At 34.8% G+C, this 68728-nt stretch overlaps 1 protein-coding gene across 1 annotated transcript; it reads left to right on the top strand.

Moving 5' to 3' along the window:
• Positions 1-12423: 12423 nt before the first annotated feature.
• Positions 12424-42150, top strand: LOC104907745 (plant intracellular Ras-group-related LRR protein 6). Its single transcript, XM_010696722.4, has 21 exons — positions 12424-12701; positions 14280-14343; positions 14481-14617; positions 14708-14794; positions 14978-15053; positions 20298-20372; positions 20462-20531; positions 20649-20726; positions 20892-20952; positions 21057-21135; positions 21990-22080; positions 22887-22947; positions 23035-23102; positions 23213-23283; positions 24807-24944; positions 30196-30300; positions 30443-30567; positions 30681-30777; positions 32970-33044; positions 41274-41329; positions 41675-42150. Exons 1-21 carry the CDS (start codon positions 12637-12639, stop codon positions 41739-41741), a joined length of 1746 nt encoding a protein of 581 aa, XP_010695024.1. The 5' UTR covers positions 12424-12636; the 3' UTR covers positions 41742-42150.
• Positions 42151-68728: the final 26578 nt, after the last annotated feature.

Here is a 68728-nt window from a genome sequence, read left to right as displayed (position 1 = left end):
CTATATTCAGACTCATGTAAGGGTAGTAGGGCAGCTGCAACTTCAATGTAAGTGATCTTGAAGGCCTTGTCTGGGCCGAAATGTGTGGGGTAAATCTTGAGGGGACTATTAGGATTCATGTTATGGGGTGATTCAATCTATTTGTCAGCAAGCTCATTGTGGAGCCTGATTCATATTTGTAATAGTCATAGTCTGTAACTCTCGGAGCTCGAAAATCTCCTCTTCATTGGGTGTGGTATCACTATGAAAGTTTCCTTCTTCTGAGAAGGAATACCTGGTGATTAGTAGAGGTTTTCTTTCTCCTTTATATTAATAAAACACAAATATGAATTATCAAAAAAAAAAAATTAGTGCCAAAATATATGATTAGTAACTCAAATACTGAATTTAGGGGATATGAATTTTTAATTAGTTTCTAAAATACCGAACTTAGGGGATATGAATTTTTAATTAGTTTCTAAAATACCGTATTTAGGGGATATGATTTTTTTAATTAGTGCCTAAAATATTGGATTTAGGAGATATATTTTTTTTGGCAGTTTTATGATGCATAAGTAATTACTAATTAATAGCAATCGATTTATAAAATTTAGTTGATTTACATTCCATAACAGAGAACTTTCTTAAATAGCTTTCCAATTATATGCCTAAAAAAAATAATGCATAACAAAAATAATTAGAAACAATTACACGTGGCAAAAAATTGTAAAAGATATTACAAAGGATTGCCATGTCAGCCAATTTAATTTGCTCATGACACATAAGCAAATCCTTATTGCTTTATAGTATTATATAGATTTTGATATAATTACTAACTGTATTAAAATGCATGAACCTTGACTCTCCAAAAACAAAGAACTAATTATGCAAACTTATCTTTTGAGATGATGTCTTGCACTTCAATTTTGGAAAGGAGAAGATAGCAGATGAGGAGAGAGAGGAAAAGAGTGCGTGGAATTAGGTTGAATAGTTTTAGGGGTTTGGGGTTTTAATTAATTTGGGGATATAGGGTAAGTTTTTTTTTTTGTTTTTTTATATCCATATGAGCCACGAAGGCGGTACAAAGTACAAAGAAGGGGAGGGGGGATTCGAATTTGTGACCTATCATTCACAACACCTCAATCTTAACCACTAGGCCAAGACATCCTTGGACCTTGATTAAGGGATATAAGGTAGTTGAGTGACGATCCATCTTATTTTTAATTCAGTTCAATTTCTAATTTATTTATTATCATTACTAGTTTGAAACTCGCGTGTTGTACGGATTTTTGTTTATATTATTTTTTTGCAAATTTTTTATTAACATGGTTAATTTTGTGTTGTTGTAAAATGAGATTTTTCAATACCATTTTATTTACATACTTCCTCTGTTCTTTTTCTATTGCAATAATCACTATTTTGGGCAGTTTTATCTATTTGGACTACTCACTTATAATAAAAAAAAAACTATAATTGGCAATATTATCTTTACTTTATGTTAATAAAATCATCATTAATTACTCATCAAATTGTCTCATAAAGTTGTGTTCACTTCATTAAGGATTTACTTATCTCCTACACTTGTTAATTAAAGGGGTACCTCTATGCTAAACTACCCATTTTTTCATTTCCTTAAAAATCATGCCCAAATCCATTGTTGCTGTAGAAAAAGAACGGACAAAGTATTTGTCATTATACTCTTATTTCTAGATTTTTTATTATGATATATAAATTTTATATTTTTGAATATTAAACTAAATATTGTAGCTAAGTCTATTATTAAATACCTGATAATTGGTATGACTTACATAGTTAACACAATTTTAACATGAAGAACACCTCAATGATACTTGAAGAAAGTAGAAGGTACTTAATTGACAGAAAAATTATAGGATACATGAGTGTCAACCATAACATCAACTTTTAATGACACATAAACACTAATGCATATAGAATAGAAGATGGAAAAGTGAAAAAAAAATTCATAATGACGGTATCATATATATAATTAATTAAATATAAAACTAACCTTTACTAATAATCGAAAATACTGTTTAAGAGCAAATTATACTTCTTCATCCATGACGACCATATCAAGACTTATCAAACTTTCTCCTTTTTTATGATCCGTGAAATAGTCTAGAAACACGAACCTTGATTTTCCAATTAATTTAGTAGAATCAAGTTCATGGAGAAAAGAATAAGATCTGACATATATATATATATGTGAAGAAACAAACATGAATAATTATGTATACAACAAATATTCTATGAATGAAATAATTAGTGAATTGCATAATACCTTTTTGCAATGTCGTTGACAAACTTTCATTTGATTTATGTAATACCACTATGGTATGCTATAAGTTCAAAATTATAAATATGTATTTTTATCTTTATATAACTCAATTTTTAAAAGTATGATTTTCAAAGATATAATTGATATCCCACATATAAACGCTATTTTATAGTTATTTTTTACATGTAATTAAAATAAAAAATAAATAATACGTTATTTTTCATCCAAATAAATAAATTTTCATAATTTGTAAAGCTATATTGTATATATGAACTTATTTCTAAATATATTTCGAGCACTCTCCAATGGTAAAAAAAAAAATTATAATATTGCCAATTTGTAACAAAAGTTATATTCAAATTACATAGTATAATAATTTAGGATGTTTATCTAAAATCATAATGTAATGTTCATTTATCCTAAACACCTTATATGTATTTATATCTATAGTGAATACTATTTTTAAAAAAAATAATAATTAAAAACAATAACATGACATGCTTAGACGGAGCTCTCTATAATATTCTAAGATTGTTTTTTTTAAAAATCAAACTCTAATTTTTTCATCATCCAAAATTCGAATATATATGTAACTTTACTGCTATAGATTTTATTTTCTGTTGTAACAATAAATTTTACTTAATAAATTTTGTTGCAATACTAAATTGTTTTGGTTCAGTGGAGCAACTAACGCTGAGGTTTTTGAAAAATAATATGTGTGATTCTGTAAATTGGACCTATTATAAAATGTTATAATCACATGTTGTACACTATACTTGATTTATTTAAATATTCCATATCCATTATACGTTCACTAGAATTTTTTGCACGCGATGCGTGCTTGAATTTTTTTTCGAAACAGAAACTCGATTTTCTTCGGCATAAGAGTCAAAATTTGAACATTAGACATACGAAGTATAATTGTTTTTAGTTGCAAAATTTGATTGGTTTAGTTTCTGTCACTTAAATCTCTCACCATTGTTTTTGTTTTTTTTTTTTTTTTTTTTTTTTTTTTTTTACTTTTCAAAGTTAAATTCTATGAACAAAATAGAAATTTTATTGAATTTATTTATGATTTCTAATATTATAATTTTTTAGTTGATTTTTGAATTAAGTACAATACTTCATAAAGTGTAAAGAAAGTAGACACTTTGATTTCAAGTCAATTTTTTCATAGGTTGTAGTTTGTAAGTGAATTTTTAAGTTTTTGTAAACTTTCTTCATTTTAATGATTTGTCTAACGTAAATTATGCAATTTTATGATTTTAGTTGACTTGTGAGTGATTGTTATAATTATATTTTTGATATTTTTGTTTGAAGCCCCCTTTGATTTGCAAGTGAATTTGTAATTTAGAATGTGAAGGAGGTAACATAGTCTCTTCATTCGGGGACACATAGCTCCCCCTTTCCCTTATACTACATCCGTTTTATTTTTAATTGTTACACTTTGACATTTTACACTATTCACAAATTGCACTTTGACCCTCGTTTGTGATTTATACGTGAATAAGAACATAGTCATGTGGGATCTTGTTAGATTCGTATTAGTATGTATTTTATTAATATGTAGTTTTTATATTTTTTACAAATACAAAATTAGAGATATAAGACTCAAAGTAGTGCATCGGCATGCGTGAAAAGTGTAATTGTAACAATTAAAAAGAAACAGAGGTAGTATAATCTCTATTATATAAGCCAAGGGGGGAGCTACGGTGTCCCCTTTTAAAAAGTCCTTTTTGTCCTTAGCTAAATATGTAATTCGATATTCAAATTTTCTACAATACATCCTTTCCTAATTTAAAGATGTGGTAAAAATTTTAATGATAAATTAAACTAAATAAGCATTAACAATTAAAACAAAAACAAAAAATAAGCATTAACAAAGTAACTTGACACAATGAGAAAAATGGTTATTTAATTTAAAAAAATTACAAATTTAATTTGACTATAAGACCTTACATCTAAATATTCATTACAATTTCTAAGCACTTTCCATTAGTTTGTAAAATAATAATTATAAATCACACTTCTAAAATTATATTTAGATGAAATTTATTAAGAACATACCCAAACAATCGACGCACGCATCGCGTGCATAGAAGGCTAGTAGAGATATGTTGTACTTTAATTCTTGAATGATATTTTACATAAACCTTTTTACCTTGATAATTAATCGCTATTATATAATAGAAAAAATAGGTCCAAATATATTTAAAAGTTTCATTATATATAGGAAACATTATAAAAAAGTAAATAATTTTTTTCCTTGTCTAACTTCTAAATTCTGATTTCACTATAAATATACATCTATTTTTTCCTCAGCCCTAATTAATATAAAATTCAAATTGGATATCTTAAAAATTGGATCGAATTTGAATCAAATTGTTGATATTCCAATAATCACATAGTTTTCCTCAGCCCTAATTAATATCAAAAAGGCAATTTAGTTAATTTTTCCTAAATAAAATTACAGTATATGTAACACCCTCAAATTTCTCTCTTTTGGAAAATACATTTTAATATAAAACACTTGAGAAACTTGAGAGTATTACCGCCATGTGAACGTTAAAGACTTTAATACTAACTACTAACTGAACTTGAACTAATGCAGCGGATTAACTGAACCAACTTCTCTTTATTGAAATAATTTTATTGTATAACTATATAACAATGGAAATAAAGAAAATAAAATAACAACTCCTTGACTAATTATGATTCCTCGCTAGCTCCCCCATATGAAGTATGCATCATATCAACTTGTAAATTGCTCGCCGAAATAAGGTCATTATAGGGAGAAAGCCATAAAACAAATAATTAAAAGCGTGGCAGTAAAAATACTGAGTACGTGTATTGTGGAATATTACACACTTTATTTAATTTAACATTTGACACGCACACTTGTACTTAGTAAAAATACTAATTTCGAAAAATCTTTTTGGATACTTGATAATACTTGTATAGTATAAAGTATATAACCTCGATAAAAAAAACCTTTTTCTTTGCCTAGGTACCTTTCCTAAAGTATGTACACCCCCAAGTTTAGTATTCCTTACCGAGTCTATTACGAAGGGTTACTACCTTGTCCACTTGAATTATACAAAAAGTTACATGGGAAATAATATAATGGCTACCGTTCTTGCTAATAAATAACAAGTCGTTGCCTGGGTAAATAATATTAATAGCTACCGTTCTTGCTAATAAATAATAAATCGTTACCTCTTTTTAATTGCGATCATAAAATATCATATATCTAATAAGAATCCTTCTGAAATAATCCTCCTTTAAAAACAATAGTACTACTTACAATTTTAGCCATATAAAGACATAAATAAAATAAAGACAATTTTACCCAAATAATCCAAAATATTTTCCTAAAAACATGATACTACGCTTGCAGAACAATTATACACGCACCTTGAAAATTAATAACTACTAGGAGAGAAGATAAGCTAAGAGAGAGTGTGTTTAAACTTGAGAAAAGAGATGTATTTCTCAATTTTGGTGTGAAAAATATGATACTATGATAGGTGAAGACCCCTATTTATACTAATTGGATAAGTATAGAATCGGAATAGGACTAGGAAACTAAAAGATAAATTTAGGAAAAAAAAATAAACTAATCTAGCTAAGATCTAACTAATATTTATGATTATCCAACTAAGATTTGGAAAAGATATAAATTATCCCATAATACATAATATTCCTTCTGTTTTCTAAAGATCTTCCCTCTTTCCGTTTGAGTGCGTTTCCAAAAGATCTCCCCTCTTTTACTTTATTCTTTATTTGGATTTTTTTTTTTCCTTTTTACCCTCTCATGTTCTTATCATATGGTCCGCCATCATATTATTAATTCAATTTACACCATTTCTCTCTCCTACAAATAGATCTTCCTTGATATCTGTAGGAACAGTAACAAGAAAGATGAAAGATCTTTAGAAAATGGAGGGAGTAGTTATAGAAGGTAAAATAACTAAAAAGATAAGTTAAAAGAAAAAATTAACCAAAACTTATCAAAGTATTTTTCACTCCTTAGCATGCATTGCTGCGCCCTTTTTTTCTCTTTCTTTTTTTTTTTTAATCTTTTGCAAACCTTTTTTTTCCTTTTTTTTTTCTTTTCTAACCTTTTTAGATTTCTTTAAAATATTTTTAAATTTCGTGTCCAAAGTACTTGGGTTTTAAAACTAGTAAACTTAGGCTCAACATCTATTTGGACTACAATTTATTTTTAAATACTCAAAATTTCCTATTTCAAAAGCCTTTTTAGTAAATAACAAGACTTTTCAATAATAAATTTCTAAAAGTATAAACATTAACTTACCAAAAATATAGAGTATTACAATATAAAAACAGGAAAACTTGTCAATATTAAGTCAACCTTTGAGCGGTATTATAAAAATAAATCAAGCATTTGACTATTCTAGAATAAGCTAACATTTAATACTTATCTATTTTTAACAAGTTATAACATGTTATTAACATCTTTAACAGGTTAAATGTCCATGTGTCACTGTCTCTTTCGTTTATTTATTAATTTTAATTGTATGAAAAAAATACAACATATTTTTCCATTTACCTCTCCTCACCGCCCACTACCACCACGTTTCCTTCCCCAATCCCATTATATCTCCTCAGTCCTCCCATCGCCGCCAACACCACTGCTCACCAACACAGGCACACAACAATCCCAACTACCAGAGAGCATGTACTAGTCGTCGGAGGAGAGCACCATTCCTCGTAGAGATTTGACTATTCTAGGTGGGCATGGGCCAGGCCTGTTCACGGGGGCCCGGACCCATGAGTGGCAAGCGGGGCTTGAAAATTTAAAAATTTCTCCACGGGCCGGGCTCGTGCTTCCCGTGGGCCTGGCTCATGTTTTATGTTGTATTTTTGTATATTTGACAGTTTTAGGGTAAAAAACAAAGGAAATGAGCGTTCGGCCCGCAGGTCGGAAATAAAATTTCTTGACCGTGACAGGCCCGCGGCCCACGTAGCGGACAACGGACCGGGTCCAAATCGTGCTAGCCCGGCCCATTCCCGACGAAATGGGTGTGGCCCGTAAGGCGACGCGTGGGCACCCCGTAAGTTTTTTTTCCTCCTTGGGGAGCTTCCAGATGATGATGGAATTGCCATGTGACGCGGTTACGATCATGTTGGAGTTATTAAAGTTGTGATGGCTGTCACTGTGGTAGTGTGGGCTCACATTGTGGCGCATAGTTAGAGTTATTCTCCCATGGTGAAGTGGTGAGTTTGTGAGAGAGGGAGATTGAGAATGAAAGGATTTTGGGTGGGAGACTGAAATATGTTGGAGAATGTTTTTTTTTGCCGGAGGGAAAGAGAGGTGGCAGCCATGGTTGATGAGATCATCCTGAAAGGAGAAGAAGAGAGGGAAAAGAGAAAAAATTATCTAAAAATTGAAAAAAATTTGTCTTTCTAAATCGACTACAAGTCATTTGACTAGTTAAAAGTTTAAATAATATTAAAGTTAGCTTATTCCAGGATAATTAAATGGTTGACTTATTTTTAAAATTGATAATTTTTTCTATAGAAACATGATAAAATCATACTTCCTCCGTTTTGTTTAGATGTTACACTTTTTAAATTACGGACTCCTAGGTAATTTTTGGATAGGAGAGAGATAGAGAGAAAGAAAATAAATGGGTCCCATGTAAATATGTGATAGGAGAGGGATAGAGAGAAGTTATTACCTAAAATAAAAGTGTAATATCTAATTTGAAATTTCTTAAAATAGAAAGTGTAACATAAAAAAAACAGAGGAATTACAATCATATATAATATTAAAGCAAGAAAACTTCAGCCTATGTGGCAAGACATGAAGCTTCCTCTGCTCTCCTTCACCCTCAACTTTCCAGCTTTTTCTTTGCTTATGCCATGTGGCACAAATGTTTTTCTAATCACCCTTCATCCTTCACCGAGTGCATTGTGCAACAAATAGGGTAATAAAATCAATTACAATAACTAAGGAAATTAATCAAGCTTCTATCAATTAAGGAAACAAATCAAATCTTATCATAACCGATTATTATAATTCAACCAATATTAAAAAAAAAAATAATGCTTCCCTTCAAAAATCCATTATGCTATATATAACTATATGAGGAGTATGTTGAAGAAATATTAAATGCACATCAGCACATAGGGTTAAGAAGATGAAAGTTTCGAAGGAGTTTCATTCTTTAATTGTCAATAAAATGAGAAGGGGTTTATATAGTTATGTTGTACAGAATATTCCAAATCATTTTTCATAACCAACTTGCCATGCCTCACAAGTTACGGCTCATAAAAATTGAAACCACTGGTACACAAATACAAAAGCTAAACTTGCTGATAACATAGTATGATAAATGCTTTCTATCATCTAATAAAAGCCTTTGACTTAGCTATTTTTGTCATGTATGTTGTATAGAGTGTACAAGATAACACCAAGACTCATGATATAACTTACGTTCGCTTGATAATTCATTTTGTACTAACTTAGGGCATGTTCTCTTCGACATAAAACAACTGAACTGAATTGAACTAAGCTGAATTAAACTGAACTGAATTGAATTGAATTAAATTAAATTGAATGTAATAAATATATAAATAATATTTAAACAATAATAACATGAATATTAAATAATTATTATAATGATAAGTAATAATAATGATATTAATAGTATTTTGGATATTTTTAAATGATAGTTATGAATAAATAATATTAATAATCATAAATTATTATTATTAATAATAATAATTAATGATAATTAATAATAATTATTTTATATTATTTGTATTAATATATTAATACTTGATGATATGATTATATAATAACAATAATATATAAGAAGTAAATTAATATTACTATTTTAATAATTAGATTTAATAATATAATAATATATTTAGTAATAAAATTAATGATTGGGTCGGACCGCGCAAAATTGCATCATAAACTGTTTTGACGCGATTTGATTAGTTTATGGGCTAAAAAACGTGGGTTCATTTGTGCTTTTGACCTAAACCATGTTCCTTCTAATAATAATAGTAATAATAATGAACAAATCTATAGTAAACAAAATAATAGAAATAATAATAACAATAATAATAATAATAATAATAATAATAATAATAATAATAATAATGATGATGATGATAATAATAATAATACTTAATAATGATATAAAATAAATAACAATAAATAAGAGTAATTAGTAAAATAAATTACACCAACATAATAATAATATTTAACAAAATGATTATAAAAGAATGGAGCTGAACTGAACTGAACTGATCTAAGTTAAGCTGAGTTGAATTGAACTGAGTTGAATTGAACTGAACTGAACTGAGTTGAACTGAACTGAACTGAACTGAAAATAAGCTGGGGAGAACAGACCCTTAAATGGTCCATGTTTTTCATCAATCTATAAGATAAAAACATAAAGTCGTATACAATAAAGAACATTAGCTATTTAACAGATGAAAAATTTCCCCTTGGTTTAGTATGTTTACTATACTCTAAAGAACATAAAACATTTCCTTCAATCTTGCAGAAATTGTACAATATAGAAAAGAAATATAGAGCAACTTTTATTTATCTAATCGGCCTAAGCATACAACAACCCCACTCAATTATTTTTCATTCAATTTTGCTCCCAATAGTCCCAACTATCCATTATGTTAGTAAAAACACATTGCTCAATTTTAAAAACATTAAAATAGTATTTGCTTTTAACTCTCAATCTATTTTCATGCAGCAAAAATGAAAAATATTATTCATCAAAATTTATTATTATAAGAACCCTTTTCCATAACAAACCAAGAACAATTTATAGTAAGTAAAAAAAAAATGATCTACACTCATATATGTTTCAAAGTATGAAGATTTTAAACTAATAAATTATTGTTTATTGCGAGAAATTGAAGGATGTTTTGGTTTATATTTATAGATATGTTCTGAATATATAGATATACGGTAACACCCTGATTTTTATACTCAAAACTAAGAAAATATAAAAACAGATGGATAAATGGGTGACGAATGGGACATAGCACCACCCAAATCTAATCTAATGTGTCACCAGCTCCATCCAACAAACCACCACCGACTTTTCATTTATTTAATATGGGCTTTTATCTATTTTCAAATTGGGTGAAATAGATAATTGAATATCCATTTAAATTGACCATCCTTATCTACACCCTAATTTTAGGAAAAATATCAATATATCATAATATAAAAAAATTTCTTAATTTTTTTATCAACCTTTAATGTAACCATTAACTATAAATATGCACCGAATCAAATTCGAAATATAAATATATTGATTAAACGAAAGATTTTCCATGCTATTTGCACGGGTCTAGAAGCTAGGAAACTCTTTAGATCTCAATTAGAAGAAACAAACAACAACTACTAAGTTAAATAAAGTTAACATGTGTTCATAATATGTCCTTTTTGAAATTATGCTAGATTAAAGAAGAAAGAAAATTAGCTAACTCTTTAAATATCAATGAATAGATGTTAGGATTATATCATATTCAAGATCAATTTCATCATCAATGGGCATAAGATATAAGTAATGATAAATAAAATATAAGATTTGAAATTATTAATTGAGGGATAAATGAATACCAAAAAAAAATCACATAATGCAATATAACCACAAAAATTAAAAGTCATAAGTTGCTTTAAGTAGAAGGATCATTCCAACCATGAAAGTCTAAATAGTATTATGAGACAAAAGAGAATGAAATGTATTTGGATTACTCTAGAACAAAGAGGGTATTAAAGATTAATTTACATTAATTTTCAACGTAACATACAATGATACAAGACTATAAAACAAGTATATATAACAAAAATAATATAATTAGACTTTTGTGAGAGGTCATTGAAGATTCTCATTTATGTGTAATTATTCCCTTAAATTGTAAAATCTGCCAATTTTTTTTTTTGAACAGATAACGCCTGTCAAAGTTCCCCGTGGCATGGTGGTTCGGTGGGTGGTGAAAAGTGGGTTGCCAGGTGCGGTATAGTGATGGTGTAAGACAACAAGAAATTGGGGGTGAGTGGAACTACATAAAGCGGGAGTGAAAGTAGTTGTATGATTGAGTGTAATAGTAGTGCAAATTGTGTTTTTATCAGACAGGCAGAGCGGCAAATTTTTCAGTCAATATGTTTTTTTCTAAAATGATGGTTTGTAATACGTCCTACCATAATATTAACTAAATTATCACTGAACGCACGAGTCATAAATCAGTTTTGAACATTTTTTATTACATGATATGACTATAAAAACTTTGAATCGTGAGCTAATATCACACTACGTTTTCAAAAGAAATGTCTTAAAATCTTAAAATTATATTTAAAAAAATCTCGTGCATTTTGAACGGGTCCAACAACTTTAAATGACAAAAATATTTCAATCACCACAATCGATGTGATCATGAGTTTTGGATTTCAAATTTTAGAATGCAACTCCCGGGTTATGAGTCATAAATCATTAGTCATAATCGTGCAACTAGCTCACGGGTTGTAAGCCATGTTCACCCTAATCAATATGATCAATACTAATTATTACAAATAAGTGATATGTCATAATTTAACTCACGGGTTGTAAGCCAATTTCAAATTATTATTAACTTACCCTAAGCAAGGTACATGTTTTTATTTCATAAAACTATATACTAAAATATTTCCCTAAATCTTTAGTAAAATTTTATTCATACATTATATATTGTACGATACAATAAGGATATAGCACATTATATTACATTTGTGAGCACTAAATTTTTTCTAATATTACATCGTTGGTAAATTAAAGAAAATGATAAACAACATTAGGATAATATATTCTAGATGATTTATATTGTACAATATAATTAACAAGGATATAGCATGGGTAACAAATATCATAATTGCAACGCATGAGTTGTAAGCCAGTTTATAATTATTTTGAATACAAAATCATAAAATTTTAATTCAGCAGCTAATACCTCAATTATACATTTTATATTCTTTCAACTTTATATGCATGTATTCTAATAATTATACATTTAATAGATTTGGAACAGAAAAAAACTACTTAATAAATTAAAGGATTTCCGTGCATTATGCACGGGTCCAAAAACTAGTAATCCAAAAAACAATTATGCTTTTACAGACCTGATTGCCTGCCACGATACTCTCTCTCTCTGTTTGATTCATTGTTTTCCCCTACATTCTACAAGCTGCTTTTCCCCTTAATCCAACTCACTTGCATAAACCAAAAACATTTATGCTTTATCTCATACTTAAAGCAACAAGGCAACAACTCTCTCCAGAAAATAATGTTTTGAATAATCCACCCAATTGAACAATCATGGATCGGGTGCTAAAAGCAGCTCGATCATCTGGCTCCCTTAACTTATCAAATCGCTCTTTGAGGTAATCATTTTGTGTCAAAGTTTTACTCATCAATTTCCCATCTTTCAGATCATTTATTATCAAACTTGTCAAATTCACTACTTATATAATCTTTGTGTTTGCTTTTTATGTGTTATCTTCTGCAATGCAGTTTACTCAGTTATGGTGAATTCATCTATTTAATTAGTTAAGACTTAAGATGATTAAGTAACAAATAAGATTTGAAGGCCTAATTTATTTTAATTGTGGTGTTTAGAGAAAAATTTGTTATTGATTGCATTTTTAGGAGACAAGTTGACATCTTAATCTGCTTCCTGCATATTTCTTTTCTTGTTGTGGGGTTTCAATTTGCTGTGTATGTGGGGGGAAATTAGTTGGTTGAATGAAAATGATTTTCCACCCGAGATATATTAAATTCCATGTGGCATTATGATTACGTGGTCGGGTAATTATGGTCGGACCAATGTTAACCTAATTCGCTATCTAATTTGCCTTTTAAATTCGCAATTCGACCAGAATGGGCCAAAAATAAACCAAAATCCGACCATTATTCGCTTGTCTCAATTCGCAATTTGGAGGGGGAATAGCAAATTAGGTATTACTGGGTGGGACAAATGGACTGATGTGAGCAATGACAAAGGTGGTTATGGCTGGTTAAATGTAAGCCTGTGAGATTAGCTGAAGGGGAAGTACTTCAGATATCTTTCTTCATGGATGACTCTTACAATGTAGTCGAGGTCGTTGGATGTTTTTTTGATTAGGAAAGATAAATGGTCCGAAGACCAACCACTGCTAGGCTACTAGCTTGCAAGGCACACCATCTCAGAGGCTGGGTACAATGCTAAACAGCCGAGAATCAAATGCCCAACATATTGTTGGGATGAGGATAATGCCCTGGAATTCGGGGTGGTACTCCACCGAGCTACCACCCCCACCTCCGAGGTCGTTGGATGTGGTTCCGTATTCTATGATGAAGATGGTGTAGGTGTTTAAAGTAATTATAAGGCATGGGATTGAGAGAGAAAATTTTCTAATGAGGACAGAGGACATTTGTTTCGACAGTTATTTCAGGCTTGAGGGTTTGTTCTATTCAACTTATTTATCCCGAACTTATCTTAGTTTTTATGAATGTTTGGGAAATTTTTCTGTATTGTCCTTTCCATGTTCAATCATACAAGAGAAAGGGAACAATCAGTTAGGATTGGGAGTGCACATTTGTGGCATTCTGATGCGGAAAGCAGGAATTTTTGTGTAGATTGACAGTGTTTTTTAAATTGTGGATAATACGAAGCATGAAAACAATTCTCAAGAAAATACATGCAAGAATAGATGCTAGCATGAAGCTCTTCTGTTAATTATGACAATCTATTATATTCTGAAAATTTGGAGGCAAGTTCCCCTTCCTTGGAAGAAAGAGGCTACCGTGAGAAAATTCTTTATCCACTGAGAAATCTACATTCTAATTTATGTGAAAGCTGATCTTTCCAGTGCTGCAGACCTAGATCCCGGACATTAATGTTTTTAGTTTCTGATAAAGCTGTGCACTCTTTTTTTAATTGATAAAGCTGTACAATCATTTGTATTTTTTTTTAATTTCAGTGAAGTACCCACTGAGGTCTATCAAAATTTTGATGGCGCTAGTGAAGGTGACAACTGGTGGGAGGTGTGCTCTTTGCCTATTTCATCTTCCCTCACCTTCCATTAATATCCTCAATTTGGTTAAATGAGATGTGACTTCACTTTAAGTTGTTAGCTTCTTATTGTAGATGGAAACCTAAAAGGGTCCTTTTGTGTCTGCAGATTGTTGACCTACAAAAGCTGATCTTGGCCCATAACAACATTGAAGTACTGAAAGAAGACCTGAAAAATTTGCCTCTGCTGACTGTGTTGAATGTTAGCCACAACAAGCTTACGCAACTCCCTGCAGCAATTGGGGGGTAAGTTGCTTTGACTTCATCTGTTTGCTATAGCGAGAATTGATTCTGTTAGTGAACTGACTCTCTCCTTTTTAATGTGGGATTTGATAGGCTTCCCTCGTTAAAATCACTTGATGTGTCATTCAATGCATTAACAAAAATACCTGAAGAGATTGGATTAGCTACTTCTTTGGTCAAGTAGGCTCTTCTTCTCAATAATTTTTATATTGTTATGAGTGGAAATTCATAATTCTTGATGTCCAAACTTTGATTTGGGGTTTCTTTCATGTACTTGCTGAAGTTTGCTTTCTTTACTTGTAAAGAAACACTATTAGTCTTTCAAATTAATGCATTCCTCTTCTTATTCTGCTATTCGACCAGGGTTGATTGTTCAAATAACCAACTTGTGGAAATTCCTAGTTCTCTCGGACAATGTGTTGAGTTATTGGAACTGAAGGTAACAATTATTTTGAGATAACCTGGTTGTAGCAGCAGATTCTTGTAGTACTTACTCTTGTCATCATTTCTTCTAATGAGTAACTACTTGGAATTGGCTCCTATATTTTAACTCAGGACTTTGCTCTCTGCATCACCATCTTTCACATATTTTGTGCAAAATGATACGGGGCTAACTAGAGGTAGAATCTCTGAGGAACATTCCACAGGAAATATCACAAAATAATAATAGAAGAAAAAACCTATATTCAAAATCTAAATAAAGTGGGAAAAAGATCTTCCTATCTGCTTCGCTCTTCTCTGCCATTACTTTAATTCTCCACCTCTAACACCCCTGAATGGCTGAATCACCACTAACTCCATTCATATCCATTGGAACGACAACCACCAGCAATAACCTCATCAAGATCACCCCGGCATCTCCCACCCTTCATAGCTCCTCCTCCACTGCTGCTCACCTACAGACCCACCCCAAACCCTCTACCACCACTGTCTCGCAGCCTCCATAAGGAGAGATAGGGTCAACTACCAATATATATATATATAGAGAGAGAGAGAGAAAGAGTGGAGAAGTAGCAGTACCTATGGAGTTTACTTGAGGTGCCAATGGTTGCATGACAAAGAAGCACTGGCTGACGGTGATACTGGTGTGACTAGATGTGGGGCCAAGCTGATAAGGGGCAGGGCAGCAGGCAATAGACCTGTGGAGAAATGGGGAAGCAGAGGAGGAGTGAGTTGAGGAATGGGAGACGGGTGGTGCTGCCGTGGCTAAAGGGAAGGGTGGGTCAGTGTGGCGCTGGGTGTGGGCAGGGTCCCATAAGGTTGAAGGCAGTGGGTTGGGTTTTTTTTAAGCTTTTTTTTTTTAAAGTTATTATTAGATCAATTTTGACCGAAAGTCCCATATCATTTTGTACATAATGAGTTAAAGTTTGTGTCTTGGTGATACTTATGAGATCTGTAAGCTGTATAACATTCCAGATATGGATGAAACTTTGCATTCTTTTTTGGCCAATTTCCTAACTTCAATGATTTGATGGGTGACTATGAGAAGTACTCCCTCCGTCTTTTTAATAATTGAGACATTTGCTTTTGCGTATGGACCAAGGAAAAAGTGCAGGAGGTAGGGGGGAAAGGAGTAAAAGAAAGAAAAAGTGACAAATAGAAAAAGGAGAAAGTAAAGAGAGATAGCGGGACAACTTACCATAGAAGGATAAAGGGCCAAATGTCCTGATTAAAAAAAAAGTGTCCCTATTATAAATTCAGAGTTAGTAATAGATTGCTTACTGAGATAGATCCAACCATTCATGTCAACAATATAAATCTATCACGGTTGATCCTCTTTAGCCATTTATGTAGGTATTCGTAGTTGAGGGTCTCCACATATCTTGACTACCTTTTCTTAGGGCCTCCTCTTACCCTTTGCAACACTATATCTTGCTAGTGCATCAATTGTTTGGTTTCACATTTCTGCCCAAACCAGATTGAGGACTTTCTACTTATTTCATCTTTTAATAGAATATTTGTGTAGTATTACTATTATACTTTTCCTGCCTTTTAGCTTTTGGCACCGCTTAGTGAGGATGATGTATGGAGACCTCCTTGAGTTTGGGAACATCATGTATTGTATTTGGAGGGATTACATTCTTGTCATAGATCACAGGGAATATTTTGCTCTTCACCTGTTGTTACTAACAAACAACTAAGCCTTATTCCCAAGGTGATTTGGGATCGGCTAACATGAATCGTCAACTGGAATCGTGACCAGAGGAGATGGCATCGTCAAGAGTGATAAAAGTTTTTTTTTTTTTTTGAAAACAAGGTTTACACCAAAAAGTGTTTAGAAGAGGTTTTCAGCAAAAGGTTTTAATACCAACACAATTGAGAGAAACAAATAAATGCAGTATATCCCCTTCCTCCACATAGATACTGCCCTCCCCCACTTCTATCCAACGTCATGCTCTCCTCAATCCCAAGTAACCTCATATCACTTTCAATTACCCTCAGCCAAGTCATCTTAGGTCTTCCCCTACCCTTTACAATTTGATTACTCCTCCACTCTTCAATTCTTCTCACCGGTGCATCTCCTGATCTCCTTTTCACATGGCCAAACCATCTTAACCGATTCTCCCTCATCTTTTCTTCAATGGATGCAACTCCAACTTTTTCCCGGATCACTTCATTTCTTAATCGGTCCTTCCTTGTGTGGCCACACATCCACCGCAACATACGCATCTCCGCCACGGTCATCTTATGAACGTGGCATTGTTTCACCGCCCAACATTCGGTGCCATATAACAAAGCAGGCCTAATTGCAGTGCGGTAGAACTTTCCCTTCAATCTTTGGGGAATGCCGGAATCACAAAGGAATCCAGTGGCGCTTTTCCACTTTAACCAACCCGCGTTAATTCTATGCGCCACGTCTCCATCCAGTTCTCCATCCTTTTGGAGAATGGATCCTAGGTAACGGAAGACGTTCGATCCTTGAACCACTTTGCTATCCAAAGTGACCGCCCCCGCCTCGCTGCTTGTAACCCCACTGAACTTGCACTCCATATACTCGTCTTACTTCTGCTCAATCTAAAACCACGGGCTTCTAATGTATGCCTCCACAATTCCAACTTACTCTCAACACCTTCCTTTGTCTCATCAATCAACACAATATCATCCGCAAACATCATACACCATGGTATATCATCTTGAACTGACCTCGTTATTCGTCCATGACTAGAGCAAAGAGAAAAGGACTAAGTGCAGAACCTTGATGCACTCCGATCGTAATAGGAAACTCTTCTGTCCTCCCGTAGTCCGCACACTCGTAGTTGCCCCCTCATACATATCCTTGATGATATCTATATATTTCAGTGGAACACCTTTCCTTGCCAACGCCCACCAAAGTATTTCTCTTGGTACTCTATCATATGCCTTCTCCAAATCAATGAAAACCATATGTAGATCCTTCTTCCTATCACGGTAATGTTCCATTGTTTGTCTTATGAGGTGGATGGCCTCTATAGTCGATCTTCCAGGCATAAATCCAAATTGGTTCTCCGATATCTTTACATGTTTCCTAAGTCTTTGCTCAATCACCCGTTCCAGAGTTTCATAGTATGACTCATTAGTTTGATTCCTCGGTAGTTGGTACAATCTTGTACATCGCCTTTGTTCTTATACAAAGGAATCAAAGTACTCTTCCTCCACTCTAATGGCATTTTGTTGTGTCTCCAAATCATGTTGAAGAATGTTGTCAGCCATTCGATTCCTCTCCCCCCTAAACACCTCCAAACTTCTATAGGTATGCCATCTGGCCCCGTAGCTTTCTTCAATCCCATCTTTTTTAATGCTGCAACGACTTCTCCCTTTTGAATCCTCCTCATAAACTCACGATTTAACATACTTGGCGGGATGTGTACATCCCCGATGGCTTGTGCTTTATCACCGTTGAACAAGGTATCAAAGTACGATCTCCATCTATCCTTTATCTCCTCATCCTCCACAAGCACTCTTTGGTCCACACCCTTGACGCATTTTACCTTTCTTATGTCTCTTGTCTTCCTGTCCCTCATACGCGCAATTCTATAAATGTCTTTTTCACCTTCTTTCGTATCCAATCTTGCATAAAGCTCTTTGTTTACCTGTGCTTTAGCTTCTCGTACTGCCTTCTTGGCTTCTTTTCTAGCCTCTTTGTACTTCTCATAATTCACATCGCTGCTATCTTTTCCAAAAGTTTATAACTTTCTCGTTTGTTTTTTATCGCTTGTCTCACCGCCTCGTTCCACCAAGATGTGTCCTTACTTGGTGGTACAGTTCCTTTAGATTCTCCAAGGACCTCTTTCGCCACTTCCTTTATACTAAGTTCTATCTTTGTCCATGTCGAATCTACATCCATTTCGTGTTACAAGACCAGATATCTTTACTAGCCATCTTAGCTAAGAAGTTCTCTTTGTGCTCCCCTTGGAGCTTCCACCACTTGATTCGCGGCTCCACATTGGGTTTTCGCTTTCTTAAAGACTCCCTACCCCGGAAATCAAGCACGACTAGTCTATTGGTGGTTGCGCTCTCACCCGGTATCACCTTGCAGTTTGTATAACTCTTCCGCCAAGCATTCCTTACTAAAAAGAGGTCAATCTGACTCGTGTTACTTCCACTCCTATAGTCACAAGGTGAGATTCTCTTTTCTCAAACCAAGTGTTCATAATACTAAGACCATAGGCTAATGCGAAATCCAAGATACCACTTCCAGCTTCATTTCTCCCCCATACCCAAAACCTCCATGAATGCTCTCAAAGCCAACTCGACTAGTGCCCACATGTCCGTTAAGATCCCCACCAATGATCAATTTTTCATTAATAGGCACTCGTTGCACAACCTCCTCCAAATCCTCCCAAAATTGTTGTTTAATAAATGCTTCCAATCCTACTTGCGGCGCATATGCGCTTATGATAGTCACCGCCTCGCTCCCTAATACTAGCCTGATACTCATAATGCGGTCACTCTTCCTCGAAACTTCCACCACATCATCAATATATTCCTTATCAATAATGATGCCTACTCCATTCCTACTCTTATCCTTTCCAGAGTACCACAGCTTATAACCCCACGGGGCTATTCTCTTGCTTTTCCACCAACCCACTTAGTCTCTTGAAGGCACATTATGTGAATCTTTCGCCTCCTCATAACCTCCACCACCTCCGCCGATCTTCCCGTCAAAGAGCCAATGTTCCATGTTCCAAAGCGCATCCTACTACCCTACCACTACCCTACCTACCACTACCACTACCCTACCTACCACTCCACTACCCTGGACTAGCTTCTTTACCCGCACCCATCCCTGATGCGGGAACCCTTGCATATTTGACACCACCCCGGGCGCCGGGATGGCGCGCCGCTTCCGGGCGACGACCTAGCAACCCTTGCATACTTATCACTACACTCGGGTCTATGAAGTGCAGCGCGTCGCTGAGTAGGGGACGCCCCACCTTTTTCATTTGTCGATTCATGTCATGATATGGGGCTATGTTTTACGCTGGCCGCCCCAAACCTACCGCAACTCTCCTCCTTTATCCGGGCATGAGACCGGCAGTGAATGCCACACAGATACTCACAGGCGGAGTTTTCACCTGTTGTTACTGACATTATATAATTATACAGTCAAGTTATTTTGAAAATGAATAGATATGTTTGTTGCTCTATCTTGCTGGATAAACTTTCTCGACTTCTCACTGTGGATCTACTAAACTTTTTCCAGGCTTCAAATAACAATATTGCAGGCCTGCCGGAAGATCTAGTGCACTGTACAAAATTAATGAAAGTAAATTTGGAGGTAGAATACAAATAATTGAAATACCTAGGTTTAAGGTTATTATTTGCTTCCATATTTCGAATGTAAACTATGCCACAATATTGTACCAGGGAAACAAACTCACAGAACTGTCAGATCCTATTATCTCATCATGGAGCGTGCTGACTGAAGTAAATGCTTGTAATTGATCTTATTCCTACTTTTTGCATTTTTGATATATAATTAATGTATAACATTCTAATACAATTTGATTTGTTTTTTTTTTTTTTTCTAAAAGTGTGATTTCCTTTGGTTCAGCAAAAAACCACCTGAATTGTATACCAGAGAGCATTGGGAGGCTTTCACGTCTTATTCGCCTCGACCTGTATCAGAATAGTGAGTTTTCCTTGCACATTTGCAGCAGCTAGAAGTAGTCATTAGGCATTGGTTAGAGTATATCTGTTTTGCATGCATTTATAATTGTCTGGATAAAGCTTCTTCCTTTTGGCATTTGGTTGCTTGCATCAATTTTATTATGTACCTTGTTTACTAATGCTGCAGGAATTTCATCAATTCCATCATCTATAAAGGATTGCTCTTCTCTTATAGAATTTTACATTGGGTAATTATATATGCTCTTGTAGCTAGTTGCTATTTTTCTTGTCAGTGGTTGTGTTTTATTACTGGATCATTCTGCTGACCCACATCTGTGATTTCATATATTAGGAGCAATAAGTTATCATCGCTACCAGCAGAGATGGGAGAGCTTTCTCAGTTAAGCATACTGGATCTTCACTCAAACCAGGTAAGTCACATTGTCTTCACCTGTAAGAATGTCTTATCTGAAAATTTGTCTAAACTCTAAATTGAGCTGTTCACCTTCCCTCTCGATCCCCCCCTCTTTTTCCCATGAAGATTGTATGTTAAGAGATATGTACTCATTTAGTGTCTTATTAGACGAGGGTAAGATTTGCTCTGTGTCGCTTATTTAGAAAGAAAGACATTGGGGTCAATGGAAATTTCAGAAACAATTGGAATCGGTGTGACTTTATTCGTTCGAGAGTTGTCCTAAATTATAGGCTTTTCAAGTTTTCATGCTTTACTTAAATTCCATGATAAACTAAGCACTACTACCATCAGACACTGCTTGCCCATGAGTTGTCCTATCTCTGATTGTAGTATTTCTTATCTCTATAGCTTAAAAGCAACACCATATAATAACTTGTTCTTGGAACTATCAATTGTAGTCCCTTCAGTTTCTTGCTTGCTTTTGATAATTTATTGTGATGCTTGATATCTCTATGATGTTATGATAGTATATATACATTTTCTCCTGCTGGGATAAATGTTGTGCATATTATCATGTAAAGTAGCTGTTGTTATTTTTGTTTGCAGCAACTGTTTCATCTGCTACGCTGTGGTATTCTTGTTTTTGTTTTGTCTATTCTTTCATCCCTCCACGAGGAGTTGATGGGCGGCCAACTTACTTTGTGGCACTTTCAAATTTTCATTTTTCATAAAGCCACATCGCTTGTTATTGTACAATTAAGTCTAAACAAGGCCACAAGGCAATTATCTATATGGATAAGGACTAAACCCTTGCTAAATATTTATGTGGAATTTGTTCTGAAGCTGTTGCTCATCTAAAAATGTCTGCAGCTAAAAGAATTCCCAGTGGAAGCGTGCAAATTGTGCCTGTCAGTTCTGGATCTGTCAAATAATTCGCTATCAGGCTTGCCTGCAGAAATTGGTGCTGCTTCTTGACTTCATTTCTGTGAAGCACTTTAACTGTTCTGTTTCTTTGTTGTGAAATAATTGGTTACTGTCCGACCATTTGCTGGCCTGCTGGGCTATATGATGATTTTTAAAAAGTACATGTTATTATTGCAAGAAAAGGAAAAAAGGCACCTCCTGTTATTGAATATGGCCACGAAAACAATATATATGTTCTGTTAGTTAAAGAAAAAATTTCCTTGCATAAAGAAAGTTTCAGCTTGAGAGGATCAGAAATATCTAATATCAGCAACATATTTAATAATCATGTCGGAATGATTCTCTTTGGATCCCGGTTCTTTGTCACACGTGTTTGATAGGAAAACATATAGTTTAGTTTTTGGGATGCACTTGCTAGTTTTCATGCCTCCTCTCGCGTCCCTGGGAAACTTTTTTGTATCTTGTTCTTTTTTCTCTTTCCCTTGGTCAAGTTGATAGGATCAGATTTTCGAATAAGCTTGGGTAAAGGATAACCTCTTCTGTACCTTTTCGCATCTTCCCACCTTTCTATGACGCATATGCCCCAGTTTTGGAGTTTCTTTTCGGATTAGTTTCTGTTCTTTCCAATTTATGCCCTGTTACCCATCCAGAATTAACTAACCCGTGTTCTTGGGTGGTAGCAACGCGTTCTTTCCAATTTATGCCGTGCTTATGGCCTGATGAAACACGGATTAGTTTCTGTTCTTTTCGGATTAGTTAATTCTGGGTGGAAGCTCGTGTTGTTGGAGGGTCTGTTAGTATTTTTGCTGTAATTCTAATGAATGCTGCATCAATGTTGTTCAGGTTCGATGATAAGTTTGAAAAAGCTTGTACTCATTGGAAATCCAATGCGCACCATTAGAAGGTTTGATGTTGGTGATTTCTATGTTGTAGTTATTATGATTTTGTTCTTAATGAATAATATACGAAGGACAATCTTTTCTTTTGACAGCTCATTGGTATCTGGACCAACAGCTGCTTTATTGAAGTATCTTCGAAGTAGACTTCCTTCTGCACAAGGTATAATCTCTCTTTTGACTTGTTTGAAAATCCTTGGTTTTTCTGACACAATAATTTCCAACACAGTTGAAGTATTCCTTTACTGTACTGATGATAATATTCTGATGTAGAGGCTGAAGCATCAACTTCAACTAAAGATGATATGGTGGCTATGGCAGCTCGATTGTCTATCACCTCAAAGGTAGCCGGCTTATTTTGAATATTGACAGTGTTCAGTTTTTAAAGTTGCATCTGAACTTGAAGCCGGATCATCTGTAGCTTTAATTAGGATTGTTATATGTAAAGATAGTAATAATATGTGTATTGCTTTATTATTATAAGAAGTATATCATCTTATATTCTTATTATTTTGTGCTGTCAAATGTTCTGTTCTGCAGTGCCTGTTAGGTTCTGTATACCCCCCTTAGCTTTGATTTAAAAATTTCTGGAGCTTGAATGGAATTGAATTTCTACTGGAGTGTTTATCATCACCATATGCTAGCGCTGCCACTTCTCTGTTCACCCAAAAATTAGGACAGCAAACTCTATCGATAATAGAAGTACAAGGCAGTGGAGAAATGTCCTTGCAAAGGATATCTAACACATGCTGATGAACTTAAGGCCTAGCAGAATGAATATTCTTTGGTGAATGCCTCCCTCCTCGTTTTCACTTTTCTAGATGAGTAATGTTCTCCTTTTCCAACGTTTTATAAGATAAAAACTGGAGAATAGGGACACTCTCTCCGTTTAGATTTTATGACGACTAAATTCAGGATGAAGTCGACAGTAGAAAGATTCAGCATGTTTTCTTGTTGCCTTAAAATTGTTACTTGCCTTATTGTATGGGTTAAGCTGTTGTTGTAAGCATCCCACCTCATTTTTCTATCGTTCAGAGCATTGGTGCTCTTATTAGACGAATGTCCATATTAGAACTTTGTTATGGTGCATGCTAGCAAGATGTAGTGAGATGTCTCTACAATAAGCTGTGTTGATCATTGATCACCTGCCGCAGTTCCAACTTATCATTGTGACATATCGCTAGCCTGATGAACGAAAAGTTGAATGATCTCTCTCTGATGGAGATGAAAATGTACAGTTAGAGGTGCGATCAGCCACAAGATATGAATAGCTCTTGGTTAGGATGAAAACTGTTGCTCCTATGAATCTGAGGGTAGATACGTAACTTTGACCTTACCGTCGAGTCCGTAGGGTGTTGAACTCTTATTAGGAGACAGTTGCCAGCAGGAAAAGGTCAAGTTGTGACAGAAGAAAGAGAGAATAAGTATTCTTGAAAAGGGGCTCTGTAATATGCCTAGCTGCGCTGATAGGTAGTTCAATAATAAAGGTAAATGATCCATGAGGCTACTAATTCTTGAAGCATAGTGCTTTGTAGATTAACTGTTCAGAGTTGAAGATTTCCTCTTTTCTTCTTCACACATTGCTGACTTGCCTTGGTTGTTCCAATATGAATCTTGACCCTAGGACAAACACTTTGGGATGAAGGGTGTATTAGGTTCTCTATTTATTTGACTTGTATCTTGAAGGTTTGTAAGTGGTTGAACTAAAAACTTGGAAGTTGGAGGTGATTGGTTGTGAGTGAGGGGATATATTTTTTATGGTTTAGATATCTATCTGGTGACTCCAGTTGCAGTATGAAGTTGTTTCGCATTATTATTATATATCAATCTGAAATTTCTACTTAACATATAAATTATCTACGTTCAGGAACTTTCACTTGGAGGTATGGACTTGACTTCAGTCCCTTCAGAGGTCTGTTCTTCAACTCAAACAACAAAAGTTGATCTTTCGAGGAATTCAATTGAAGAGCTTCCTGTTGCACTGTCAGCCTGTTCTTCGCTTGAGGTTAGTTCTGTGTATTATTGGAGGGTTGTTAAGTAAATTTTAAGACTCATCCTCTCTACCAAACAGGAAAATGCTTCATGGTTGTGGAAACCAACTCAAGGATCGATTTCTTGAATTTATAGTTAGAGGTCCAAATTATGCCAGGCTATCCTCCGAAACACAAATTATTTCTTTTGGAGAAGTTCCCAATCACTTTTATAATCTTTTAGTTTGGGGCTTTCGGTTAATTTAAAGGAGTTGCAAATCACGAACATATATTGTTGAGCTGTTGCTGAACAGCTTAAGGAATTATGTGACTGAAGCTTAATTTAGGCTATGTTTAGTTCACCTGAAATTTTCTGATCCGAACTTATCTGATCCGATCCGAACTTATTTTTTCTGATTTGATCTGATTTACAAGATCTTATCTTTTAGATTTTTCTCAATATATAAGAAAAAATAGTCATGTGGGGTCTTGTTTGATTCGTCTCAATGAGTACTTTATTAATATTCAATTATTATAATTTTTACTAATATGTAATGAAAGATATTTAGTAGTAATAATGATTTTTAAATATAAGCATGATCTGAACTGATCTGATCTGAACTTATTTTTTCTGATCTGATTAGATCTGTAATAAGCAAAAATAAGGTGAACTGAACATAGCCTTAGATAAAAGAACCTTCGGTGATAAGAATGGTGAAGGACTACAATAGAAATTGACAAGAGCACTTTATAACTAATGTGACAAATTGCATGCCATTGAAAATGTACATCATTATGCAATAAATGAAAATGACACATTTATTAGAGATCACGATCTTGGTTAAAGGAAAATAAAAACTCGGTACCGTCTGCTTAGAAAATAAATGAATATATTTGAATTACAAATATAAAAATTGCTCTAGTGACTCCGTAAAAGCTTTTCCTTGGGTAGCGTGGGGGTTATGATGCTCAGACTTGTCACTGAGCTATATGTGCTGACATGACATCCTGGCGTGGTCCGCGTGGATTCAGGCTACAAATTGACTGGCAAGAAGAAAATAGAATTGCTATACTTGCATAAAAAGAACATCTTCCTATAATATACTTGCTCCGTTCCTAAATAAGTGTTACGTTGAGTAAATTGACGCTATTATCAACTAACTTTCACTCTATTTTCTCGCTATTATGTAAAGAAAAACATAGTCAAGTGGGATCTTGTTAGATTCATGTCAATGTATACTTTCAAAATATCAACTTTTTAAAATTTTAACTTGTGCACAAATAAAGATATTAATGATTAAAGAAGTGCATTAGGTTACGTGAATAGTGAATGTAACACTTATTTAGGAACGGAGGAAGTATGTGATACCATAATCTTTGATTTAATCTGAAAATGTCATCAATTTTGAACCCTAGGTCTGAAAAGCAATGCATCAGTTCATGTGGAAATGGGATGGAACATTATGGATTTATGGTGCTCTCTTCGCTCTAAGAAAAGAAAAGAAAAAGGTCTAATAAGACTTTAAGATTAGATCAGATAAGTTCAAATAAGTTCTCATAAGGTGTGCGAATTACTTTAGATAAGTTCCAACAAGAGATTCTAAAATAAGCTTCAATAAGTTCCAATAAGGTTTAATAAGCTCAAATAAGTTCTAACAAGTTCCCAAAAAGTTCAGATAAGTTTAGGAAAAATAAGGTGAAGAGAACAAACCCTTACTTGCTGAGAGAGGCAACCCTTAATGTGGTATCGTTGTCTCTCGTCAGTCATTAATGATTAATGTTGCTTAGTTTACGGAGATGTGATGGGTTTTAAAATATATACCACAAGTGCACGGTGTCTGTTTAGCAGAAACTGGCAAATACGGGTCAATCCACGGGGAGAGGAATTCTATAGATTTATGCTTAATTATTTAACTACTTCAAGAGAGGAAGAGAGGAAATTGATTGAGGAATTAATAACTAAACTAGAACACAAAAGGATGTAAGTTTAACAAATAATCAAAAACTTAGGGCAATCGATCAGTTCACCATGCTTATACCAATTTAATCACTATCATATAGTTCAACAAGTAGGTTCGAATAATTAGAGTATTTCGTTAATCCTATGGTCGGGTATTAACAACTCTTAGATTAACATATGCCAGTACGATCGCTCAACATAATCAAACCTACCTATTGTAACAAGCCTATAATGAATACGATCTTTCGATTCTAACTCCTATTAGCTAAACATAACTCATGATATTGCGCAATTATATGAATAAAACAATCATAACAAATCAATAGGAATTATTCTAATTCAATCAAAATATCGAAGAACTTTAAACGACAATAAAAAAATTATAAACATGGCTTCCCTCTCTAAGCCTTAGAAAAAGACTACTCACTCATCATGATAGTAATAAACTCAATAAACATCATTCAAGTAAAAGAATTCATTGAATTAAACAAAGTAAAGAGGAATACCGAATGATTGAAGAACAATGAAAACGAAATCAACGATCTCTATAATCTTCAAAGGCAGGAGTTAATACAAAGCTAGAGAGAGAAAACTAAGTGTTTAGACCTAAAAACGCAGAATATAAGATAGTCTTATCGAAAATACTAAAAACCTATTTGTACTTTTTACAAAACCGGCTAAAAAAGGCAAAAATTCCTGAAAAACCGCTCGGTCGACCGGACGAAATCCGCCCGGTCGGTCGACAGTGATTGAAAACTATGACAAAAGAGGAAAATCCGCCCGGTCGGGCGCGTAAGCAGTTTTGGCCTTTTGGTCGCCCGGTTGGCTGGGCGAATTAAACATGCTATCAGGTCTCTTTCGTGGCTCGCCCGGTCGGGCCAAACCCCCCGGTCGACCGGGCGAGTGGTTTCTCATTTTTTTTTCCTTGCAATCTCCCGGATCTTCTTTGGACCTTATGTGATCATTGGACTCCTGTTTCGCAACTCAAATAAAGGAACCAAACGCCTAATCTGCACCAAAAACAGGTAACACACGAAAACAACTCCAAACACATCAAATCACACGAGAAACGAGCTCAAACCGACTATCAAAACTAAGGGGATAGGAGTAAATAATCGATATATGCGACAAATCAGGTGAGTGGGAGGCCTCCAATTGTGCTGACGTATGCAAGACGAAGGAAAAAGGGTAATATAAGGGAGGAGGAGACAGATAACTAAAAGTGGTTATATTGGGGTGAGGTGGCAGCACTGGTGTCAGAAGGGAGGAATAATTCTGTGGTAGTGGACTATAAAAGCGTGAGAAGTAGGAAGAGAGAGGTTATCCAGAAAATTGTAGCGAGTGTCTTGCTTGGGAGAGTCTTGGCCTCTCGAATGCCATGCCTATCTTGTAATTAGTTTCAGATTTCAATCAAATTATTCTCTCTGTTTTAGCTGAATTCTTCCATTGTCAATTGCATTTCCTGTTATAGCTTGCTTGTGAGGTTGTCCAAATCCAGTTTATTACAATATATAATACACATCAAGATGCATGATGTACGGCTGGCTGGTTGCTGCCTTGAGCGACTGAATGCTGTGGTCTGCTTTAAACCATGCACTGAAGAGTGAAGGTAAGAGGAGGTTTTTTTGGGTAGTGGGGAGGATGTATACTGGTCAAGAAAGTAACTTTGCCCTTTCTCTTTCCTTTACTACCGTTGCTTATACTTCCTTTTTCTAAAGAGGAAGTTACTGGAAGAAGGAAATTAAGCTTGCTAAAAAATAGGAGATTTTGACTACAATAATCCCACCTTTGCTTCTTTAAATAGGCCCGCCTCTTGATAAATTAACAATAATCCCAATTTTGGGCGTTATCTTCCCCAGTTGATCCAAACCCTTATGTAACCATTGAAGCAGAAAATTATGACACTTGTCACTGTCTAATTGTCAACCGTTTATTATTGAAAAAATAGCCTACCTCCTCAACTCTCTTTTCTCCTCTCCATTCTTCCTCCGACCTCCTCCACTCATCTTTGCTGCCAAAGAACCACTGTCATATCTCGGTGGCCTATATTATCACTAAATTGTGCTGGGAGTTTTTCAACATCAATGAAGGGTCATTGCTGTCAATATTTTCTAAAGATAGTACTTCCTCTAGTTCTTTAGTTGCAACAACTTAACTTATGTACTATTCACATATTCTACTTAGATCATCTTTGCTGATTTATAGTTCATACGCAAGGGAAATCATAGCCATTGGGTTCTTTCTTGATTCACCTCAACATATATTTTCAAGAAATGAACTTCCTATTATTTTTACTTATAAAATAATCAAGGATATTCATGATCAAAGTGTTGTATTATCAAGCGTGAAAGTCAAATGGTTGCAACTAGAAAAGAACGAAGGAAGAACTATCAACTTTATATATCTTGAATACAAAAGTTCAACAATAGATAGGCAAATGACTCCCCACACAAAATGACATAATGACATGTTGAATGGGAGTCATCATTGAATCCAGAAAGCAATTCAAAAATATCGACTCCCTACATAAATCCAAAATATATGGCAATATAGTCAACCCTTGTCTTCGCTTATGGAGCAATAATTACTAATTAGTATTATCCTTGATTTTTGTTGATTAGATCATGAGTGATTCTATGCTCAGTGCCCCTTTGAGGTTGAGATTGTGTTGATTTTACCCTTAGCCTCCTATTGTGAATGAGTTACATCAATTTGCATCTGTAATACATTCTCTGATTAGTTATCCAAGAAACAAAAAAAAAAGTCAAGGTTGCTAAAAGAACCCAACTCACCATTACTGAACATGACTCCATAAAGTACCAATTACGTCCCTCCCTACCTCATGTCCTCTTTTCAACATCATCCACTCTCTCCTCCTTCAGTTACACCATTTATGTGTAACTATTTACATGAAGCAGTATAAAAGGCTTTGTTTTGTGCGAAGTGGTGGTCCTTGCTTCAGACATATTGCATGAAGTCTTGTACTTTCACAAAACCGAATTTTGGCATTTTTTTATGTGTGATTCTTAGTTGTTTTGGTTAAATTATAAGCCACAAAATCCAATGCAATATATGTCAAATTTATATGCTCTTGTCACAAGAAAAACACTTACCCCAAAATTTAGCTGATTTAAGGATTTGCAAGGCATGGTGAGAGGGCAATGGAAAGAGGAATCGGATATAAATAATAAATGGGAGGGGGCCATGTTTAGTTTTAAGGTTACATCTAGGACTCACAGAAAAAATTGGAGGTCCATCAATTGCATAATAAACGTGATGAATGTGCAAGTATTATGTAGCTTCTGCTAACTGATTCAAATATGCAGGTTTTGCTTTTATCCAGGAACAAGATAAGGGATTGGCCAGGGGAAGTTTTGAAGTCACTTCCAAATCTTACATGTTTAAGGCTAGACAGTAATCCTCTTAGTCAGGTAAAATATTGCTGTCTCTATCAATTCTAGGAGTATTTCCTTGCTTTACTTTGCATGCCAATTCTAGTCCTCTATATTTTTATTAATTGTGTTTCCTTCTGTGAGTCTTTCATCTAAAGTTTTGCTTGCCCACTTTCATCAGATTCCAACGAACGGTTTTGAAGCTGTCCCCAGACTCCAAATTCTAGACCTTAGCGGTTGTGTAGCTTCATTACCTGACAATACTGCCTTTGCTAGTTTACCACATCTGCAGGAGCTTTACCTCAGGTTCTGTATGATTATGCATGTCCATTTGCTTCACTGTCTCTTCAAGTTTTACTCTAGGTCAAGTTGACTTCTCATCCATGCTATTTGTTCTGTGTATTTATGCTGCTGAACAGGCGAGTACAGTTGCATGAAGTCCCGTCAGATATTTTGAGGTTGCAGAAGTTGCAGATTCTTGACCTAAGTCAAAATTCACTCCGTTCCATTCCAGAGGTAATGAAGATGATTATTTGGTGGGATGGTTTCCAACTTCTGACATTCCAAGATAACATGCCCTCTATGAGGTCGATTTTGTGACACTGTTTTTTCATTAACCTGCTTCTGGGGAATTTTTTTACAAAATCATTTATGTGACCAATATTTTCTGGTAATTAAAAGTATTTTGACAGAAAACCATGAAAATACAAGATGGCACTGTTCATAAATTCTACTTTGACCATCTTGTATTATTTATATATTAGGGAAAGCATAGTCATGTTGGATCTTATTGGATTTGTCGATATATATTTTCAAAATATCAACTTTTTATAATTTTTACTGATACCTAATTGAAGATATAATTGTTCAAAGTTGTGCGTTGGCAAACGTGCAAAGAGCAAATGGTAGAACTAAAAAAACGGAGGAAGTATTTTTAAGACTCTCTCTATTCCATTCTATCTGCCACACACTTTTTGCACAACTTTAATGAAATTGAAGAGAGAGAGAGAGAGAGAGGGGGGGGAGAGGGAGAGGGAGAGGGAGGGGGGGGGGCAAAAGATAAATAGAAAAAATTTATTGAAAAGTTACGTGGAGAATAAATCCAGTCAACCCACAAAAGAAACTGTGGCAAATAAAGTTGGACATTGAGAGTAGTTAGGATTGAGTTATTCGAAAATAAAGTAGTTTGTACAAGTAGCTTTGTGTTAACTGTAATTGACATGAAAATACCATGTTTATTGTTATATTCAATTAATCTAAATTAATTTATCTGTACTATATGTTTCGGAGAAACAAAGGTGGATCAGTCATGTAAAAGAAGGTAACCTACATTATGGTTTGTGGTGCTAATAAAGTAAAAAGTATAATCGGCAGTTGAAAAAATAGAACAATAAATTATATCCTACTTTAATCCTCTTTGCTATATTCCATAGAAGATTATCTGCATGAATGAAGATTATGTACCATCATCATCACGTTAGCATCATGCTATTTCACTAATACAACAAACATAAAACCTGAAAATTCAAACTAAATTCTTATCAAAGGAGATAAATAAAAGGAATCAAGATTAGATAGTGAGGTTTGACTCTAGACAACAACTACGCAAACCCAACACGAAAATGGCAGATTTTTAAACCTACTCAAGTAAATGGGCTGAATTGCTGAACGAAATGACGTCCAATTAATGGGTCAGGTTAGGGTTGATATTTTGAACTCGAAAATCACTTGCTTTAATTTGTTTGACCCATTTATGCACGTGTCCGTATAAAAAGGGTATATGTGAAAATTGACTTGGAAACATACATCACAAGAAGCTTTACACATGGATCATAGTAATTTAAAAAGGGCTTCTAAACAAGTGCTTTATGATGTTCAACTTTTGTCCAAACAATGAAATTCTAATTTAAAAATGATAATAGAAAATAAATGGGGGAAGCGAGTCAAGTTCAAGTAACTTGTTTCCTGACTTGTTCAATATCAACAGACATGAGCCCTAAGCCCCTAAAACATGACTTGTCAGAACGTCAAGATTATGGTAAATTAATGAATCACGACTTGTCTGATATACCAGAGATCTCCTCTCTTCTTTTAGACATCACAGAAACCAGGCTCCCATGCCAACTTTTTCTCCTTTCTCCTTGTGAAATAGAGGTTGAGAAAGACAATCTAGAGTAAAAATTAAGAGTGAAGCATGGAAGGAGGACTGGAAAAGGAGAGGATAGAAGAAAGTTAATAATCAAGAATTAACAAAACTGTTTAATTGTGTGCTACAATTATTATCTATGGGTTAAAAGAGAGATGAGATGGGATGAGAGGTATCAGTGACAGGTGGGAGGGATATAGCCATGTGAGAATTTAAGAATTTGATTCTGAGTTTAGAAAGTCAATAATTAAGAAATGTTAATGAAAGAAAAGGTAGCCTTAAGGAACATGAAAAAACCCAATTATGAAGCAATAACAGTCATTTAAATTGAAAGATCAGCTCAAGAAGCATGATTGTTTGGACTTGATGTTTGAATTGCTATATTATATATGCTAGACTTACTTATAGTATTATTGTACATATGTGTTTGTAGCCCTTTTTCTTTATCATGCTATCTTGGAGAAACTTATAATTTATACTCAGCAAAATGTATCGCAGGTAATGTGTTTTTGTTTTAATTTATTCATGTGATTCAGAGAAATTATTACTTTTTTACTTGCAGGGGTTCCAAAATCTATCTTCATTGAATGAACTAGACCTTTCAGATAACAGCATTACATCATTGCCACCGAAGCTTGTAAGTCTTAAAACCCTATGTTTTCAGATTTAGGTGAACACAAATTTATCGTTAGAAAGTCATACTCAATGAGTCCTTGAGAAGAGATCAAGAGAGTCCTTTTTTCAACTGAGTGAAGATGAGAGAGCTGGAGCTATTCATCTGACAAATCAACTCATAAGAAAATAAGTTTTGTTATTTCATTTATGATTGGATGGAGGGCATTAGAAACGATATGAAGAAACTAGGTTTGCATACTTGATAGAAGAGAGTACAAGGCACATGATTCGTGTAAATACCACACACTCATGCACCCGACCCCATATTAACGGGATTATGGCTTTGATGTTGTTGTTGTTCCAAGTTCTAAGTACCATATACTACCTTCACTCCAAAAAGAATGCAACACTTGCATATGGCACGGAGGTTTAGTAGGGAGTTGGTTGTGGGGAATTGTGTTAATATTTTTGTTAAAGTTAGGAGAGGGAAGACTTGTTTAGTGTAAGTGATCCCATGTGTAGGTATATCTTTTTTCATATATAAAAGTGTTGCATTAAATTAATTAACTACCAAAAAAGAAAAGTGTTGCTTTAATTTTGGAGCGGATGAGATATATGAGTCTCTTGCCTAAGGGATTCCTTCCTCATATGCATAGATGTATAATATGTAGGGGAAGTGAGAAGTGCATGTTGTGCAATTTCTCCTTCTATCTGAGAGACAGTTTTTCATGATCTTGAATTGAAATTTTTTCTTATAAATGAAAGAAGGATCATCCTTTCGATGTTCTTGGAATATTTATTTGGTCATTTAGAACATATAGCAAATCCCAAGTTTGTTATGGACAATTGGACAGTTGAGAAATTTGAACTAGTATTTATATTGGATATCTTCTATATGATAGTAATTCATGAAAAAGTGCTACAAGATACGGTACTGCAACTCGTTTTTATGGATCTGAATTCATTAGTATGGAAGGTTTTCTTCAATTAAGTTTGTGAGAGGGTAAGAAAAAATGTGATCTCTTTGGAAAAGGGACATTGTCCAATGTAAGTATGTAACCCTAAGATTTGCAAGTCTCAAACTAAGTGTTTCTGGATTATGTTAAGGTAACCCGAGGTCACTATGTTCTTCCCAAAGTACCTCCTCAGTGACTTACTATTATTGGAAGCTCAACACCTCTTTTGGAAAAAGAGAACTTCCCCTATTGTTGTCTTTCTCTTTCGCTTCCGTTTTCTTTTTATGATGTTGTGATACCATGTATCTGCAAGAAATCAAAATGGGCCTATTGCTAGACCTCTAATTACCTACATCAGGAGGGGAAAAAGGGGCACTCACAACAAATCGCCACATCACTCCTTGCCACATCACAGTTAGTTATCTGCAAAAAAAGGATATTCTCTGATAATTGCTGCCATCTCTGACAGTTGGTTATTGTAAATATATGTGAAGGAGGCTATAAATAAGAGTAGAAAAGGGGGAAGAGGATATCTGAATTTTGTAGTGGAGAGAATATTTCATTGGAGAGACCTCACCTCTCGAAGAGTGAGGGTTGTAATTGATATTTGCTACTCTGGTTTTATCAATACAACTATTATCCTTAGGTTCCATTAAATTTTCTTGTTAATTTCTTGCTGTGAGTTGTTGGTTTCCAGCAAACTTGGTATCAGAGCAAGGTTTGTCACAGCATAAAATGGCCCCAACTCAACAGCAACGCCTGGAAATTCTAGAAGAAGGGCTCACCGGAGTCCAGGCTACAGTGAGTGAGCTGGTGAACTCACAACAGGCCTTGGTGGAGAAGCTCTCTGCCAACCTGGATGAAGCTTCGCAGAGACTCGAAGGGCGGGTAACACGGGCGCGTGAGACCCAGGATGCGTTGATTTCTCAGATGAGAGAGGATCAACGAAAATTCCAGGCAGAGATGAAGGAGACTCTGTTGTCTCTAAGGAATACCTCCCCACTGTCAACGGAAACCATGGCTGGGTTTCCAAATCATAGGGAGAAGGAGATCCAGAACAATGGAGGTGGAGAGGAAGGGGTCATGGAGGATGGAATTTTTGGAAGAGGGACGACAGACAGGTGGCGGCACAAGCGCCTGGATCTGCCGACTTTTGATGGTACCAACCCAGACGGTTGGATTCTTAGAGCAGAACGTTTCTTCAAATTTTACCGCCTCGACCCAGCGGAGATGCTAGAGGCAGCGGTAGTGGCGTTAGACGGAGATGCCCTCCTCTGGTTCCAGTGGGAACATGGACGAAGACCGATTTACCGTTGGGAGGAGTTAAAAGGGCTCCTTCTTCGACAATTTCGTCCTGCTGGAAACGGCACCTTGCATGAGCAGTGGCTGGCTCTGAGTCAGGGAGAGACCAGCGTGGTAGAATTCCGGCGGAATTTCATTCAACTCATGGCACCATTAACGGGGATCCCTGAAGAAATAGCAAGGGGTCAATTTTTGATTGGGCTTAATGACGATATCCAAGCTGAGGTACGTTTACACAAACCTAGGACCCTAGAAGCTGTGATGGAATTAGCCTTAAGAGCAGAAGAAAAACTGGGCCGCTACAAAACATTTGGGCCCAGTGTAAACCTTCATAAAACTTATAACCCTAATTCATCTTATTACTTGAAAAACACCCAGCCCACTAACCATTACTCAAAAAACACCCAGCCTACAACCCATTACTCAAAACTAATCCAACCCACACTGTCCACAACTCAATTTCAGGCCCGAACCACAAAATATCCTTCTCATACGTCGTTCTCACCTCGATCCACCCAGACCTTACCAGTAGCCAAACCAATGGGGGAAATCCGGCGACTCAGTGAGTCCGAGCTTCAGCAAAAACGAGAGAGGGGGCTATGTTTTCGATGTGATGAGAAATGGCACCCTGGCCATCGTTGCCGGAAAAAAGAGTTAAGTGTTCTTCTCACATCTGAGGATGATGACAACCCTGGCGAATTGACAGAAGCAGCGACTATGGCAGAGGAGTATTATGACCCACCTCCTGCCAGCTTGCAAACGGAAATTTCCTTAAATTCCGTGTTGGGAATTGACACCCCACAAACCTTGAAGCTTCGGGGAACAGTAAACCACCAGGAGGTGGTGGTTATGGTGGACCCGGGGGCCACACATAATTTTATTTCCCTTATAACTATCCAGAAGTTGGGCCTTCCCATCACTCCCACACAAGGTTTTGGGGTAACGTTGGGAACAGGTGAAGCTGTCCATGGCCAGGGAGAGTGCAAATCAGTTCTTCTCCATCTACAGGGCATTGATATAATTGAGGACTACCTACCGCTGAATCTAGGTAATTCTGATCTCATTTTGGGCATTCAATGGTTAGCTAAATTGGGTACTATGTCGGCTAATTGGAAAACGCAAGTGCTGAAATTTCGTATTGGCCATGAATCCATCACCCTAAGAGGAGACCCTTCCCTTGGTAGGTCATTGATCTCCCTCAAGGCTATGATGAGAACCTTAGCCAAAGAAGGTGGGGGGTTCTTAGTAGAGTTGAACAGAATGGAAACCTCACTACCACAAAAAAGTGATGCCATACAACCACTGTCTTCTGCCCCAACCTACCTCCAAAACACCCTTACAGCTTATCACAACGTTTTCTCCATGCCTACTGGCCTCCCCCCTATTAGGGGCCATGAGCACTCCATTCGCCTGAAGGACGGCACTGACCCTGTAAGTGTTCGCCCGTATAGATACCCCCAAATTCAAAAAGATGAAATTGAGCATCTCATTGAGGACATGCTTCAGGCAGGAATTATCAGACCATCTACTAGTCCGTTTTCTAGCCCTGTCTTACTAGTTAAAAAAAAAGATGGTTCGTGGCGATTTTGCGTGGATTATAGGTCCTTGAACAAATCCACAGTGCCAGACAGGTACCCCATACCCATCATCGATGAGCTTCTTGATGAGCTCAAAGGAGCCTCCATTTTCACCAAACTTGACCTTAAATCCGGTTACCACCAAATCCGTATGAGTGCTGGTGATGAACACAAAACAGCTTTTCGTACTCACCAAGGTCACTATGAATTTTTAGTGATGCCCTTTGGGCTCACTAATGCCCCGGCCACATTCCAATCCCTTATGAATGAAGTTTTCAAACCCTTTCTTCGTAAATTCGTACTTGTTTTCTTCGATGACATCCTCATCTATAGCCCAAATACCGAGCTCCACAAAGAACACCTTGCCCTTGTCCTAAACCAACTCCACAAACACCACCTCTTTGCCAACCCAAGTAAGTGTGATTTTGGAAAAACAGAAATTGCATATTTAGGGCATGTTATTACAGCAGATGGGGTTTCAGTAGACCAGGAGAAAATTCAAGCTATGCTCAGATGGCCTGTACCACAGAATTTAAAAGCTCTTAGAGGCTTCTTGGGCCTTACGGGTTACTATAGAAAATTTGTGGCTGGGTATGCGAAAATAGCTGCTCCCCTCACCCAACAGCTCAAAAAAGATAATTTTTTATGGAATGAGGAGGCAACTGCTGCCTTTGAAGCTCTGAAACAGGCCATGACATCAGTCCCTATTTTAGCCTTGCCAGATTTCACCAAGGTTTTTACGGTGGAAACCGATGCTTCAAGTTTTGGGTTAGGTGCTGTTCTATCCCAAGAAGATCATCCAGTGGCTTTTTTTAGCCAAACTTTGGGTCCCCGAGCTAAACTCAGATCCATATACGAAAAAGAGCTAATGGCCATAGTTCTAGCCGTTTTAAAATGGCGGCACTATCTCTTGGGAAGGCGCTTTGTCATTAAGACAGACCAACAAAGTCTCAAATTTCTCATGGAGCAACGAGAAATTGGGCCTGAATATCAAAGATGGGTGAGCAAACTCATGGGCTTCACCTTTGATATCATCTATAGATCCGGCTCCACCAATGTGGTGGCGGATGCCTTATCTAGGCAAGAGCACGCCAATGCTGAATTAGGTGCCCTCATCACCACCTGCCAGGTACCTTGGGAGCAGCTACAAAGGCAAATCCAGCACGACCCCTTCATTTCCCAACTGGCATCCGATATTCAAGCGGGCAAGTATGTTCCGAAAGGTTACACTTTGCTCCATGGCACCCTCCTTTACAAAGGCAGACTGGTAATTCCCAAAAATTCTTCTATAGTCTCAACACTTCTTAAAGAGTATCATGACTCTTTAGTGGGCGGACATTCTGGGGATTTGAAAACATACCAAAGGTTGGCTAGTGAGTGGTATTGGCCTGGCATGCGTCGAGATGTAGCCCAATACGTGCAGGCTTGCCACATATGTCAACAGAACAAGCATTCTTCCCTTAGTCCAGGGGGTTTACTTCAGCCACTGCCTGTTCCTAACCAAGTTTGGGAAGATATCAGTTTAGATTTTGTGGAGGGCCTCCCAAAATCGAAGGGGTTTGATACTATTCTCGTGGTGGTGGACCGACTCACTAAATATGGTCATTTCTTGTGCCTCAAACATCCATTTAATGCCCCTATGGTGGCAGGCCTTTTTGTCAAGGACATTGTCAGACTCCATGGCATGCCTACTTCAATTGTCTCAGATCGGGACAAGATTTTTCTCAGCCTGTTTTGGAAGGAAATTTTCAGGTTACAAGGCACCTCTCTACAAAGGAGCACATCCTATCACCCCCAGTCTGATGGCCAGACGGAAGTGGTGAACAAAAGTGTGGAATCCTACCTCAGATGCTTTGTTAATGGTAGGCCTGGCTCGTGGTCATTGTGGCTTCATTGGGCTGAATATTGGTATAATACCAGCTTTCACGCCGCCACTCATTGCACTCCTTTCAAGGCTTTGTATGGTCGGGACCCTCCCCATCTTATCAGATTTGTGCCTGGACAGACTGCAGTTTCTTCCCTCGAGGAGCAAATGATTGAGAGAGATGCTGTACTTGATGATCTTAAAGCCCACTTGCTTAAAGCTCAGCATAACATGAAACTCTATGAGGATGGGAAGAGGAGAGAACTCTCTTTTGAACTGGGGGACTATGCTTACCTCAAGTTGCAACCTTATCGTCAGCAATCACTGGCTTCTCGTGCAAATGAAAAACTTTCTCCAAGGTACTACGGACCTTTTAAGGTCTTACAGAAGTTTGGCTCTGTTGCCTACAAACTTGAGCTGCCTCCTGAGTCTAGGATACACCCTGTTTTCCATGTTTCGCAGCTTAGAAAGTCTGTTGGGCCACTACCTTGCTCCCCTACCATCCCTCCTCAGATCACTCCAGACCTGTTTTTGGAAGTTCAACCTGACTCTCTGCTGGATTTCAGAACTTCATGTGATCAGCACTCTTCGGGTCCCCAAGTGTTAATCAAGTGGCAGCATCTACCTGCATACGAGGCTACTTGGGAGGATTTTGACACTATTAATTCCAGATTTCCTTCCTTCCACCTTGAGGACAAGGTGGCTCTTTGGGAGCGGGGTAATGCAAGAAATCAAAATGGGCCTATTGCTAGACCTCTAATTACCTACATCAGGAGGGGAAAAAGGGGCACTCACAACAAATCGCCACATCACTCCTTGCCACATCACAGTTAGTTATCTGCAAAAAAAGGATATTCTCTGATAATTGCTGCCATCTCTGACAGTTGGTTATTGTAAATATATGTGAAGGAGGCTATAAATAAGAGTAGAAAAGGGGGAAGAGGATATCTGAATTTTGTAGTGGAGAGAATATTTCATTGGAGAGACCTCACCTCTCGAAGAGTGAGGGTTGTAATTGATATTTGCTACTCTGGTTTTATCAATACAACTATTATCCTTAGGTTCCATTAAATTTTCTTGTTAATTTCTTGCTGTGAGTTGTTGGTTTCCAGCAGTATCCCACTTTCAAACGATCTCCACGCCTACACTTCTTTGTTCTTTGATCTTGTCTCATACTCTCATGTCTCGTCCTTTCCCACTCTCTGCACTCCAACTACCCAATTATTTTTTTATCCTCAAAACTTTGGCCTCGCACGGCCTTCTATCTTTTCTCGCCGTCTTTACTTATCTTCTCTGCTCACATCTTGGAATCGTCAGCCTCCATGTTCATGGATCACTATCTTCAGACCTATCCCTTTAATTTGGGTCAAAAGCTTTAGAAATCCCGATTGTTTTATATGGGTGGTTTTTGATTGCTGATTGGTGGACTTTCAGGGGTAATTAAATCATTATATGGTTGTTCAATGCTACTCTCGGGGATAAAGTGGTACGTGCTGGACGGTGCACAGAGGTGCTAAATGGAAAATGCTTGGGTTTTGTTGTCTAATTTTGCTGTGACATCTAAAGCTTTGGACTTTGGAGTTAAGGATTTAGGCTATTCACAGCAGTGTTGGGTGGAATTTTAAGGGTGGCCAAAACAATAAATTTTGCTAGTTTTTTTTTTGGTGGTTTTAGGGTGGTCAAAGTGGTGGCTGAGGGAAATTGACAGAGGGATCAACAAAAAGAAAAGGCGAAGGGAGTTTCATGGTTTATAAGACAACTCAAAGATCATTAATAATTCAAAAGGATACTTTTATGCTATTTAGAGAGATTAGAGAAGATTGATATGGGAAGGAAACAGGCTAAAACATTCCCCTTTTGAGCCCAGCATATTTGGTCACTGGATGAGAAGTTAAGGAAATGAAAAAGGAAAAAAAAAAAGAAGAGTTGGATTTGTGACGCGTTACACTGATTTACCAATTCAAAGGATTAAGAATATTGTAGGAAGTATCGGTGGCTCGGTGCTTGGTTGCTTCCTAGTCAACCTTTCTTAAGCTGTCACAAGCCAGGGAGGAAAGAGAACACTAATAGGAGAGACATAGGCAAACAACCTAGGGAGGGGATTCTTAAACAGTATTAAGGTTTTGTCAGTAGTTGGATATCTTTGGATAAGACTCAATGGCCCCAAGGTTAACCCCAGATAATTAAAAAACAACAGGGTTTATTTGAAGATAATGCTAAATCTCTTGGGTACATCTCAATAATTCCTCCCAATCCCATCTAAGAAAAGGGATCCTTAAAATTAATAGAGCTTTAGAATTCCAATTGCGCTCATTGAAATACTTGTCATATTCCTATATTATACTTCAACATTGCATTACATGTATCATGATCTATGAGTTATGATTGACTTCCTGGCTTTCCTGATAATATCGTAATTTTGTTAAGGGTAGTTGATAATATAGTCTCGTTGACTGACTTATCAAAGAAAACTTTTACCCCTGAGATACAAAGGGTTCTATCCTAATTATAATTTGTATTAATATAATCTTCTATCATGGATTTCTGAGCAGGGGTTGCTTGAACCCAGCTTACAAGCCCTCAGACTTGATGGGAATCCTCTGAGAAGGTATGTAGCATAGTTTTTTTTCTCTCATTCTTTAGCCTCTTTTCTGTAATCATGGTGAATTTTTAATGCAAATAATCAGCTGAATGAGGAATAGTTCAATTTGATTTCTCTGTAGTTCGGGGCTGAGATACATGATCCTCACTGTAATTTTAGGCACTTTGTTGCCTATCTGAGAATCCTTGTAGGTTCATCGTAAAGGGGCTTCATTTTATATTGTTTAGAGTTGTTGGGGTGCCAGTGTTCTTGGGTAGTCTAGTCTAGCTTTTACCAAGATACCTGGTATGTTTGTGTCATATAAATGTGTTTTGAATAGAGGGAGTTAACTTGTTTGGTGTTTCCCTGCAGCATTCGGAGAACGATTTTAGACCGAGGAACCAAAGCAATTCTGAGTTACTTGAAAGACAAAATTTGAGGGTTCCTTCTGACATGGCTTCTTCATTCGATATATTGAGTGGTGGAAGGGAAGAAATTATTGATTTATTCTTTTTTTCTGCTGAAAGGTTTTCTTTGATTAGTTGATTTCTTCTTTGCTGTGTTTCTTTGTGATATATGTATAATTATAGATGATTTAGGTAAGAAGGGCTCCAAGTCCAGGGTTTGTGTTTGTGATTGAAGAGTTGCGTCATGCCTAAAAAGCTACTGTACTTTTTAGAGGTTTTGCACTACCTTGTGTGTTTTTTCCCTCTGAATTGTAAAAACTTCATTTACCAAGAGTATGCTCGACAATGTAACTGTCTAACTGAGTTTTTCAACAGCAAAGTCGAAGTTTGCTGAGAGCCATTTCTATTTTCTATACCTTAATGTGTTATAAATTTCTTCAATCGTGTTCATGGATGTTGGATTTTACTATTCAAGCGACGGATATGATTCAGTTTACGAAAACTAAAGCTATCATCAATACCGTTGCCCATTACGGTGTCACATGACACTCTTTTCATGCTTTTAATACACATGTTGATGATCTCCTTTAAGAATATTAACAATGTATAGCTACTAGGAATTAGAGGTGGTAAAAACCGACAAGTTTCGCTAATCCGACTTGAACCCAATATGACTTTAGTGGGTTTGGGTCAAAATTTTCAACCTGTTTAAGTAAGCGGTTGATTCAACAGATCCTTTTATTAAATAGGTTGGGTTAGGGTTGAACTTTTTAACATGAATTTGACATGACAACCCTTTTAATTACTATTCTACTAGTAATATAATTACTTGGGCTTAAACTAGTTAGATTATTTTTTATAAACACACAAAATATATTCGAATTTTTTCTTTGAATAATGCAAAAGTGGGTTTTAATTTCCAAAATATGCCCAAAAAAAGAAACTGATTTTTTTTTTGTTTTTGCCCACATAAACTGCTACTCACAGTAGCGGTTTATAAATATAAACCGCTACTCTGAGTAGCGGTTTATAAATCTCTTTTCAAGCCAACGAACGTGATGGTTGCATATACATCTCACTTTTTGCGTGTTTTTTGAGGGTTTTGTGGTGTTTTCTGATTTGGGTTTTTGTTCATTTTTGAAGATATTTTGTGGTTATGATGTTTTTGGGTGATGAGGTCGGGTTTCATTTGATGATGAATTTTGTGCTGTTTGATTGTTGTTTTAGAGTGAGAGAGAATGAGGCAAGAGAGAAGGAGGTGAGATGAGAATGAGTAAGGTGAGATGAAAATGAGTGAGGTGAGAGAATGCGGTGAGAAAGTGGCGCCTGGGAAATGAAGTTATGGTTTGGAAGGGGGGTTGACTGGGAGATTAAAAGTAACGGTTCATCTGCGTCGCGTGTCATGGGCCATCCAACGCACATGACTTACTAGGCCTCCAAGCATTTAAAAAATTATAAGTGGGTTGTGGGATGATCTGCATCAGATGGGTCAAGGTGTCCGACGCAAATCATCCTTTTGCAACGCATCCTCAATACGTGCGACGCAGATAACGCCTCATTTTTTTTCACTAGGATGTAGTGATGTGTGTCACACCCTCATGATGTGCGACGCATATGGTCCATATACGTCACACATAATGAGGGTGCGATACAAATAACTCGTGCCTGGTGCTTGTGCTTTGTTGTTTTGCATCGTACTCTGGCACGCATGCGACGCAAATTGGGTTTTTGCGTTATTTCACATGTTGTGCGACGCACTTGAGGGGACGCAAATTGTCCTTTTTCTACTAGTGAAAGTTCTACTATGAATTTCGTTCTCACCTTAAACCTCGCGAATCCAACAAGAAACCTGCTCTAGTATCAATTGCTCACCTTTATAGAAAGTATATGGGTCATCATAGGTTCAACCCCAAAGGGCAAGAACAATACAAAAAAAAAAACACAAATACAACACACGTAAACAAAAGTTGAGTACCAACACTCCATCTTAAATAGTAGGAACAATCAACGCAATAAATATATTCCAGGGAACAGAAGTATAACACAAATTCCCATTATATACTTATCTGTAGTTTCCCCTTTAGAAACTTTCTCTGTCAATCTAAATCCATTCAAAGCCAAAGGATTCGTATCTCATAGCTACATTAATTATATATACTCAATGTTCATAATCCTAACCTTCCAAAACAAGTTACATGATCATGACAAGTAAAACAACCATGTAAATTATGTAGACGAGAACAATGTCAAGTAGAGCTACCAAAGGTTTCATCACTGAAATCGCAAAGTAATCAAGTGACAAGTTACAAAGGTCACAACATTTGAGTATCTTAAAATATTAATAACAATTCACTGAGTACATAGTCACAAGTAATTCATCTTTGATAATCAAATACAAGGCGTGGAATAAATATCAATTATTATCATATCCAAAGATCATTCCATTAAACAAGAGTTATCAAATAATCCAAAGATAAAGTCAGAGTGGATCCGGGAGCCCCGACCGACCCACTAAATAGCAAATGATACACCCGGGATTCTCGGCCGGTCTATGATATTGTAAACCCGGGATCCCCGACCGGTTTACTAGTAATGTCAATGGCCAATAACCTATAGTGTGCACACCCCTCAACAACTCAAGCTTTTATGTAACCCGGAAGCTCCAGCTGGCCACGCTAGAGAAGAGGACGGTTGAATATCTTGCCACATGCGCGAATATCAATCAATCCAATATCTTCCCAATTTGCTGCAAAGATCATATATTAACATACCGATTACTCCAATAGTTAATCCATGTAATATCTCATTTTCCACGATTTGTATCTTTAAGAAATCAAGAGCAGCAATTCCAATTCTAAAATACAACTCAACAATCCATTATAACACAAACTTCAATTTATAGTAAGACTTTCTCCAATGACTTAATTCATAGCAATTTATTATAAAATTCAAACTTAAGGTTACCATTGACAATTCCTTTTTAATTTAAAAATGACGTCTTGTAAGATCCACATAGCTAGTACATATTTAAAAAATGATCAAAAAATAGTGTTCAATGTTGTAAAATATAGTTAATTCAACTCAAACGAAATGAAAACAATGTGTGACGTGGTGGATTGGGTGTGTAATGTCTTTTTTTCCCCGATGTATTCTTTCTTGTGATCGTAGTCCTTTAAAAAGAACATATATGTAACTTATATTGTGTCTCTGGTTAGAGATTGCAAACAAACCAAAACATAAAAAGAGGTGAAGGTGGGGATAGATGTTGGTCTCTTATCCTTTGAGTTGGGATGATATAAACAATTTTTTCTTTTTACGAATTATTTATAACGAAAAATGATTAATAACTCCTCACTCTCAAATTTCATAAAAAAGCACAACTTAGCAGTGATGATTAAAATTAAGTTCTGCTATTAAATTGAGAATTCCAAACTAAGGATTACCATTGATAATTCCTCTTTCTTAGATAGTCTTTTGAGGTCTCACATAGACCACACATATTTCAAAAACCTAGTTTATTATGTACAAATGACTATTAGATAATTTTTCAAAGGCTAACATGACACAAATTTGCTAGCTATATTTACACCTATTATAGATTGGTAACTAATTGTGACAACAGTAGTGTATATAAAGTTGAGAGTTACAATGGATAAGTCCAATATTGGACTTGACGAATATATTACATATTTGTTTTTTCACTAGGTATCCCTGTGGTTTGACAAAATTCACCAGATTCCCCAATGTTTTTCAGTTATTCACCAGGTACCCTTGAGGTTTTGTAAAAATTTATGAAATGCCCATGTCGTTAAGTTTCCGTCAACTTCGTTAGATTTTCGTCCAAATCATTCATATTAACCCTAATTAATTAGTTTTTGTTAACTCTAATTAAACTTTAATTATTCCTAATTACTTTAAACCTTCACCTACCATCACCCTATCCCCCGAAACCCACCTCCCCAGCACCCCTAAAACCCCCACCCACCTCTCTTGCCCCCCTTCCAAAAAAACCACCTACCCACCTCCCTAGCTACTGAAACCAATCCTTACCACCACACCTGCTCCCGAAAACCACCATACCTACCGCCCTACCCCCTGAAACCCACCCCATCCACCTCCCTTACTCCCGAAAACCACCATACCCACCACATCCTCTGTTCCCGAAAACCACCACACCGACCAACCTACCCCCCTGAAAGCCACCCCAGCCCCGAAGACCACCCACCCACCTCCCCAATCCTTGAAACCCATCCCATTCACCCCCAACTCCCGACCACCAGCTTTGCTCCTCCTTGCAATTCACGCACATTAGTTTCGCTCCTCCCTTTGCTTATCTTGTCCTCAAATCAACCATGAACAACAATAAGTTAGTAAAATGAGAATTTTAATTTAGAGGAGGTGAGTTGATGAAAACAATATTTGATTTGGGGTGGTTTCAAAAATGGCGGTGGAGTTGATGGTGGATTTGGATGGGGAAGGGGATGGGAATTCCAGGTGGGTGTTGCAAGGGAGTTCGATGTGAGGGTGGTAGTGGCTGCTATATTTTAAGGGGCATCAGGGCTGGTTGTGTTTAATGAATTGAAGGGAAATTATGGTCAGGCATTGGATGGGGCAGGTTGTGTGGCGCTGAGATATGGTGGAGGATAGACTCAAAGTTTAGTGTTGGTTAAGGTAAGGTGTGTGGTGTAGACACCCACATTTGGTCTCATGTCTCGATGGGTAACGCACTGATGACCGCAACTTTTATATGCATGATCAACGCTAGCTATTATGAAACTCCAATAAGCATCGATTCGTTGAACTCATACCCGAACTCACCTACACAGATAAAAACAAAACAAGGGAGATCGACTAATACAGAAACATTGATTTGCATCAGACCTGGGACCACCATTTGCGTCGGACACCAGTTCGACGCCGCAGGTCTTGACGCAAATTTGGGGGATGTTATCTGCGTTGGATAAGGACAAGACGCAGATTTAGTGCTATTTGCATTGCACCCACGGTTACGTGCGACGTAAATAGCGCACACCAGATATTGTGTGTAGGGCCATTTGCATTAGATACTAGGTATTGTGCGATGCATATGCCTTATGTATGGAGGCCCATTTGCGTCATATGTAAGATGATGTGTGACACAAATGCTCCTTTTATAAAAAAATATTATCCTCATCCTAATTATTTATACTAAGCTGAATTTGCAGACAATCAAATTTGCAATATGACATTCAAAATGAATTATTCAGTTACAAACTAATAAACGAATTATCTGAAATTTGGACAACTATAAAAGACCAAATTAACAAATTCGAAATCTGAACAACTATCAAAATCTGAACGAAGTAATTATCAGAAATCTGAACAACTATCAAAAATCTAAATAAACTGACAAAGGAATTATACAAAAATAATGAAATTTGATGGTGGATGAAGATGAAAATTCTTTATAGACCCAGATCTAAAAAGATCGAACATCCTCCAATTGGACATCGGTGGATGAACGATGGATGAACAACCACTATCTTTATCTATGTTTGGTTGTGCGATGATCTTCATCTATGTTTGGTTATGCGACGAGCTTCACAAACAAACGGTGATGACGGTGGAAAACTAGGGTTTTGTATTCTGATTAGATCAGAGAGAAAAGAGACCACAAACTTTGAAAAAGAGACGATAAAAAAGTAGAGAAGCAAAGGGAAGAGTTGCATCTTATGATAGAAGAAGAAGGTTGTGAAAATCTTTAGGTTTATGTTGGAGAGATGGAGCGTGAGAAGGAGAAGAAAGAGGAGAGAGTTTTCTAAATACGAGGCGCTAGAGTCTGTAGGTGAGAAAATGAGTAGTTTTATTTGTGGATCACATTTTAAGGTTTTGTTGGGATGATCTGCGTTGGATGGGCTTGGTCATCCGATGCAAATCATTTATTTAAATGATTTGAGTTAGTTGACTAAGCCCATTCGATACAAATAGTTGGATCCTAAAACTTTCTTCCCTCATCATCTAATTAATTAAGCAAAAAGAAAAAACTAAAAGCTAATAAAAATCACTAATTAAGCAATTGTTAGATATTTAAGGAAATTTATCAAACCTAAGGGGTGTTTGGTGAATTAAGAATGTGACGAAAACTTAACAGCAAGGGCATTTCAGGAATTTTTACCAAACCTCAAGGGTACCTCGTGAATAAGTGAAAACGTTGGGGTACCTGGTGAACTTCGTCAAACCATAAGGGTACCTGGTTAGAAAAACTGTTATATATTACCTCTCCTTTCCAATTACAGAATGAAAGGTGAGGAGGGGAAATTGTTCTTTACGTTTGAATGACAATTTGCTAAGTTTATGGCTATAAGGCTATCTATGTATCTAACAGTTAGAAGATTGCAAACAAACCAAAAATTAAAAACAGCTGAAGGTGAAGATAAGATGTTGGTCTCTTATCCTTTTGTGTTTAGATGATATAACCAACTTTTTTTTAACTAATTATTATAATGAAAAATATTTATTAATTCCACATTTTCAAAATAAAAAAAAAAATACCCGTTGAGGATTTCTCATGATAAAAAAACTAGACCATCCTTAACAGATGGCTAATTGATAAATTTTCTAAGATCATGATGCAAATTTGAATTTGAATAGCTACTCACCTATCGTAGGTGGGTAATAATTCGTGACAAAATCGTATATATAAACGTCAGAGTTACAACTAAAAACTTCAATGTGGGACTTGACGAAGTAGTTACTAATTAAGCAATTGTTAGATATTTAAGGAAATTTATCAAACCTAAGGGGTGTTTGGTGAATTAGGAATGTGACGAAAACTTAACGGCAAGAGCCTTTCAGGAATTTTTACCAAACCTCAGGGGTACCTCGTGAATAAGTGAAAACATTGGGGTACCTGGTGAAAAAACTGCTATATATTACCTCTCCTTTCCAATTACAGAATGAAAGGTGTGCAGGGGAAATTGTTCTTTACGTTTGAATGGCAATTTGCTATGTTTATGGCTATAAGGCTATCTATGTATCTAACAGTTAGAAGATTGCAAACAAACCAAAAATTAAAAACAGCTGAAGGTGAAGATAAGATGTGGTCTTTATCCTTTTGTTTAGATGATATAACCAACTTTTTTTTTTAACTATTTTATATATAATGAAAATATTTATTAATTCCACATTTTCAAGTTAAAAAAAAAAAAACCCGTTGAGATTTCTCATAATAAAAAACTAGACCATCCTTAACAGATGGCTAATTGATAAATTTTCTAAGATCATGATGCAAATTTGAATTTGAATAGCTCCCACCTATCGTAGTGGGTAATCAATATGTGACAAAATCGTATATATAAACGTCGGAGTTACAACTAAAAACTTCAATGTGGGACTTGACGAAGTAGTATCTAATTAAGCAATTGTTAGATATTTAAGGAAATTTATCAAACCTAAGGGGTGTTTGGTGAATTAGGAATATGGCGAAAACTTAACGGCAATGGCATTTCAGGAATTTTTACCAAACCTCAGGGGTACCTCGTGAATAAGTGAAAACATTGGGGTACCTGGTGAACTTTGTCAAACCATAAGAGTAACTGGTGAAAAAACTGTTATATATTACCTCTCCTTTCCAATTACAGAATGAAAGGTCAGCAGGGGAAATTGTTCGTTACGTTTGAATGGCAATTTGCTAAGTTTATGGCCATAAGGCTATCTATGTATCTAACAGTTAGAAAATTGCAAACAAACCAAAAATTAAAAACAGCTGAAGGTTACGATAAGACAATGGTCTCTTATCCTTTTGTGTTTAGATGATATAACCAACTTTTTATTTAACTATTTATTATAATGAAAAATATTTATTAATTCCACATTTTCAAGTTAAAAAAAAATACCCGTTGAGGATTTCTCATGATAAGAAACTAGACCATCCTTAACAGATGGCTAATCGACAAATTTTCTAAGATCATGATGCAAATTTGAATTTGAATAGCTGCCCACCTATCGTAAGTGGGTAATCAATTGTGACAAAATCGTATATATAAACGTCGGAGTTACAACTAAATACTTCAATGTGGGACTTGACGAAGTAGTATCAAATTAAGCAATTGTTAGATATTTAAGGAAATTTATCAAACCTAAGGGGTGTTTGGTGAATTAAGAATGTGACGAAAACTTAACGGCAAGGGAAATTCCGGAATTTTTACCAAACCTCAGGGGTACCTCCTGAACAAGTGAAAACATTGGGTACCTGGTGAACTTCGTCACACCATAAGGATACTTGGTGAAAAAATTGTTATATATTACCACTCCTTTCCAATTACAGAATGAAAAGCGAGGAGGGGAAATTGTTCTTTACGTTTGAATGGCAATTTGCTAAGTTTATGGCTATAAGGCTATCTATGTATCTAACAATTAGAAATTGAAACAAACCAAAAATTAAAAACAGCTGAAGGTGAAGATAAGATGTTGGTCTCTTATCCTTTTGTGTTTAGATGATATAACCAACTTTTTTTTAACTATTTTTTATAATAAAAAATATTTATTAATTCCACATTTTCAAGTTAAAAAAAAAAATACCCGTTGAGGATTTCTCATGATAAAAAAACTAGACCATCCTTAACAGATGGCTAATTGATAAATTTTCTAAGATCATGATGCAAATTTGAATTTGAATAGCTACCCACCTATCGTAGGTGGGTAATCAATTATGACAAAATCGATATATAAACGTCGGAGTTACAACTAAAAACTTCAATGTGGGACTTGACGAAGTAGTATCTAATTAAGCAATTGTTAGATATTTAAGGAAATTTATTTAACCTAAGGGGTGTTTGGTGAATTAGGAATATGACGAAAACTTAACGGCAAGGACATTTCAGGAATTTTTACCAAACCTCAGGGGTACCTCGTGAATAAGTGAAAACATTTGGGTACCTGGTGAACTTTGTCAAACCATAAGAGTACCTGGTGAAAAAACTTCTATATATTACCTCTCCTATCCAATTACTGAATGAAAGGTGTGCAGGGGAAATTGTTCTTTACGTTTGAATGGCAATTTGCTATGTTTATGGCTATAAGGCTATCTATGTATCTAACAGTTAGAAGATTGCAAACAAACCAAAAATTAAAAACAGTTGAAGGTGAAGATAAGATGTGGTCTTTTATCCTTTTGTGTTTAGATGATATAACTAACTTTTTTTTTAACTATTTATTATAATGAAAAATATTTATTAATTCCACATTTTCAAGTTAAAAAAAAAAAACCCGTTGAGAATTTCTCATAATAAAAAAACTAGACTATCCTTAACAGATGGCTAATCGATAAATTTTCTAAGATCATGATGCAAATTTGAATTTGAATAGCTGCCCACCTATCGTAAGTGGGTAATCAATTGTGACAAAATCGTATATATAAACGTCGGAGTTACAACTAAATACTTCAATGTGGGACTTGACGAAGTAGTATCTAATTAAGCAATTGTTAGATATTTAAGGAAATTTATCAAACCTAAGGGGTGTTTGGTGAATTAAGAATGTACGAAAATAACTTACGGCAAGGGAATTCCGGAATTTTAACCACACCTCAGGGGTACCTCGTGAACAAGTGAAAACATTGGGTACCTGGTGAACTTCGTCAAACCATAAGGATACTTGGTGAAAAATTATTATATATTACCTCTCCTTTCCAGTTACAGAATGAAAAACGAAGAGGGGAAATTGTTCTTTACGTTTGAATGGCAATTTGCTAAGTTTATGGCTATAAGGCTATCTATGTATCTAACAATTAGAAGATTGCAAACAAACCAAAAATTAAAAACAGCTGAAGGTGAAGATAAGATGTTGGTCTCTTATCCTTTTGTGTTTAGATGATATAACCAACTTTTTTTTTAACTATTTTTTATAATAAAAAATATTTATTAATTCCACATTTTCAAGTTAAAAAAAAAAAATACCCGTTGAGGATTTCTCATGATAAAAAAACAACACCATCCTTAACAGATGGCTAATTGATAAATTTTCTAAGATCATGATGCAAATTTGAATTTGAATAGCTACCCCTATCGTAGGTGGGTAATCAATTATGACAAAATCGTATATATAAACGTCGGAGTTACAACTAAAAACTTCAATGTGGGACTTGACGAAGTAGTACCTAATTAAGCAATTGTTAGATATTTAAGGAAATTTATTTAACCTAAGGGGTGTTTGGTGAATTAGGAATATGACGAAAACTTAAAGGCAAGGACATTTCAGGAATTTTTACCAAACCTCAAGGGTACCTCGTGAATAAGTGAAAACATTGGGGTACCTGGTGAACTTTGTCAAACCATAAGAGTACCTGGTGAAAAAATGCTATATAGTACCTCTCCATTCCAATTACAGAATGAAAGGTGTGCAGGGAAAATTGTTCTTTACGTTTGAATGGCAATTTGCTATGTTTATGGCTATAAGGCTATCTATGTATCTAACAGTTAGAAGATTGCAAACAAACCAAAAATTAAAAACAGCTGAAGGTGAAGATAAGATGTGGTCTTTTATCCTTTTGTGTTTAGATGATATAACCAACTTTTTTTTTAACTATTTATTATAATGAAAAATATAAATTCCACATTTTAAAGTTAAAAAAAAATACCCGTTGAGGATTCTCATGATAAAAAAACTACACTCCTTAACAGATTGCTAATTGATAAATTTTCTAAGATCATGATGCAAATTTGAATTTGAATAGCTACCACCTATCGTAGGTGGGTAATCATTATGACAAAATCGTATATATATAAACCAAAAATTAAAAAAGCTGAAGGTGAAGATAAGATGTGGTCTTTTACCTTTTGTGTTTAGATATATAACAACTTTTTTTTTAACTATTTATATATAAAAATATTTATTAATTCCACATTTTAAAGTTAAAAAAAAATACCCGTTGAGGATTTCTCATGATAAAAAAACTACACCATCCTTAACAGATGGCTAATCGATAAATTTTCTAAGATCATGATGCAAATTTGAATTTGAATAGCTGCCCACCTATCGTAAGTGGGTAATCAATTGTGACAAAATCGTATATATAAACGTCGGAGTTACAACTAAACTTCAATGTGGGACTTGACGAAGTAGTATCTAATTAAGCAATTGTTAGATATTTAAGGAAATTTATCAAACCTAAGGGGTGTTTGGTGAATTAGGAATATGGCGAAAACTTAACGGCAACGGCATTTCAGGAATTTTTACCAAACCTCAGGGGTACCTCGTGAATAAGTGAAAACATTGGGGTACCTGGTGAACTTTGTCAAACCATAAGAGTAACTGGTGAAAAACTGTTATATATTACCTCTCCTTTCCAATTACAGAATGAAAGGTCAGCAGGGGAAATTGTTCGTTACGTTTGAATGGCAATTTGCTAAGTTTATGGCCATAAGGCTATCTATGTATCTAACAGTTAGAAAATTGCAAACAAACCAAAAATTAAAAACAGCTGAAGGTTACGATAAGACAATGGTCTCTTATCCTTTTGTGTTTAGATGATATAACCAACTTTTTATTTAACTATTTATTATAATGAAAAATATTTATTAATTCCACATTTTCAAGTTAAAAAAAAATACCCGTTGAGGATTTCTCATGATAAGAAAAAGACCATCCTTAAAGATGGCTAATCGACAAATTTTCTAAGATCATGATGCAAATTTGAATTTGAATAGTGCCCACCTATCGTAAGTGGGTAATCAATTGTGACAAAATCGTATATATAAACGTCGGAGTTACAACTAAATACTTCAATGTGGGACTTGACGAAGTAGTATCAAATTAAGCAATTGTTAGATATTTAAGGAAATTTATCAAACCTAAGGGGTGTTTGGTGAATTAAGAATGTGACGAAAACTTAACGGCAAGGGAAATTCCGGAATTTTTACCAAACCTCAGGGTACCTCCTGAACAAGTGAAAACATTGGTACCTGGTGAACTTGTCACACCATAAGATTTGGTGAAAAAATTGTTATATATTACCACTTTCCAATTACAGAATGAAAAGCGGGAGGGGAAATTGTTCTTTACGTTTGAATGGCAATTTGCTAAGTTTATGGCTATAAGGCTATCTTGTATCTAACAATAGAATATGTAAACAAACCAAAATTAAAAACAGCTGAAGGTGAAGATAAGATGTTGTCTCTTATCCTTTTGTGTTTAGATGATATAACCAACTTTTTTTTAACTATTTTTATAATAAAAAATATTTATTAATTCCACATTTCAAGTTAAAAAAAAAAATACCCGTTGAGGATTTCCATGATAAAAAAACTAGACCATCCTTAACAGATGGCTAATTGATAATTTTCTAAGATCATGATGCAAATTTGAATTTGAATGCTACCCACCTATCGTAGGTGGTAATCAATTATGACAAATCGTATATATAAAGTCGGAGTTACAACTAAAAACTTCAATATGGGACTTGACGAAGTAGTATCTAATTAAGCAATTGTTAGATATTTAAGGAAATTTATTTAACCTAAGGGTGTTTGTGAATTAGGAATATGACGAAAACTTAACGAAGGACATTTCAGGAATTTTTACCAAACCTCAGGGGTACCTCGTGAATAAGTGAAAACATTGGGTACCTGGTGAACTTTTCAAACCATAAGAGTACCTGGTGAAAAAATTCTATATATTACCTCTCCTATCCAATTACTGAATGAAAGTGTGCAGGGGAAATTGTTCTTTACGTTTGAATGGCAATTTGCTATGTTTATGGCTATAAGGCTATCTATGTATCTAACAGTTAGAAGATTGCAAACAAACCAAAAATTAAAAACAGTTGAAGGTGAAGATAAGATGTGGTCTTTTATCCTTTTGTGTTTAGATGATATAATAACTTTTTTTTAACTATTTATTATAATGAAAAATATTTATTAATTCCACATTTTCAAGTTAAAAAAAAAAAACCCGTTGAGAATTTCTCATAATAAAAAAACTAGACTATCCTTAACAGATGGCTAATCGATAAATTTTCTAAGATCATGATGCAAATTTGAATTTGAATAGCTGCCCACCTATCGTAAGTGGGTAATCAATTGTGACAAAATCGTATATATAAACGTCGGAGTTACAACTAATACTTCAATGTGGGACTTGACGAAGTAGTATCTAATTAAGCAATTGTTAGATATTTAAGGAAATTTATCAAACCTAAGGGGTGTTTGGTGAATTAAGAATGTGACGAAAACTTAACGGCAAGGGCAATTCCGGAATTTTAACCACACCTCAGGGGTACCTCGTGAACAAGTGAAAACATTGGGTACCTGGTGAACTTCGTCAAACCATAAGGATACTTGGTGAAAAAATTATTATATATTACCTCTCCTTTCCAGTTACAGAATGAAAAACGAAGAGGGGAAATTGTTCTTTACGTTTGAATGGCAATTTGCTAAGTTTATGGCTATAAGGCTATCTATGTATCTAACAATTAGAAGATTGCAAACAAACCAAAAATTAAAAACAGCTGAAGGTGAAGATAAGATGTTGGTCTCTTATCCTTTTGTGTTTAGATGATATAACCAACTTTTTTTTTACTTTTTTATTATAATAAAAATATTTATAATTCCACATTTTCAAGTTAAAAAAAAAAAATACCCGTTGAGGATTTCTCATGAAAAAAACAACACCATCCTTAACAGATGGCTAATTGATAAATTTCTAAGATCATGATGCAAATTTGAATTTGAATAGCTACCCACCTATCGTAGGTGGGTAATCAATTATGACAAAATCGTATATATAAACGTCGGAGTTACAACTAAAAACTTCAATGTGGGACTTGACGAAGTAGTACTAATTAAGCAATTGTTAGATATTTAAGGAAATTTATTTAACCTAAGGGGTGTTTGGTGAATTAGGAATATGACGAAAACTTAAAGGCAAGGACATTTCAGGAATTTTTACCAAACCTCAAGGGTACCTCGTGAATAAGTGAAAACATTGGGGTACCTGGTGAACTTTGTCAAACCATAAGAGTACCTGGTGAAAAAACTGCTATATAGTACCTCTCCATTCCAATTACAGAATGAAAGGTGTGCAGGGAAAATTGTTCTTTACGTTTGAATGGCAATTTGCTATGTTTATGGCTATAAGGCTATCTATGTATCTAACAGTTAGAAGATTGCAAACAAACCAAAAATTAAAAACAGCTGAAGGTGAAGATAAGATGTGGTCTTTTATCCTTTTGTGTTTAGATGATATAACCAACTTTTTTTTTAACTATTTATAATAATGAAAAATATTTATTAATTCCACATTTTAAAGTTAAAAAAAAATACCCGTTGAGGATTTCTCATGATAAAAAAACTACACCATCCTTAACAGATTGCTAATTGATAAATTTTCTAAGATCATGATGCAAATTTGAATTTGAATAGCTACCCACCTATCGTAGGTGGGTAATCAATTATGACAAAATCGTATATATATAAACCAAAAATTAAAAACAGCTGAAGGTGAAGATAAGATGTGGTCTTTTATCCTTTTGTGTTTAGATCATATAACCAACTTTTTTTTTAACTATTTATTATAATGAAAAATATTTATTAATTCCACATTTTAAAGTTAAAAAAAAATACCCGTTGAGGATTTCTCATGATAAAAAAACTACACCATCCTTAACAGATGGCTAATCGATAAATTTTCTAAGATCATGATGCAAATTTGAATTTGAATAGCTGCCCACCTATCGTAAGTGGGTAATCAATTGTGACAAAATCGTATATATAAACGTCGGAGTTACAACTAAATACTTCAATGTGGGACTTGACGAAGTAGTATCTAATTAAGCAATTGTTAGATATTTAAGGAAATTTATCAAACCTAAGGGATGTTTGGTGAATTAAGAATGTGACGAAAACTTAACGGCAAGGGCAATTCAGGAATTTTTACCAAACCTCAGGGGTACCTCGTGAACAAGTGAAAACATTGGGTACCTGGTGAACTTTGTCAAACCATAAGGATACTTGGTGAAAAAACTGTTATATATTACCTCTCCTTTCCAATTACAGAATGAAAAGCGAGGAGGGGAAATTGTTCTTTACGTTTGAATGGCAATTTGCTAAGTTTATGGCTATAAGGCTATCTATGTATGTAACAATTAGAAGATTGCAAACAAACCAAAAATTAAAAACAGCTGAAGGTGAAGATAAGATATTGGTCTCTTATCCTTTTGTGTTTAGATGATATAACCAACTTTTTTTTTAAATTTTTTATAATAAAAAATATTTATTAATTCACATTTTCATGTTAAAACAAAAAAATACCCGTTGAGGGTTTCTCATGATAAAAAAAATTAGACCATCCTTAACAGATGACTAATTGATAAATTTTCTAAGATCATGATGCAAATTTGAATTTGAATAGCTACCCACCTATCGTAGGTGGGTAATCAATTGTGACAAAATCGTATATATAAACGTCGAGTTACAACTAAAAACTTCAATGTGGGACTTGACAAGTAGTATTAATTAAGCAATTGTTAGATATTTAAGGAAATTTATCAAACCTAAGGGGTGTTTGGTAAATTAAGAATATGACGAAAACTTAACGGCAAGGGCATTTCAGGAATTTTTACCATGCCTCAGGGGTACCTCGTGAATAAGTGAAAACATTGGGGTACCTGGTGAACTTTGTCAAACCATAAGGGTACCTGGTGAAAAAACTGTTATATATTACCTCTCCTTTCCAATTACAGAATGAAAGGTAAAGGGGAAATTGTTCTTTACGTTTGAATGGCAATTTGCTAAGTTTATGGCTATAAGGCTATCTATGTATCTAAGAATTAGAAGATTGCAAACAAACCAAAAATTAAAAACAGCTGAAGGTGAAGATAAGATGTTGGTCTCTTATCCTTTTGTGTTTAGATGATATAACAACTTTTTTTTTAACTATTTTTTATAATAAAAAATATTTATGAATTCCACATTTTCAAGTTAAAAAAAAAAAAAAATACCCGTTGAGGATTTCTCATGATAAAAAAAACTACACCATCCTTAACAGATGGCTAATTGATAAATTTTCTAATATCATCATGCAAATTTGAATTTGAATAGCTACCCACCTATCGTAGGTGGGTAATCAATTATGACAAAATCGTATATATAAACGTCGGAGTTACAACTAAAAACTTCAATGTGGGACTTGACGAAGTAGTATCTAATTAAGCAATTGTTAGATATTTAAGGAAATTTATCAAACCTAAGGGGTGTTTGGTGAATTAGGAATATGGCGAAAACTTAACGGCAAGGGCATTTCATGGAATTTTTACCAAACCTCAGGGGTACCTCGTGAATAAGTGAAAACATTGGGGTACTGGTGAACTTTGTCAAACCATAGAGTACTGGTGAAAAAACTGTTATATATTACCTCTCCTTTCCAATTACAGAATGAAAGGTGAGCAGGGGAAATTGTTCGTTACGTTTGAATGGCAATTTGCTAAGTTTATGGCAATAAGGTTATCTATGTATCTAATAGTTAGAAGATTGCAAACAAACCAAAAATTAAAAACAGCTGAAGATGAAGATAAGATGTTGGTCTCTTATCCTTTGTGTTTCGATGATATAACCAACTTTTTTTATAACTATTTATTATAATGAAAAATATTTATTAATTCCACATTTTCAAGTTAAAAAAAAATACCCGTTGAAGATTTCTCATGATAAAAAAACTAGACCATCCTTAACAGATGGCTAATTGATAAATTTTCTAAGATCATGATGCAATTTGAATTTGAATAGCTACCCACCTATCGTAGGTGGGTAATCAATTATGACAAAATCGTATATATAAACGTCGGAGTTACAACTAAAAACTTCAATGTGGGACTTGACGAAGTAGTATCTAATTAAGCAATTGTTAGATATTTAAGGAAATTTATCAAACCTAAAGGATGCTTGGTGAATTAGGAATATGACGAAAACTTAACGGCAAGGGTATTTCAGGAATTTTTACCAAACTTCAGGGGTGCCTCGTGAATAAGTGAAAACATTGCGGTACCTTGTGAACTTTGTCAAACCATAAGGGTACCTGGTGAAAAAACTGTTATATATTACCTCTCCTTTCCAATTACAGAATGAAAGGTGAGCAGGGGAAATTGTTCTTTACGTTTGAATGGCAATTTGCTAAGTTTATGGCTATAAGGCTATCTATGTATCTAAGAATTAGAAGATTGCAAACAAACCAAAAATTAAAAACAGCTGAAGGTGAAGATAAGATGTTGGTCTCTTATCCTTTTGTGTTTAGATGATATAACCAACTTTTTTTTTAACTATTTTTTATAATAAAAATATTTATTAATTCCACATTTTCAAGTTAAAAAAAAAAAATACCCGTTGAGGATTTCTCATGATAAAAAATCTACACCATCCTTAACAGATGGCTAATTGATAAATTTTCTAATATCATGATGCAAATTTGAATTTGAATAGCTACCCACCTATCGTAGGTGGGTAATCAATTATGACAAAATCGTATATACAAACGTCGGAATTACAACTAAAAACTTCAATGTGGGACTTCACGAAGTAGTATCTAATTAAGCAATTGTTAGATATTTAAGGAAATATATCAAACCTAAGGGGTGTTTGGTGAATTAGGAATATGACGAAAACTTAACGGCAAGGGCATTTCAGGAATTTTTACCAAACCTCAGGGGTACCTCGTGAATAAGTGAAAACATTGGGGTACCTGGTGAACTTTGTCAAACAATAAGAGTAACTGGTGAAAAAACTGTTATATATTACTCTCCTTTCCAATTACAGAATGAAAGGTGAGCAGGGGAAATTGTTCGTTACGTTTGAATGGCAATTTGCTAAGTTTATGGCCATAAGGCTATCTATGTTTCTAACAGTTAGAAAATTGCAAACAAACCAAAAATTAAAAACAGCTGAAGGTTACGATACGACAATGGTCTCTTATCCTTTTGTGTTTAGATGATATAACCAACTTTTTATTTAACTATTTATTATAATGAAAAATATTTATTAATTCCACATTTTCAAGTTAAAAAAAAAAAATACCCGTTGAGGATTTCTCATGATAAAAAACTAGACCATCCTTAACAGATGGCTAATCGATAAATTTTCTAAGATCATGATGCAAATTTGAATTTGAATAGCTGCCCACCTATCGTAAGTGGGTAATCAATTGTGACAAAATCGTATATATAAACGTCGGAGTTACAACTAAATACTTCAATGTGGGACTTGACGAAGTAGTATCTAATTAAGCAATTGTTAGATATTTAAGGAAATTTATCAAACCTAAGGGGTGTTTGGTGGATTAAGAATGTGACGAAAACTTAACGGCAAGGGCATTTCAGGAATTTTTACCAAACCTCAAGGGTAACTCGTGAATAGGTGAAAACATTGGGGAACCTGGTGAACTTTGTCAAACCATAAGAGTACCTGGTGAAAAAACTGTTATATATTACCTCTCGTTTCCAATTACAGAGTGAAAGGTGAACAGGGGAAATTGTTCGTTACGTTTGAATGGCAATTTGCTAAGTTTGTGGCTATAAGGCTATCTATGTATGTAACAATTAGAAGATTGCAAACAAACCAAAAATTAAAAACAGCTGAAGGTGAAGATAAGATGTTGGTCTCTTATCCTTTTGTGTTTAGATGATATAACCAACTTTTTTTTAACTAATTTTTATACTAAAAAATATTAATTAATTTCACATTTTCAAGTTAAAAAAAAAAATACCCGTTGAGGATTTCTCATGATAAAAAAACTAGACCATCCTTAACAGATGGCTAATTGATAATTTTCTAAGATCATGATGCCAATTTGAATTTGAATAGCTACCCACCTATCGTAGGTGGGTATTCAATTATGACAAAATCGTATATATAAACGTCGGAGTTACAACTAAAAACTTCAATGTGGGACTTGACGAAGTAGTATCTAATTAAGCAATTGTTAGATATTTAAGGAAATTTATCAAACCTAAGGGTGTTTGGTGAATTAGGAATATGGCGAAAAATTAACGGCAACGGCATTTGGAATTTTTACCAAACCTCAGGGGTACCTCGTGAATAAGTGAAAACATTGGGTACCTGGTGAACTTTGTCAAACCATAAGAGTCTGGTGAAAAAACTGTTATATATTACCTCTCCTTTCCAATTACAGAATGAAAGGTGAGCAGGGGAAATTGTTCGTTACGTTTGAATGGCAATTTGCTAAGTTTATGGCCATAAGGCTATCTATGTATCTAACAGTTAGAAAATTGCAAACAACCAAAAATTAAAAACAGCTCAAGGTTACGATAAGACATTGGTCTCTTATTCTTTTGTGTTTAGATGATATAACCAACTTTTTATTTAACTATTTATTATAATGAAAAATATTTATTAATTCCACATTTTCAAGTTAAAAAAAAAAATACCCGTTGAGGATTTCTCATGATAAGAAAACTAGACCATCCTTAACAGATGGCTAATCGATAAATTTTCTAAGATCATGATGCAAATTTGAATTTGAATAGTTGCCCACCTATCGTAAGTGGGTAATCAATTGTGACAAAATCGTATATATAAACGTCGGAGTTACAACTAAATACTTCAATGTGGGACTTGACGAAGTAGTATCTAATTTAGCAGTTGTTAGATATTTACGGAAATTTATCAAACCTAAGGGATGCTTGGTGAATTAGGAATATGACGAAAACTTAACGGCAAGTGTATTTCAGGAATTTTTACCAAACCTCAGGGGTGCCTCGTGAATAAGTGAAAACATTGCGGTACCTTGTGAACTTTGTCAAACCATAAGGGTACCTGGTGAAAAAACTGTTATATTACCTCTCCTTTCCAATTACAGAATGAAAGGTGAGCAGGGGAAATTGTTCTTTACGTTTGAATGCCAATTTGCTAAGTTTATGGCTATAAGGTTATCTATGTATCTAACAGTTAGAAGATTGCAAACAAACCGAAAATTAAAAACAGCTGAAGGTGAAGATAAGATGTTGGTCTCTTATCCTTTTGTGTTTCGATGATATAACCAACTTTTTTTTTAGCTAATTTTTATAATGAAAAATATTTATTAATTCCACATTCTCAAGTTAAAAAAAAAAATACCCGTTGAGGATTTCACATGATAAAAAACTAGACCATCCTTAACATATGGCTAATCGATAAATTTTCTAAGATCATGAAGCAAATTTGAATTTGAATAGCTGCCCACCTATCGTAAGTGGGTAATCAATTGTGACAAAATCGTATATATAAACGTTAGAGTTACAACTAAAAACTTCAATGTGGGACTTGACGAAGTAGTATCTAATTAAGCAATTGTTAGATATTTAAGGAAATTTATCAAACCTAAGGGATGTTTGGTGAATTAAGAATGTGACGAAAACTTAACGGCAAGGGCAATTCAGGAATTTTTACCAAACCTCAGGGGTACCTCGTGAACAAGTGAAAACATTGGGTACCTGGTGAACTTCGTCAAACCATAAGTATACTTGGTGAAAAAACTGTTATATATTACCTCTCCTTTCCAATTACAGAATGAAAAGCGAGGAGGGGAAATTGTTCTTTACGTTTGAATGACAATTTGCTAAGTTTATGGCTATAAGGCTATCTATGTATGTAACAATTAGAAGATTGCAAACAAACCAAAAATTAAAAACAGCTGAAGGTGAAGATAAGATGTTGGTCTCTTATCCTTTTGTTTTAGATATAACCAACTTTTTTTTTAACTATTTTTTATAACAAATTTTTTTTATTAATTCCACATTTTCAAGTTTAAAAAAAATAAATACCCGTTGATGATTTCTCATGATAAAAAAACTAGACTATCCTTAACAGATGGCTAATTGATAAAGTTTCTAAGATCATGATGCAAATTTGAATTTGAATAGCTACCCACCTATCGAGTGGGTAATCAATTATGCAAAATCGTATATATAAACGTCGGAGTTACAACTAAAAACTTCAATGTGAGACTTGACGAAGTAGTATCTAATTAAGCAATTGTTAGATATTTAAGGAAATTTATCAAACCTAAGGGGTGTTTGGTGAATTAAAAATATGGCGAAAATTTAACGGCAAGGGCATTTCAGGAATTTTTACCAAACCTCAGGGGTACCTCGTGAACAAGTGAAAACATTAGGTACCTGGTGAACTTCGTCAAACCATAAGTATTCTTGGTGAAAAAACTGTTATATATTACCTCTCCTTTCCAATTACAGAATGAAAAGCGAGGAGGGGAAATTGTTCTTCTTTACGTTTGAATGACAATTTGCTAAGTTTATGGCTATAAGGCTATCTATGTATGTAACAATTAGAAGATTGCAAACAAACCAAAAATTAAAAACAGCTGAAGGTGAACTAAGATGTTGGTCTTTATCCTTTTGTGTTTAGATGATATAACCAACTTTTTTTTTTACTATTTTTTATAACAAATTTTTTTTATTAATTCCACATTTTCAAGTAAAAAAAAAAAAAAATAACCGTTGAAGATTTCTCATGATAAAAAAACAAGACCATCCTTAACAGATAGCTAATTGATAAAGTTTCTAAGATCATGATGCAAATTTGAATTTGAATAGCTACCCACCTATCGTAGGTGGGTAATCAATTATGACAAAATCGTATATATAAACGTCTGAGTTACAACTAAAAACTTCAATGTGGGACTTGACGAAGTAGTATCTAATCAAGCAATTGTTAGATATTTAAGGAAAATTTTCAATCCTAAGGGGTGTTTGGTGAATTAAGAATGTGACGAAAACTTAACGGCAAGGGCAATTCAGTAATTTTTACCAAACCTCAGGGGTATCTCGTGAACAAGTGAAAACATTGTGTACCTGGTGAAATTCGTCACACAATAAGGGTACCTGGTGAAAAAACTGTTATATATTATCTCTCCTTTCCAATTACAGAATGAAAGGCGAGGAGGGGAAATTGTTCTTTACGTTTGAATGGCAATTTGCTAAGTTTATGGCTATAAGGCTATCTATGTATGTAACAATTAGAAGATTGCAAACAAACCAAAAATTAAAAACAGCTGGAGGTGAAGATAAGATATGTGCCTCTTATCCTTTGTGTTTAGATGAATAAACCAACTTTTTTTTTAAATATTTTTTATAATAAAAAATATTTATTAATTCACATTTTCATGTTAAAACAAAAAAATACCCGTTGAGGGTTTCTCATGATAAAAAAAACTAGACCATCCTTAACAGATGACTAATGATAAATTTTCTAAGATCATGATGCAAATTTGAATTTGAATAGCTACCCACCTATCGTAGGTGGGTAATCAATTGTGACAAAATCGTATATATAAACGGCTGAGTTACAACTAAAAACTTCAATGTGGGACTTGACAAAGTAGTATCTAATTAAGCAATTGTTAGATATTTAAGGAAATTTATCAAACCTAAGGGGTGTTTGGTGAATTAAGAATATGACGAAAACTTAACGGCAAGGGCATTTCAGGAATTTTTACCAAACCTCAGGGGTACCTCGTGAATAAGTGAAAACATTGGGGTACCTGGTGAACTTTGTCAAACCATAAGGGTACCTGGTGAAAAAACTGTTATATATTACCTCTCCTTTCCAATTACAGAATGAAAGGTAAGCAGGGGAAATTGTTCTTTACGTTTGAATGACAATTTGCTAAGTTTATGGCTATAAGGTTATCTATGTATCTAACAGTTAGAAGATTGCAAACAAACCAAAAATTAAAAACAGCTGAAGGTGAAGATAAGATGTTGGTCTCTTATCCGTTTGTGTTTCGATGATATAACCAACTTTTTTTTTTAACTTTTTATTATAATGAAAAATATTTATTAATTCCACATTTTCAAGTTAAAAAAAAAAATACCCGTTGAGGATTTCTCATGATCAAAAAATAGACCATCCTTAACAGATGGCTAATTGATAAATTTTCTAAGATCATGATGCAAATTTGAATTTGAATAACTACCCACCTATCGTAGGTGGGTAATCAATATGTGACAAAATCGTATATATAAACGTCGGAGTTACAACTAAAAACTTCAATGTGGGACTTGACGAAGTAGTATCTAATTAAGCAATTGTTAGATATTTAAGGAAATTTATCAAACCTAAGGGGTGTTTGGTTAATTAGGAATGTGACGAAAACTTAACGGCAAGGGCCTTTCAGAAATTTTTACCAAACCTCAGGGGTACCTCGTGAATAAGTGAAAACATTGGGGTACCTGGTGAACTTCGTCAAACCATAAGGGTACCTGGTGAAAAAACTGTTATATATTATCTCTCCTTTCCAATTACAGAATGAAAGGTGTGCAGGGGAAATTGTTCTTTACGTTTGAATGACAATTTACTAAGTTTATGGCTATAAGGCTATCTATGTATCTAACAGTTAGAAGATTGCAAACAAACCAAAAATTAAAAACAGCTGAAGCTGAAGATAAGATGTTGGTCTCTTATCCATTTGTGTTTAGATGATATAACCAACTTTTTATTTAAGTAATTATTATAATGAAAAATATTTATTAATTCGACATTCTCAAGTTAAAAAAAAAAATACCCGTTGAGGATTTCTCATGATAAAAAAACTAGACCATTCTTAACAGATGGTTAATTGATAAATTTTCGAAGATCATGATGGAAATTTAAATTTGAATAGGTACCCACCTATCGTAGGTGGGTAATCAATTGTGACAAAATCTTATATATAAACGTCTGAGTTACAACTAAAAACTTCAATGTGGGACTTCACAAAGTAGTATCTAATTAAGCAATTGTTAGATATTTAAGGAAATTTATCAAACCTAAGCGGTGTTTGGTGAATTAGGAATGTGACGAAAACTTAACGGCAAGGGCATTTCAGGAACTTTTACCAAACCTCAGGGGTACCTCGTGAATAAGTGAACATTGGGGTACCTGGTGAACTTCGTCAAACCATAAGGGTACCTGGTGAAAAAACTGTTATATATTACCTCTCCTTTCCAATTACAGAATGAAAGGTGTGCAGGAAAAATTGTTCTTTACGTTTGAATGACAATTTGCTAAGTTTATGGCTATAAGGCTATCTATGTATCTAACAGTTAGAAGATTGCAAACAAACCAAAAATTAAAAACAGCTGAAGGTGAAGATAAGATGTTGGTCTCTTATCCTTTTGTGTTTAGATGATATAACCAACTTTTTTTTTAACTAATTATTATAATGAAAAATATTTATTAATTTCACATTCTCAAGTTAAAAAAAAAAATACCCGTTTAGGATTTCTCATGATAAAAAAACTAGACCATCCTTAACATATGGCTAATTGATAAATTTTCTAAGATCATGATGCAAATTTGAATTTGAATAGCTTCCCACCTATCGTAGGTGGGTAATCAATTGTGACAAAATCGTATATATAAACGTTGGAGTTAGATCCAAAAACTTCAATGTGGGACTTGACGAAGTAAGTATCTATTACCTTCCCTTCGTTATTAGAAATCGTAACTAACAGAAAAAAGGGGGCGAAAGAAGGTTGGCTTAAAGGCTTTGGATTTTGTTTATCTATCTTTCTCATGATGCTGCACTTTGCATCTTCTATTCTTGTTTAGAAGCAATATAGTCTTGTTCAGTTATGGAACATGGACACTCTCTAGAAATCTGCTATGCAATACTCATGAGGCAAGTTACATGGTTATTATTTTCCACTCAAAATAAAGCATTTTGAACCTAACTTTTGCCGCCAAGGACATTTGGAGCAAATATATGGTCGTTAAATGCAACCTTACTTTACTAAACATAACCCTTCAAAATACCCGTAATACACCTCTTGCTCAAAACTCCTTTCTCCATGTAGTCCTCTACCCATTTGTTTCTCCTCTCTCACTCTTCTCATTCCTCTATTGTACAAAATTGGGGATAATTACCTTTATAATTCTACCCAATTTCTGTAAATTTATCTTACAGTAGCATACATAGACACTTTGCTAAATTAGATATGAGGAGATCCGCATTGCAAAGCTCCTTTTCGGCTCTCTAGTGTTAGGTTGTTTTTTTTTTTTGAAGAATGAAACATGGTAGTCATCCAAGCTCTTTTAGACTTCTAGCTGTTTCTTTTATGTTAGCCTTTAGTGGAGTGAAATGGTTGGGATGGTGACTCAAAGCATCTGTGCAGATATGATGGTATTGATTATGGTGAAAGGATATATTGTTTTGGCGGAAAGTGCATTAATAGAATACTGGATGACGAAAAATGCCGATGTGCATATTTGTTTTTGGCAACCCTGCTTCTAGATTAATATATTGGCTATAGATAATGATGCAATTAGTTTGAACATCTACGTAGTGGCATTATAAGACTATAAGAGATGGTAAAAAGTAAAAACATAGATAGGTTACCTTGTTTCATACCATTTGCACGAAGCAAGATTTAACTGTTACCATCACCAATAAACAATTTAACATGTTTCATTCACATTATTGCACAAAATAGAGTAATCATTTTCTTTGGGATTACATGAAATAGTGCTACATATTTCATAAAAATTGCACAAAATTGATTAGTAACGGAAGAAACAAATACCAATTTACTTACATAAGATTGAAGTTCGTTTGAGTATCAAATTCAAACTTGTAAGATATTTTGTAATTTATGGTTCTGTAACTGTGGGAGGGAGGAGGAGAGAAGGTTTTTTTTAGAGAGAATATAATAAGGATTTTTAGGACTGCGTTTAATAAAGTGGGGTTGCGTTTAGTACCCAGTTAATATTGGCACCATTAAATCATATAAGCTAGGTTGACAACAAACTCATAAAATTCAATCAGATTGTCCTTAACTTCAACCTTAACCTCACAAAGGGCAATAATTTCTCAAAATGCCAAGATTTGTATATAAATTTCTCACCTAAAGTCAACTAATTTATGTTGTTTGTACCAAATATGTCACCTTCATTTATTTACTATACCAAAATGGCACATTATTATTGAAAAAAAAAATCACCATTAAAAAGCTAGAAATTTTGTACTGCTACACTGATACAAGCGTTTTCCCTGCCTATCTCGGCGAGATGCAATGATAGTTGAATTCCCACAGCTTCTGCAGAGTGTCATCTTCTTTCAAATGTCCAATGTTTAGACTAGTTGCCTACTAAGTTCAAACACTAGCTAGTCCAATATAGGTGCACATGCTGAACAATTGAGAGGAATTTAAAAAAATAAATAAAAAAAGAAAAGAAAAGCGAACTGGATACCCTACAATTTTGCTATAAAAGAAATCTAAAGGAATGTCACCTTGTTGAGCAACAATGAAAGTGTTGAGAGATGGTTCAAAGTAGTATTCTTATGTATAGGAAAACGTGTTATTAGGTTATAACTAGTACTTTGTGGTTGTTAGGTTGTTGAGATGTTAGTTGTGTTTGTGGGACAAGCATGGTCACTAAGGCTCTCTCTTAGATTGAAGAAATAAATTGATCTGAACTGAATAGTTTGTTGAACATAATTTGACTGAACTGAACTCAATGAAAACTGTGATGGGTAGTTGTTCCTTATTTTTCTCTTTGTTTTGTGCTGTTTATTAATTATACTTCCTCTGTTTAGAAATAATTGCACAATTTCATGTTTTCACGCTTGTCAATGTATTATTTCAAACACTAATATCTCTAATTATCAATAAGTAAAAATTAAAAAAAGTTGATATTAAAAAAATATACATTGAGAGGAGTCTAACAAGATCTTATATGGCTATGTTTTTCGTAAAATATAAATCACCATAGGCAATCAAAGTATATAAGATGTGAATAGTAAATACTGTGCAAATGGTGCAACTATTACTAAACGGATGAAGTATATATTCTAAAGTTGCACTTCATAATTAAGTGGAATAATAATAGTTTTCTTCCCCTCTCTCGATCTTCTATTATAATTTTCCACAAATTGCTCTGGAAGTTCCCATTAATGAGGAGCTGTCTCTTCTTCTTGAGTTTGATGGCAGGGAGAATCCAATCCGAACCTGACAAAACCGCTTCCCAAGGAGAAAAGTTTATAATATTGAACGAAGCAGTGC

This window comes from Beta vulgaris, chromosome 4, assembly GCF_026745355.1.
Source record: "Beta vulgaris subsp. vulgaris cultivar EL10 chromosome 4, EL10.2, whole genome shotgun sequence".
NCBI classification, from domain to species: Eukaryota; Viridiplantae; Streptophyta; class Magnoliopsida; order Caryophyllales; family Amaranthaceae; genus Beta; species Beta vulgaris.
Note: the sequence above shows the minus strand (reverse complement) of the source record. Positions and strands in the feature narration are given on the sequence as shown.

Excerpts from the sequence above, each read along its gene's own strand:
- LOC104907745 (XM_010696722.4), top strand. The coding sequence starts at position 12,637 with ATGGATCGGGTGCTAAAAGCAGCTCGATCATCTGGCTCCCTTAACTTA. Across the intron at positions 20,532-20,648 it reads GCTGACTGAAGTAAATGCTT|CAAAAAACCACCTGAATTGT; the intron begins GTAATTGATCTT and ends CCTTTGGTTCAG. Across the intron at positions 24,945-30,195 it reads CAGCCTGTTCTTCGCTTGAG|GTTTTGCTTTTATCCAGGAA; the intron begins GTTAGTTCTGTG and ends TCAAATATGCAG.